Source organism: Glycine max, chromosome 18 (genome assembly GCF_000004515.6).
Source record: "Glycine max cultivar Williams 82 chromosome 18, Glycine_max_v4.0, whole genome shotgun sequence".
Lineage (NCBI taxonomy): Eukaryota > Viridiplantae > Streptophyta > Magnoliopsida > Fabales > Fabaceae > Glycine > Glycine max.
The window spans coordinates 50,914,105-50,974,278 of record NC_038254.2 but is presented as its reverse complement, the minus strand read 5'-3'; the positions used below and the strand labels follow the sequence as shown (position 1 = coordinate 50,974,278).

The 60,174-nt window shown below is 31.7% G+C and overlaps 6 protein-coding genes across 8 annotated transcripts; 1 reads left to right on the top strand and 5 right to left on the bottom strand.

Moving 5' to 3' along the window:
- The first annotated feature begins 391 nt into the window (after positions 1-391).
- LOC100775240 (ethanolamine-phosphate cytidylyltransferase) lies at positions 392-10,464 on the top strand. Its single transcript, XM_003552289.5, has 9 exons — positions 392-877; positions 1,459-1,694; positions 2,213-2,406; positions 5,038-5,109; positions 5,563-5,630; positions 7,008-7,128; positions 8,176-8,241; positions 8,360-8,482; positions 10,012-10,464. The coding sequence occupies exons 1-9, from the start codon at positions 567-569 to the stop codon at positions 10,081-10,083; spliced, it is 1,263 nt and encodes a 420-aa protein (XP_003552337.1). The 5' UTR covers positions 392-566; the 3' UTR covers positions 10,084-10,464.
- Positions 10,465-11,035: 571 nt separating this feature from the next.
- On the bottom strand, positions 11,036-15,251 carry LOC102662348 (probable serine/threonine-protein kinase PBL8). The gene is made up of 6 exons (XM_006602684.3): positions 14,921-15,251; positions 14,419-14,801; positions 14,041-14,176; positions 13,079-13,215; positions 12,849-12,972; positions 11,036-12,097 (listed from the first exon to the last, which is right to left on the bottom strand). The coding sequence occupies exons 1-6, from the start codon at positions 14,970-14,972 to the stop codon at positions 11,604-11,606; spliced, it is 1,326 nt and encodes a 441-aa protein (XP_006602747.1). The 5' UTR covers positions 14,973-15,251; the 3' UTR covers positions 11,036-11,603.
- Positions 15,252-19,693: 4,442 nt separating this feature from the next.
- CRK61 (cysteine-rich receptor-like protein kinase) lies at positions 19,694-23,826 on the bottom strand. The gene is made up of 7 exons (XM_006602682.4): positions 22,222-23,826; positions 21,452-21,586; positions 21,226-21,347; positions 20,939-21,149; positions 20,537-20,774; positions 20,294-20,447; positions 19,694-20,159 (listed from the first exon to the last, which is right to left on the bottom strand). Exons 1-7 carry the CDS (start codon positions 23,771-23,773, stop codon positions 19,824-19,826), a joined length of 2,748 nt encoding a protein of 915 aa, XP_006602745.1. The 5' UTR covers positions 23,774-23,826; the 3' UTR covers positions 19,694-19,823.
- An 11,062-nt stretch (positions 23,827-34,888) lies between these two features.
- On the bottom strand, positions 34,889-39,499 carry CRK60 (cysteine-rich receptor-like protein kinase). Its single transcript, XM_006602679.3, has 7 exons — positions 37,896-39,499; positions 36,929-37,060; positions 36,397-36,518; positions 36,115-36,325; positions 35,740-35,977; positions 35,499-35,655; positions 34,889-35,377 (listed from the first exon to the last, which is right to left on the bottom strand). Exons 1-7 carry the CDS (start codon positions 39,418-39,420, stop codon positions 35,051-35,053), a joined length of 2,712 nt encoding a protein of 903 aa, XP_006602742.1. The 5' UTR covers positions 39,421-39,499; the 3' UTR covers positions 34,889-35,050.
- A 1,101-nt stretch (positions 39,500-40,600) lies between these two features.
- Positions 40,601-47,080, bottom strand: CRK59 (cysteine-rich receptor-like protein kinase). Its single transcript, NM_001370612.1, has 7 exons — positions 45,422-47,080; positions 42,541-42,672; positions 42,013-42,134; positions 41,731-41,941; positions 41,356-41,593; positions 41,115-41,271; positions 40,601-40,993 (listed from the first exon to the last, which is right to left on the bottom strand). The coding sequence occupies exons 1-7, from the start codon at positions 46,950-46,952 to the stop codon at positions 40,667-40,669; spliced, it is 2,718 nt and encodes a 905-aa protein (NP_001357541.1). The 5' UTR covers positions 46,953-47,080; the 3' UTR covers positions 40,601-40,666.
- Positions 47,081-55,118: 8,038 nt separating this feature from the next.
- Positions 55,119-58,587, bottom strand: LOC102663528 (O-fucosyltransferase 28-like). Of its 3 annotated transcripts, XR_005889536.1 has the most exons (7): positions 58,251-58,587; positions 58,132-58,171; positions 57,462-57,523; positions 57,199-57,389; positions 56,932-57,087; positions 56,646-56,734; positions 56,375-56,563 (listed from the first exon to the last, which is right to left on the bottom strand). XR_005889536.1 is itself a non-coding variant. In XM_041011745.1 (4 exons), exons 1-4 carry the CDS (start codon positions 57,115-57,117, stop codon positions 56,266-56,268), a joined length of 474 nt encoding a protein of 157 aa, XP_040867679.1. In that variant the 5' UTR covers positions 57,118-57,138; the 3' UTR covers positions 55,119-56,265. The 3 variants fall into 3 exon arrangements, 1 of the variants encoding a protein (XP_040867679.1); XR_005889537.1 differs by having other exon boundaries at positions 56,376-56,563; positions 58,132-58,587; XM_041011745.1 differs by lacking the exons at positions 57,199-57,389; positions 57,462-57,523; positions 58,132-58,171; positions 58,251-58,587 and adding an exon at positions 55,119-56,331 and having other exon boundaries at positions 56,431-56,563; positions 56,932-57,138.
- Positions 58,588-60,174: the final 1,587 nt, after the last annotated feature.

Below are 60,174 nucleotides of genomic sequence, written 5' to 3'. Positions count from 1 at the left end.
TCGTAATTTTAATAAATAAAAACAAGGTTTAAGTATCTATTTAGTCCGTTTTTAAACTTATTCTTTTAGTTCTTGAAATTTAATAAGTAGATTTTGTAGTTTTTACCGTTAATTTTTTTTAATTCCGTTAATTAACGAATTTTAATGACAAAAGTCTTTTGAAAATTAGAATGTAAATGTCACATATTAGAAAATTTATTTATTCAGACTAATAAGAATAAATTTGAAAACTATTGGTGGGTTACTAAACCTAAAAAGAAACAGAAAAAAAACCATGGGCTGTGTGTGTGAGTGTGTCTGTCTCCAATGTTGTCGGTTCGGTTTCGTACAAATAACCCAAACCCGGGGGTTCGGGCCCATTTTTACGGGAATCTTACACTTAAAATTCTCGCACCTAGGCCGAATATTTTGCCTTTCGCACATTCTACAATTCGCTACGCATTTCATTCCATTCCATTCCATTTTGTGTGGGTGCTACGAATGAGGAAGGAGAAGAAGCGGTGCTAGAATAGATAGATACATAGATAGAGAAGAGACATCATCGAACATCTCGAAAGAGAGGGAAAATGGGTAGTTACGAGGCGTTGACGGAGAAGCCGGCGACGGCGACGAAGTGGGTGGTGACGTGCATGGTGGGAGGGGTGATCGTGGGGGTGTCACTGCTGGGTGCATACTCGAGCCAGCTCTGGAAGAGCCGAAGACGCAACAAGAAGCCCGTTCGCGTCTACATGGATGGCTGCTTCGACATGATGCATTATGGCCATTGCAATGCCCTTCGCCAAGCTCGTGCCCTCGGCGACCAGTTGATTGTTGGGGTTGTTAGTGATGCAGAGATCATTGCCAATAAGGGCCCCCCCGTTACCCCTCTTCACGAAAGGTTTCATCTTTGTGCTCATTTTTTGTAATTCGATTATTGGGGTGGTGGTGGTGCTTGTGATCTTGTAGTAGCAATTTTGAATTGTTTTGGATGCCCTTTTGTTTGTTTATTTAGTTTTTGAATCCGGGTTGTTTGAAGTTAGGAGTTTGCCTTAGAGGGTAAAGTAAGTGATCTTAGTGGTTGATGAAACAGTCAATGTCACGTCCACATGGACAACGAATTATAGATGTGTTAAAATCGAGGTTATAACAATTCAGAGATGTGTTACAATCAAAGTTTTAAATTGCGGCTGCAGTTTTGTCATGTTTTCCTTAAATTGCGGGAAGTTGCAGACAAATGCGGCCACAAACACTTAAATTAAAAAGCCTCAACTTTGCTGCCACGGCCATGGACCATTTTTTAAAACCTTGGTTAACATATTAACAGTTGATTTTCTTATTGACGCATGATATTACATACTTTACTCTTACCCCGCTTTAGAGGAGTTGAATCTTCAATTTTGATGTGATATTTAATTGTTTGTTTTGATGTGGGGGATTTGGTGTGCTGGTTTGGATTTTGAGATGATGTATGTGTGTTAGGTTGATAATGGTGAATGCGGTGAAGTGGGTGGATGAGGTTATTCCTGAAGCTCCCTATGCGATAACCGAGGAGTTCATGAAGAAGCTTTTTGATGAGTACAAGATAGATTACATTATTCACGGGGATGATCCTTGTGTTCTTCCGGATGGAACTGATGCTTATGCTCATGCTAAGAAGGCTGGTCGATATAAGCAGATAAAGCGTACTGAAGGGGTTTCCAGCACTGATATTGTTGGTTAGATTTATATTCTTGTGCTTGCTTTCTTTGGTTGTGTTGCAATTGGGCATGCTGTTTGACTCTAGTTCCTTTCTTCCTTCCATTTTGGTTATTTTTGTGGTGAAGCTTAATTTGGAATTTTGGTGAATGGGTGACTCTTTGTGATTTCAAATTGGTAATTTGTTTGGTTATGTAACAATTTTTCTTCCCATCAGTTGACTAAATTTTTTGAAAGACCTTTCAAACCTTACCCTTTCTTTAGACTACTCTCCTTATTCCTTATTGTTCTGTGGACTGTGGTTCTGTCCACCTAAGCTTGATGACTAACCTCTGGGCCATTCTCACTGAACTTGCAACAGTTCTTACTGATTGTTCCATTCTAGATGGCTCTTTGTGTGGTTTGTTTGATGTTTACTTTATGCAAGCATAGATTTGGACTGTAGCATGTCTTTATGTTTTCCCTTTGAGGTTATAGGGTTGCCCTCATAGTACTTATAAAATATGTAATTAATGTTATATAATCATTTTTTGCCCAGGTCGCATGCTTCTCTGTGTAAGAGAAAGGTCTATTACTGAAAAAAATCATAATCATTCTTCTTTACAAAGACAATTCAGCAATGGCCATAGTCCGAAGTTTGAAGCTGGTGCATCTGCTGCAACTGCAAGTGGAACTCGTATATCTCATTTTTTGCCTACATCTCGTAGAATTGTTCAGTTCTCAAATGGGAGGGTATGTTCATGTAAAATCTTCATTCTGATTTCTAACTGCTCATAAGCTTGTTATCAATTTCCTCACCCCCCTCTATTATTTTTGCATCCTTTAGTCTTTGTGATGCTTGAATCATGTATTTCACTTCACATCATGATGTTGGTCTATAGGAATGAGTCTTCGAGCATTTATCATTGACAAGTGCATTATTGTTTGCTTTGCTTATTTCCTTCTCAACTGGATCACTTTTAAGGATTTAATTTGGCGTGTGCATTAGACTTGTTTATACCTTATAGGGACTTGTGGTCTGGAAGAAGCCAATGATAGCTTTTTACTTGAAAATCAACTGACAGGGAAGCCTAGGCCCTAGGAATTATAAAAAAACTAAACCTTGTTGCTAAATGGATTTGGTGTTGTTCACTTCTCAATTTGTGGTTGTTTGGTGTATATGGTTGGAGAGAAATGCTCCAATTTCAATTAGTCAAGTGTTGCCTTTGGAGTTCATTTGGGATCAAGTCGATCACTTAGCTTCCTTGTGGTGTTCTGCTTTTTTTTTTTTGGTATGTGGGGGAGGTAGGGGGGTTGTCTTTGGTAGATCTTAAGAGAGATTGACATGCTATGTTACATGTATCAGGTTCTTAGTTTTTTTTTTCCATTTCTTTCTTGGTTTATATTTTGAGGATTTCTTCTCCACTTGTATTTATATCTCTTTAATAAGTTCTTTGTTTTTCCAAAGAAAAAAGCCCTTCAACCATGTAGGTAAGGCTGATTATTGGGAATTAAGTTTGTGGCAAATGATAATAGGCGTTAATTGGCTATTGTTAAAGGTTAGTAAAGTTTGTTTTGGAAAGATGACATAGAAGGGTCTACAGTGGGGGCAACTTGGTAGCCGGTAACATTGCTTTGGCATTCTCCTTTAGTTATCTATACTGTATGCCATCATGTTATGAAAAGTAAATTTGGGAAACAGCAGAATAGGTGACATACAATTACAAACCTAGTGACGTGGCAACATACTCCAGCCTCAAGAAATTCATTTCTGAGGTACATGTCTCGTTTACACTGCTGACTTCCGTTGAGCTAGGTTACCTAGGTAATGGCTCCCGAATCATATTTTAGGATGGCATTTAGATTATGTTTGGACTGATGGAAATGGATGGAATAGACTGGAATGGTGCTAGGTTCTATTGTTTGGATTGTTTGAAAATACCCCTTTTTCTTCCCCTGATTTGGGGGGAAAGCATGAGATGATACCAGCCCTTATCTTTTACATTCCATGATAAAAATATCCAAACAATAGAGTGGTAACTTAGTGTTGGTTTGGAATAGCTGAAAGTTAGAAGAAGGGAATGGAAAAAATTTATAAGTCATTCCCCTGTTTGGTTATTTAACAGGAAAGAAAGCAACTAATAAAAATGTCGTACTTTTTTTTCAATCTTCTCATTTTGGATGCAAAAGTAGTACAACTTGCTTTTTTGAGATGAAAGTACTAAACTACCCTTATTTCTATACATTTTTTTTTTTATCAGGGATAATTTTATACACACATTTTCCTTTCCTTCTACTTTCTATACAACCAAACAAGAGAAGATTTTTTCTTTCTTTCCTTTCATTTTCTCACTTGCCAAACAATCTAAAAATCATATCACTTTCTTTCCCAAACCAAACAAAGCCTTAATTCTTTTCCATTTCACTCCATTCCATTCCATTCTCCATTAGATATCCAAACATAGCCTTAGGTAGGGCACAACGAGGGGTGAAGATAGTCCTTGGACAAATGATGTAGCAAATCAGTCGCACATCATGGATGCAGCAAAGCACATAACATCCTGCTAGAGTTCAGTGGGTTTATAAAAATAAACAAAATGCACAACCCAAATTGATCAGCTATGCCATTCCTCTACCTAACATGAACCCTAATTACCTGAACTAACCCAGACTCCCTTTTTGTTAGATCCTGTCTGATTGTTCAGGTTCGTGGGTTCATCCAAACCCATGATCACCCATAGAAGTTGTTAAAATAACAACCTTCCTGAAAAGTCAAAAAGCAAAAAAGTGGATTGGTTTTTGAATCCTACACAAGTTACAACAAATAAGTCTTGCTTATTGTTGGAGATATGGGTGAACATTTTCAGTCCTTCCTATGAAAACTTGTGCTAATCATGTGAACATTTTCAGTAATCTGAGATTGATTAGCAATGGACCCAAAAGTTTGGAGAGTACATCAAATTAAATGCAAGCTAGTGATTTTCAAATTTTTTTGGAGTGTGATTATGTGAAGAGATTGAGAGACTATGTCAAGGAGATTGGGTTAGCTCTTTTGAGCTTGTTTTTGTTCTTTTTTCTTCATTTTGTTCAGTTTTCTATCTGATTTCCTCCCATGTGCTGAGAGATATAGCAGTAATCATAATAGCATATCTCTTTGTATAAGTTACTGATTTGGTCTCCTGAATATTTTAGGGCTGTGATTGAATCTTTATGGGTGGTTTATTTCTCCCTATTGCTTATAGAAATATATTTTTTATTTCTTGCTACTTAGAGATTGTGTAACATTTTTTTCCAAATAATTTTAAGTAGAGCCATGCTTTGTGTAGGGTATATGTAGTAATTTCTTCATGTCACTCGATAATTTACTCATGCTTTCTGTTCCAGGGTCCAGGACCTGATTCTCGCATTGTATATATAGATGGTGCTTTTGATCTCTTTCATGCTGGACATGTTGAGGTACAGTTTACATACCTTATTGCATAACTGTTGGTTTTGCTTGATCATTACTTAAAACAGCTTTTTATTCAAAAGCTCTCTCCGCTCAGTAACATCTTTTTGATTATAAGCTGTTTTTAATGCAAAGCAAGATACTCCAAACAAGCACCTAGTCTGTCAAAATGTCTTAGTCTCACAAAATTGAGTAGAGGGTAGTGAGAGAGAAACATAAGATAACTGATATCCCTTTTTTGGTGATGTTCTTATTCAATAATCTATTGCTATTTGCCTGTTATATCTGTCTATAGAAAATAAATCTTGGGTTATTAGATGGGGGCTATTTTGGGAGGGTGAGCCATGGTAAATTATACCTCTTGCAATAATTTTCTTCTATGCTGCTACTACCATTTAGATTGTTTAAATGGATGTGGCTGGATATTGTACCTTTTATTAACTGACCTTTATGTAATATAGATCTTGAGGCTTGCTAGGGATCTTGGAGATTTTCTTCTTGTTGGAATACACACTGATCAGACAGTCAGGTTGGCAACCTTTATATCTCTGCCTCCCCACTGTATTTACTTTTTAAATTTTGTTTTTGTACTTGTTATCAGTGTTCTCAATGGTGAATAGTGGCAACCCAAAACTCCATCATGGAATTAAGCTGGATGGCATTGTGGCAAGTGTCAGATGCATGCTGGCCATACTAAAAGATTATAACTTATACTTCAAGACAAATTACTAAAGTAACATAATTAAACTATTTTTTTAACATATCAAACTTATTACAAGTATTTGATCAACTTATTAAAAGTAGAACACATTCTCGAACTTAAATGCAATAAAAAGGTTAAAACAGAAAGGCCAATAGAAAACATAATATAAATGGAAGCATGAGCTATATAAGCAAGCTGGAAAAAAACCCTGGTCAAAGTAGCATTTCACACTTCCAGGGACTGGGTGATGAGGTTAATGGGTGGACAGGCAGGTTGCAGTTTTACTCATTGTGTTGCTATCCCACTATGATGCCATTGATGTGGGGTGTTAAGATGGGCCCTATTAATTAGGCCTTGTTAGTTCAGAGTAGGCCTTATAATCTGTTAGAATAGGTAGTTAGTTTGTCTGTTATAGATAGAGGCAGGAGATGATAGGGGGAAGCTAGCCGGTGAGAATTAGTTTTGGGTGGGAGAGACCAGGCTCTTGAATTCCTGGGAGTTCTTTTGGTCATTCTTGTAGATTTTGCTGCCCTTGCCCATTCTGCCATCATACTGGTACATATTGGCAATTGGGGATTTGGTTAGTAAAAATAATTTCATTCTAGTTTCTGTAAATTATAAAAGGGGGTGGGACAGTTACATTTGGGTTTATTCTTGGAAGTTGTTTGCACGATTTTATTGCAACTTTAAAAGCTTCTATTGTACTCTACTGGAAGTCTCAGGTAAAAAATTAGTGGTTGCTTTTGTCACCTTGTGTGTAGATGTAGTAGTTGCTTATTTTCAAGCTTGTTCAGAATTCTAGGGAGGTATAAAATTCTTAAGTAAAATGTTATGTTCTTGGCTTCTATATGATCATTTGGGCTATCGATTTTCTGAAATGGGTGTCTCTGAAATATGCCACAGGATTGTGAGCATTGTTTTATCTAAGAGATTTTTTGTATACTTCTATGTAACATCGTATTAAAGATTAATCTATCTTTCCTATTTATTTGTTGCATTTATATGGTGTATGGGTGAGGCTTCATAGTTATTGGGCTTGCATCATTGCCAAAAACTGTTTTACAGTAGTAGCAACTCTGTTGCCTCGATTGTAAGTTATAAATTTGAATTAATATAATTTGAACATCTAATATTGTTTGTGCTTATATTTCATACAGGGTGGTAATGTGTGGAAATTTTATACTGTGTTTTCTTTCTTTGTAGTGCAACTAGAGGATCGCATCGTCCTATCATGAATCTTCATGAAAGAAGTCTAAGTGTTTTAGCATGTCGCTATGTGGATGAGGTTATAATTGGTGCCCCATGGGAGATTTCCAAAGATATGGTTAGTCTCATTTTAGCTTATTTAGTTTTGGCTTAAATATGTTTTTGGTCCTGGTCCTTGAAATATGATCCTGTTTTGCTTTTGGTCCCTAAAATTTTTTGCTTGACTTTTGGTCCCTGAAATATTTTTTCTTGTTTTTCATCCATATAAATACATCTAATTTTTGTTTTGGTCCCTATAAACTAATGGCTTATTGTAACGGTGAGGATGAAAAACAGAAGAAAAAATGTTTAGGTACCAAAAGTTGGGCAAAAATTTTTTAGGGACCAAAAGTAAGATGACTATATTTTAGGGACCAAAAACATATTTATTCCTTTAATTTTTTATTAATTTTGTTTATGATGATTCTTTCCTTTCTATTTTTTTGTACATTCTTGTGCCATTAGTTTTATTATTTTGTTGTAATGCCGATACCAGTAATTAAAACAACTTTTATTCACCCTTATTTTAATTTTGAAATTCTAAACTTTCAAAGTACATGATAATTAGTACATGATGCCTCTACTTTGAATTGGTCTTGTATTAGGTAATTTTCATTGTATGATAAAAAGGGGGAACTTGAGCTTTTCCTGTACCTTAAAAGTTTATCCTTTTTTAAATAAATGGTGTCTTGTGCCCTTAAATTTGTTTATAGGATAAGTTTTTGCTTATAGCTTCTCTCTGGATTCTGCTCATGTCTGTTTCTGAAGAGTTGTGATGTTGAATACAGAGATAGGGCAGTGTTGGTGTACTAAAAATTTTTTTGGTTACCTTTTTGCATTTGTTTTGAATATACTGTCTAAGTTGATTGTGTTCATGGTATTCACAGATCTCTCATTTCTCTTTTCTCTTAAACAATTTTGTTTTCTATGAATTAGAACTTTTTTTAGTTATAAATGCAGCAACATAGCCAACCCCACTTAGTGGGATAAGGTTTAGTTGTTGCTGTTAGAAAGCAGTAAAAAAATTAGTGACAATTTCTTGGTTTAGTCGGAACATGTTTTGCTATTAATTAAGCACTTAGTCATGTATTGTTGTGACACTTGGTTTAAATTTATTTGAGTGCAGCTCACTACATTTAACATCTCATTAGTTGTTCATGGAACCATTGCAGAAAGTAATGATTTTCAGAAGGTAAATTGTCTACTTTTCTGCTACAGTGATGTATTTACAATTATTACTTTTTGTATAAGTTGCTTCCTCATCTCCAACTATCCTTCCTTATCAGTTATTGACCTTGGTTTTCATATAGGAAGAATGCAATCCATATGCTGTTCCTATTAGCATGGGCATCTTCAAAGTTTTAGAAAGTCCTTTAGATATAACTACTACTACAATAATTAGAAGGATTGTTTCAAATCATGAGGCATACCAGGTACTGCAGACCTTTGTCCAATTTTTTGTTTGGTTAGTAGTAACTGTTGGATTCTTTGGCCTATCATTTTTCAATTTGTAGTACTTGTTACTGTTAGAATGTTAGCATCTTTAGCATGTTTTTATCATGGTCTGTAGTTATACTATAAGTAAGTAATTAGTGTGTCTAGCCAAGACAAATTTTAACAGTAATGTCTAGTCGAATACACAAGGCATGTATTTTGGTACTTGAGGAGTTTGCTTCTTTTTTTGATAGCATGAGATTTGTTATCAAAATATGCTACCATCCTACTTTTTAAGGACCTGTCTTAATTATTAATTAGCATAGGGAGAATCAAGCAATAACATGGAGTTATTTATATTTTAAACAACAATATATTAATCACTATCGTAATTAGTCTTGTTAGCTAATGATTAACCATTTCATAACAAGACCAAACATGTGGTTGCTAGTGTATCCTTTTCATGAAGCTCACTTCTCCCTTTCATTAATCCTCTTGTTTTGATATTTGCTGTTTAGAAATATAAATGGTATTTTGCTCATTTTGGCTGTTGTGGACTGTTTGGTAATTTGGTTTAGTAGTTTAGAAACCTTTAAGACCTTCCTTGGCAAATGGCTTTGGCATTGAATGGTCTGTATTGATAAGTTCTAAATATGGTGGCAAAGGTGGGTGATCTACCCCCTTAAAGCAAAGTATTTTTGGCAGGGGTTTGGTTTGTACTTTATAATTGATATACCTATTTGAATCAATTCTATTTTGAGAGGTTAGGAGTGGATTGAATTTCTCACTCGTATTGACATCATGTTTGGTTTAAAGATTTTTGAGGTAACTGTAGCATTATAGAAGACGAGCAATATAAAGTTGTTGGAGCAAGTAATATACACATTGAAGTCTGGCAGTATGTTAGAAGGGAGTGAACTAAGGGTGGGTTTGTTTGTGGAAATGTTTTTTGATTTCAAAAAATATAAAATGATAGAAAACGTTACTGCAGGGTCTGTATGGTTTGAAAAAAGCATTTTTTGTTTTTTTGTACGAAGTATCTTGAATCCTTTAAAAAATGATATGGAGATTAGTGGAGATGTCATACATACGATGCCGAGTTACGTGAATGAATGACAGTTGTTGTGATGGCTCCAACTACCCATCAAAGTTGGAAATTCCCCAATAGGCGATAACTTTAAGAATATAGGGATGCTCTATGGTAGCAAATGATGAGCAAACAGAGCCATAGTGCAAAAGAGATGAGCATTTTAATGTGAATGAGTGGACAGGTGAAAATGTTATATGGTTGTACCTCAGCGCCATGTGCATGAAGAATTAAAAACTCTTAATCACAAGTCATACAGAGATTAGTTGAAATCATGATAGTCCTAGACCGCCTAATAATTTCTCAAAGATTAGAATAGACATGTGTGTAAAGGGAATTCGTGGTTTTTACTTTTCATCCCGCATATGTTGTGTATCAAGTTTGTTTCTTTGTTCTCATCTCTCATTTTCTTCTTTTTCACTTTGTTATTTTTGCACACAGAACCGAAATAAGAAGAAGGGTGAAAGTGAGAAAAGATACTACGAGGGCAAGAGTCATGTGTCTGAAGAATAATTCATGTCTGTCGTTTGGAGCACAGACATAGGAGGATACCAAGCTTTTTCTCTTTTTTGAGAAATGAGTTTTGGTTCAACTTGGTGCACAAAGTTGGATATTGTGTTCAGTGCGTCTACAGGTTATGATTTGTCAAACTTATTGAACCAACAACTTACCTACAGTTGATCACAAGTATGAAAGCGTTCCCCAAATAAATTCGTGATTAACTAAATTATCTGTTAAATGAGGTATACTTGAATAGACTCGCGAACCGAAATGTTCAACTTATGCTACCAGCCGAACACAACTCATTTTCTTCATTTTTTCTTTTCTTTTAAATGACCTATACTGTATTATTGCTGTGTGAGAAGTTGTTGAAGTATTATGTTGTCTGATTAAGTATTGATTTTTTTGTTTGATAAACTAGTGAAAATATATCCGTTAAATGACTATTGAATAGTTTTTAAATTTGAATTTCTATTGGTTACTAGCAATAAAGTTGTGCTATTTATGATTATCATGTTTTATGAGCATGGTTTTGAATTTCATAGTGATAACATTTGAGTTTATGTTGGACCTATAATAAATTGAACTTGATCGTTGAATTTTACCTGTAATTTCATATTCAAACCTACACGGTGATAACATTTGAGTATAAGTTAAATCTATAATTTCATATTTAATTATTTTTCCATATTTATTAATGTATATTTCAATCTATTTGATATAATAAATTTAGTTAAATATGAAAATATTCAATATACGATAATCGTTAGTGAGATATACTTAAGATATTCTTGCCACTAATGCAATTTGAATAAACCCTCATCTGGGAAAATCTCTAATAATCATACATGTATTTAAGTACCAATATTTAACGAAATCAATAAATGAAATATTTTGATTTAAAAAATGTACACTTTTTGAAAAGGAAAGCTACATAAATGAATTTTAACGTTTAAGGTGATGGTTAAAAAAGCTCACTCACTTCATTTATTATAGTATACACATGCTATCAACTACAAAAAGAGAGCATCTACCGAGACTTCAAACTAGGAAACTAACAAAAACCTTAAAAAGCTTGAAAATGACCCTCCATCTTTATTTCTTTAAAACACCAATAGGCCATTTCAAAAAGATACGAGCGTGCAGACAATCTAACCGGGTTTGACAGAGAAATGTTAACTAAGATTGTCTTATCTTACCCTCATTTTACCTAATAATCTCAAATAAAATACATCATTAGGTACTTGCGTGTTCGGGTCGTCTTACTCTTGCACTGCTGATGTTGTGAGGAGCCCGTTATATTAGTTCTGATGCCGCGATGATTACAAGTACACAGATTTTCACACACTAATTCCCACCCAGATGAACAGAAGACCAAAAATTGATACAAAAATGATCCACCGGGGCTTCTTGTCACCATATTATCATATCATGTACAAAGAAACAAATACAAGGATGCACCCACATTTTAACAACAAACACCATTTTCTTGAGATAAAGCACACCAGACATGGATTCATGGCATGCGATTATCATCTGACCCGTAATGTTGCTGGGCCACCTGGTGAGCAATTCGGGTTCGGAGACCGACAAGTAGCACCGGGACCAACGTTGTTTGAAAACTTGTGGCGCATCCGGTAGTCAGAGATTTTGTTCATAGCAAAAGGCCCAGCACTCCCACTATTTGATCCAGATAATGAGACTTCACCTGGACCAACACTTGAACTTTGCAAGGGCTCCAATGTCTCAACCACATCACTCATTAGTGGCCTTGCTTTGGGATTTTGACTCAAACAGTAATAAGCCAAGCTACATGCTTTTTGTGCTGCCCTCACTGAGTATTGATTCTCCAATCTAGGATCAATTATTTGAAGGAGCTTTCTCTTGTCATTGAGCTTCGGCCGTGCCCAATCTACCAAGCTCTGTTCCTTTCCAGGTCTGGTCTTGTCAACAGATTTCCTCCCCGTTAAAAGTTCCAAAAGAACAACGCCAAAGCTATAGACATCACTCCTAGCCGTCAGGTGGCCTGGCCATATTAACACATGCCAAGTTTAGTAGACACTTGCCAATACATTTTCAATGTAGAAGCATGCACCAGAGGGAATGCAAAACAAAGGCCATAACTAATATGTATTATATAACAAGCTCAATGTGCACATGCAAGCAAGAATAAACCAGTTAAGATTGTTAACTATGCAACATACAATCTAAAAATGCTAGTTTATTTAGAAAGATGCAGAAGGAAGGACATCTATAATAAGAAAATGATCTGAAAATTTGTTTGAGGAAATTCGGTAGTCATGTTAAAATTAAAACGACTGGAAGCAAATGGGATTGACCTGCAATGAGATAAAAACAACTTCTTGATACCAGAAAAGAAATCTTGCATATTAATCTTTGGTCTCTGTACCGTTACATAATATTGGAATTAACAGATAATTATTGAGATAGATTTTCACCATAACTCAATAATCATCTTTCTTGGTCTTTCCAACTAAAATTGAGGCGCAATGCCTGGTATATCCTCCTATTGGTGAAGCCAAGAAAGACATGCTATCTTGCAGACAAACTTACTGTGTAGAATACGATAACAAGGACAACATTGTACAGTGGAGTTATGACTGTTACCCCACCTTAATAGATCATCCTAGCTAACTCTCACATTACAGAACACGATGAGTACCATCAACTTTTATGGAAGTTCAAGCTTTCAAGCAATTTGTATTTTCCATTTCATTTCTTACAAATTGAGCATGTTTGAAAAACAAAGGTCATACCAGTCATTACATATTCAGGGGCAGCATAACCATATGTACCCATCACTCGGGTGGATACATGGGTTTCATCACCTTGTGGTCCTGCTTTAGCTAGTCCAAAATCAGAAAGTTTGGCTGTATAGTCCTATACAGTCATTTGGGAACACAGTGAAAAAAATAATTAGTAACTATTTTATAACAGCCACAAAATACAACACAGATTAATTAACTTCAAAATACCAGAAACTTACGGAGTCCAATAATATATTAGACGTTTTGAAGTCACGATAGATTACAGGCCTTTCAGCATTGTGGAGAAAGGCAAGTCCTTTGGCTGCTCCAAGAGCAATCATCATTCTTGTAGCCCATGATAAAGGGACAGTTGCCTCTGGAAGCATCAGGAAAAGTCATATCAACAAGTTGAAAAAACACCCCAAGAAAAAAAATCTTAGCTTCATAACTGTCAGCTTTGGCATTTATTTTTCACAACTAATACTGAACAAAAAATCAGAATTTATTGTTCAAGACGATTTGTCTTTTGTTATGAAGTAAGACAATAGTTTTTTTTTTTTTACCAAAAACCTGATAAAGTTAGAAAAGATACTTCATACTATTTCAAGTGTCAATAATGTTTAACCACATATTGAAAATATAAAACATTATCAAATTTAATGAAGCAGATCAGTAACCACATATTTCCAGATTCTAAATCAACACTGATCAAATACTGCATGTGTCAATTTATAGCACCAGAACAAGTGCAACCAACCAAACATCCACTTTCTTGGTAGAAATTCAACAGTAATCATCTCTACTCTAGAATAGGAAGAAATTAGGCCATTTTCAACAGTTAAATTTGAAACTTTAGAAGAATTGCCACACCAATCAATATATAACCAGAACAAGTGCAACCAAGCAAACATCCACTTTCTTGGTAGAAATTCAAATGCATTCAGAGAGTAATGCACTCACTCGGCGGCTTAGATTCTAACTTATGAAAGAAGTTTGATTCATTTTACTTTTTATTCTGTTTTCTTTAAAAGCAGTTGTTCAAAAGTTTATCCAAACAAAACCTAATTAGATTACTCAGAAGCCAAAACACCTAAGAGAACATCTCATCACTTAGATCCAAATCCATTCCATTCCTAAACAAAGCAAGAACAAAACCAACCGAAATTGAATTTTTGTTTAGAAAGGGCAAAACTCGCCGTACTTCGGAACAAGTGATTTTCCAAACTCCCTCGAAACATGAACTCATACACAAGCAGCCTGTGATCATCTTCGCAGCAGTACCCAATCAACTTCACCAGATTAGGATGCCTCAGCTGCCCTAGAAAATTCACCTCCGTCTGCACCACCAAAACACACAAAATTAAATAAACGTATGGTTTCAAATTACGCTCTGCAATTTCAACATTAAGGTATTTTGACACTCAACAATCACATCACGAAAGTAATTATGGCACATCAGTCACATTTTTCCACAATTGTCTGTAATGTAAAAGTTTTCTGACTCACCACAAGACCGCAATTTAAGAAAACAAATAAAATTTAAAAAAAAAAAGAAGGAAAAAATCACGCAAAAACGCACAAGCCACTCTCGATGTCCTTGTAAACCCTCTTTGTTTAACACTTTGACAGCGACAGGGAGCGATTTGAGTCCGACTCTGACGTTCTCATCAATGTAACCTTTGTAAACGGTGCCGAAGCCTCCCTCACCGAGGATATAGTCGCCGCGGAAGCTCTTCGTTATGGTCTCCAACTCGTAGAGCGTGAAGGCGATCACGTGCGTGTAGAGCAGCGTGTTGTTGCTATTGTTACCGTGCGGTGTGGAACAGGACTCGCTCAGATCCGAAGCGCACTCGCTCAGATTGTGCCTGTGACCGTGACCGTGACCGTGCTTCTTCTCGCTACCTGCATTCTGGCTCCTCGCACTCGCGCCCAACGACGTCGCATGGTGAAGCTGCTGAACAACTGAAGCAACCAAAAACACAAACAATGCGAGTGAGCAAGAACGAGTGCGCGAGTTAACACAGTGAAATTGAATTGATGAGAGTAATTAATTATGAAATTGAGAGGCCTAGATCTGAGACCTTGAGCGTTGGAAACCACAGCAGATTCCTCTCTGGTACCGCAATTGCCCATTCATTCAAGTGGTGGAGAGAGGAAACGACGTCGTCGGAGCAATTGTTGTTGCGGTGGCGGCGGTGGCGGTGGTGGTGGTGGTGATGGTGGTGATGGTGGTTGTGGGGTACTACTAGCAATTTTCTCCGAGGAGCAGATTTTCATGCTTCGCCTGGTTCTCCCCTCTTGTTCACTCCGTAAATTCTTTTGAGGTGACTCACTCGCTCTTTAATGGCATATATTTAATATTTTATTTCTTTTCTTGAGTTTGCTTTTCATGGCACTCGAGTATTTGCTTATCTATCACTTTACTTTTTTGAATATTTGTAATAAATACAAATATAGTATTTTTTTTTTTAAATTCTTTTATAGGGAGCGTCTTGCTTGATAAATACTAGTATCATTGTATTAATTCTTTAAATCTACAATTAATGTTTACGCTCCTGATATATTCATTTTTCTGTCTATGTATTAACTGGACAGCTATATACACACTCTTTTGCAGTACCTTCTTTTTTTTTTATTGGATAAAATTTTTGAGGCCTTTTAGTTATTTTTAATAAGTTTTAACTAATAATAGAAATATGTTTTAAAGATTATATTAACATTTTTTATTATTAATCTATGATTTATTTTTACTTACAAGTATAACTTATGAAAACACAATTATGCTCAAAACAAATAAGATTATTATTGAGTTATAAATTTTTCTTTCAAAATATTTAATATAATTATATAATTAGAACTCAATCTTAAAATCACTTATTTGTTTGAACAATTTCAGGTGAATTCATTCATTATTCATTAGTTGCATCGTTTACTCTCTATCACTTTACTTTTTATGTATAACAAAATATGTTTGTTTTATAGATTTAAAATTTGTTTTGGATATGAAAAACTAGTATTATCAACATTTTTTTATTTTTATTTTCATGACGAATGATATTCATATGAAAAATATCAGAATATCACATTTATAACTTTCAATTTTTATTTTATTTTTTAGTTTAAATATAATTTTTATTTCTTTATTTTTTCAAAATTCAAAATTTTGTTTTTCTATTTTAAAATAAAGACATTTAATTATTTAATTTTTAAATTTTGTAACTGTTCTCAAATTGATAATATTGACTATTAAGACATTAATATTGATTATGATATAAATTAATTAAATTATTTTATTTTATATCATTAAATTTGAGTTATCTTAAGTTAATTTCTTATTGATTTACATATTTTTTAAATCTGATAATATCTTAAGTTAATTATTTTATTTTATATCATTAAAATTATAGATTTTAAAAAATTGAAAGAATAAATATTTTTATTTTAAAATCAAAGACTAAAAATATAAAATTAAAAAAATATAATGACTAAATATTTCTATTATAAAATAAAATAAACAAAATTAAATATTTTTAAAAATAAGAGAACAAAATTACATTTAAGTCTATTTTATTCTAATTATTCTAAATTTTTAAGAATATTAATATCTAACCAAACATATATTCAAATTCAAGAATAATGTTTCTGGTTATAATATTCCTAAAAAAATTATTGTTGAAAAATTTAAAATATATCTTGAAACAAACATCACCATATATTTCATTTAGCTAATATCTTAATTTGACATTTCTAACAAGGAACGTATGAATTGATACAGAATTGCTTCTGGTTTTAAATTTAAATCCTGAATCTGTAATAACATTAAATACATAAAAAGAGGAGAGGTTTATCATTTATAATACCTCTCCACCACTAGATTATGAATGCTTTTTATGATGGATACCTGTTTGAAAAGAAAATAAATTCTTAAAAAGTAATATTATATTTAAATCTATAATTAATGTTTCTCTTATTATATCCATTGTTGTGTCTGTATTATTATTGATGAATGGTTTACTTAACAAAATAGAGAATCTCGTATTTATACTGAAACGAAATTAAACTAATTTAGAAGGTTTTCATATTAGCAATGTACCAAACTAAAGTACTAATAAATATAAATACAATTGACACAAAAAAAATAATAATAAATACAGGGTATTAATTTTAACTAAGTATTAATTTTAGTAGGTATCGTATTGCTTTCAAGTTAACCATTTTTAGTACAAGTCTTCGAAATATGGTGATTGTCTAAACTCACCTTTTAGATTATATCGACAGTAGTATTCACGAGTTAGATAAGTACCCTATATTTATTAGATCATTCAATTTATATTTAAAATTTTTTTATGAAAAATTTAAACATCTTTCTTAATCTCTGAAATTTAAGTAAATTTTATTTTTGGTTCTTTAAATTTAAAAGTGATTTTTTCTCATAATTTAGAAATAATTTTAATGTCTAATGTGTGATATTATATTCTAGTACTCCTCGATAAAAATTAAAAGTAGTCTATTTTTAAATTAGTAGAATAACATTTAAATTTGAAGGACAGAAAACAAATTTAGGGTAAAAAGTAACAAAAAGATATTTAAGCGATAGAAAATCATTAAAAAAATGAACTCTTTTCAACACATGCTGTTCCTCCTAAATTTAAAGCATGCTATGAATATAAAATAAAGTACCCTTTGCTACCGTCATGCGAAGACTGCTGCATACAGCGCAATGCAATACTAACATAATTCAACTTTCAACTTTCTAAAATAATTCAACTTTCAACTTTTTTGATACCCTTGGCCTATCAAAAAGGCATTATATTGTTTACTCATTGCACTTAACCTTTTTCTTTGTTATGAATATCGCTAAATATAATAAGTTCCAGCACATTACGGGGACATCACGTTAACAGGGTAGGTGATAAAATAAAAATGAAGGTGTACAGAAAGTTAAATCATACGGGGAAGGAACACATTGGAGGCACAATTCTTTTAAGGGAGGTAAGGTTAGTAAATCACATATCTTGCAAAGGTCAAGATCTACTCCTTTCAATCAAAACTTGATGTAATGCATATATAGTTAAAATATATAGAATATCTTTTTTTACGATATTAAGACATAATATATTTTATTTTCATTTTATCGGTGTTGGAATTTCTGTTTTACTGTATGATGTTATCCTTACTATATCCTATGATTATAAAAGTTTTATTAGTTGCTTTTACATTTTTATTATATTTATATGACTACTGTTAGTTTCACCTTTCAAAAAAAAAAAAAAGACTGCTATTTTTCAATAAAATAATGCAAGTTTTCAAGCTTTAGAAAATTGTACTTCAAAACTTAAAACTTAACTGTATATATATTTCTTTTTTGACATCATAGCTATTAACACCATAAATAATAAAAACACTTAATCAGTCTTCAATGGCTTGAGTCAAATTGGATAGAACCAATTTTTCCCTTTGGAAATCTCTCATTCATTCTTGCAGCAATTTGAGGTCACAGACTTGAAGGCTTCATCAATGTTTTAAAGGCGTGTGCCTCAAAAAGTTTTGTCCAATGGTGAAGACAAAATCTAGAGCTTGAAGATTGGATGACAAAGACCAGTTATTCCTCAGCTGGTTGTTTAATTCCAGGACATTAGATGTTACATCCCAACTACTAATACATTGAAAAAACTCTAAAGACCATTGTAAACTTTTAGCTTTAAATACAGTACAATATGAATGAATACCCTCCTTAAAGGCAAGTTTCAATGAACAAGAAAATGTGTCACACAAAAATGGAGGAATATCTCAGCAAAATGAAAATGTTGCTTATAATTTAAATATACCAGGAAGTCCCCTCTTAGTTCTTGACCTCACCACTTAAATTTTGACTAGCCTTGAAATTGAGTATAACCCTGTTATCTAGTTATATGAAAAAAAAAAAACCTATGTAAAATTGCATGCTACTCTGTTAACATGTGAGAACAAGTTGAAACAATTTAATTGTTTGATGGCTTGAGCGTTGGGCAAAGTTTGTAAATTTGATTCAAAGCAGTGACTTTAAGGAGAATAACCGTGGTTGATGACAAACAAAAAGAGTTCACAAGGTGGTCATTTCAAAGGTAGAAGAGGAAGGTCACAAGGCATGCCAATTTATCAAATGTGTAGAGGAATACGACACGTTTTCATTAATTGTTTGCATAATTTTGATAGGAATTGTAGTGGACCTGAAAAACATTTTAATCAAAATCCATTAGTGTTTTTGCCATTCTTGGTGTTATAAAGGATAGATCCTGGATTCCTGGTATATTGACAAGGATTTAGCCACCATGTGACAAATGGTGTGAACCAAATGCACGCTTACATAGATTTTTTTATTATTATTATTGTGTTAAAGGCTACATTTTTCTTCTTAGCGTTGCCATTATTTGGTAAAATTGTTGCTGAAACAAGGGTAACATCTCAAATAACCATTGTCGAAAGAAAAGACACCAATTTGTTTGCTTTAAACAACGATTTTACGCATTGTTAGCAAAAAGCCAAAAATGTTCACATACATGTGAGAGATCACGACAAGGACCTGGGCTTTGGCTTGAGGTAGCTGGTAAATTGGCCCAAGGCGAAGCCTTTTGAAGTGGCTCCAATAAAACAAGGAGAAAAACAACTATTTAATTTTGATGAAAAAGAAGCATGAAATAATATAGAAAGTTTTGCACTTTAAAATGTAAAGAACTTGGTAATAAAATAATGGCAACACAGGCCATAACCATCATGTTAAAGTTGTATGTTTTAGGTAGTAAGGCAGACGAAAAAAGGAATAAAGAATTTAAACGGTAAGCTACTAAGAAAACATGAAACGTGAAATTTGTGTGCAATGTACAAAATATTGAAAAATGAAATAAAACATACTTCATAGTTTGATCTCTACCAATAAAGGTGCCAAACGAAATTTCATTACAATTTAAAAACACTACTATATAAATGGAAAGAGAAATTAAATATCTACCGAGGATAGAAGTCACTTATAGTCATTTCATTGATTGATAATGGAGTGGAATTCTTGGCAGATTGACTGGAACTTGATTCATGTGTAACTATCTGTGGATTCATTTTACTATTCAAGATAAAGATTGCTGGTTCTAGTGGAGGTGGCAATTCAATTGAGTGATTGCTAAGATATGAAGCAATTGCCAACATTGAAGGTCTAGCATCCGGATTTTCTTGAACACATAATAAACCAATTTGAATGCACTTAATGACTTCAATTTTGGAATAATCTCCTCTCAATTTTGGGTCTAATATGTTCAGCGGTGTTTGGTCCGTCCATTGTCTCCAAACCTATATCAATTTGAAACTTAATCAAAACATTACACTTTCTTAATTTTTTGCACATAATAACAAAATAATTAATTTTTTTTTGTCATGAATAACAATAATAATAAAATATAATAAAGAATTTGCTAGATACTTACAAAACTTAGAAGACCATCAACAACACCATATGATTCATAAGAACCCACATTCTTTCTTCCGGTGATAATCTCCAAAATCATAACTCCAAAACTGTAAACATCTGATTTCTCAGAAAATTGTCCAAACATTGCATACTCTGGAGACATATACCCACTATAAAATTGAAATAAAAATAATTAAAAATAAGCTTAAATATACCATGTAAAGGATGGAAAAAATGGGAATGAATACTCAAAACTTACTATGTTCCAATAATTCTGTTTGTACTTCCTTCTTGTTGATCTATTTCAACAATTCTAGCAAGACCAAAATCGGAAATTTTTGGGTTCATATTTTCGTCTAATAATATATTACTAGGTTTAAGATCACGATGTATAACTTTAAGTCGAGAATATTCATGTAAATAAAGAATTCCTCGAGCAATTCCTCCTATAATTGTGTAACGCTCCGACCAATTGAATACCTTTTGCAATTGAGTACCTACATGAAAAGTTTAGCAAGTTAGAAAATTAAGGTATGCATATTTTGTAATCAATCACTTGATCTACTTTGAGATCTAATATGAATTAAACATCATAATTACAAAATGGATCATTGTTAAAGTTTAATAATCTAATTAGAGAGGTTAAAAGTACATATCTAACCAAATAAGAAGTAATCCAAACTCTTGTTTGACACGTATTCATATATAAGTATTTTTTCTTCTTCATCTAGACAAAATCCAATGAATTCCACGAGATTTCTATGTTGAAGCTTCGCTATTAATAAAACCTCATTTCTGAACTCTTGTGCACCTTGCCTAGAAGTTTTTGACAGTCTTTTTACCGCAATATGTCTTCCATCAGTAAGAATGCCCTATAAATATAAATAATTATTTAATTATGTGTAAAACAAGCTCAAATAAGAAATAAAATTGCCATATTTTTCCTACCTTGTAAACTTCACCAAATCCACCTTTGCCAATCTTATTCTCATCTGAAAAGTTGTTTGTTGCTGCTTTGATTATAACCAAATCAAATTGCAATGGCTCTACATTAGTACTTTCAGCTCCAACTAGACAAAAATGCTTCAATTGTTAAACTATATATGCAAATTTGTCAATGCTTACCAGTTAAGGAACTATGTATAAAAATTTCTTTTCTTACTCAAGCACTTACAATTTTCTTTGAGAATGGTCTTGTAATTCTTTGCTTTTGTACGTATGAAGTAGCATCCAAAAGAGAAGAGTATCACCGAAATGATAATGACGGGAACAACAATAGAGACAGTTGTTCGTGACGAACTTCTTATTTCTACGATAACAATAACAACAACAAAAAAATGTCATTGAAATAGGTAATGACGATCGAGTTGATAGCACAGAGTGAAATTAAAGTGGATCATTTCTAATACTAGTATTAGTTATGGACTCGTGGTAGTTCGTCTTGAATTCTTAGTTGCTTTTGGAGTAAAAAGAAAGTCATTAATTGGTCTTTAATATCACAATTATGATTTTAAACATCTTATTAGAGGGGTAGCTAGATATTAATGTCGCGTATAAAAAGTGGTACTTACATATGATATGTTAATAGAGTAACACTTCTGTTCTCCAAAATACATAAGAATGTCAGATTTTTTTTAAACTGAAGATAGAAAAAATAATAAATGTGATAAAAATAGAAAAGAGAAGAGAGATAGATAAAAAGTAAATAGAGTTTATGCATTCATCTGAATTTGAACCTTTGAATAAATATTGATATTTTAAATTAAATTTATACAAAAAAAATGAGCATCTATATTTAACAGTTGTGATCAGCCCAATGCCCTCCCCCCATTTTCGGAAACAAATATATAAGTACGTACATAATTGCATGAGAAATATTTTCCTGTTTTTTTATGATAAAAAAAATGAAAAACATGCATGATGCATGTAAAAATACGTTGATACCTGGACGTTGCGGGGTAGACGGCGGCGAAGGCGGCAGCGGCGACGGAGACAGCGATGGGGCCATCCAATGGTTCAAAAACTGAAACTGTTCAAACCTGAGAAAACAGCTAGGGTACAGAACTCTTCCACCAACGCTCCCCAAACGACGCCAAGGAATCGCCGATACCACATCACTTAAGCACACTTCACAATCGTCGCTGGAAAGATCTCGCGTGCACTGAGCCACAATATAAAGCGTTTGGATCTGGTTCAACGCCACCGTCGCATTCCGGTACCTGGAACCACTACCTCCTGTTTGGCTCTCCATCCAAGCCAACTTATTCGAAACCGTAGAAGTAAACGAGTTTTCATCATCCCGCTCGTCATGGTTCGTCACGTTCAACTTCTGAAACCTCGGATTCCTCTCCACTACGGAGAAAAAATCCCGATCCGAAAACCGAACCAAACAGTACTCGAACCAAATCACACCCTCGTTGGCAAAACGACACTCCGAGACCACCCTCTCCGACGCGTTTCGCACGCATTCTCCACAAACGGCACGGTTATCCACGTCACCGCGACACATGAACAAGCCATACAGATTCCCAACTTGCATTTGAAATTCAGCGCCGTCGGTGGCATTAGAAATCAAGTAAGAAAAAAGAGTCGTGAGGTTTGTGTATGGTTTGAATGAAACGTCATCGTTTTGAAGAATGGCAAGGTTTGAGGAACAGTTATGGGAAATGTATCCAGAATATTTTGGATCTGAAAGTGGATATTCATATCTGGTTTCGGGAACGAGTCCACCTAATCCGTTAGAATCTAAGCTATTTTTGGTTTCTTGATAGAAAGGGTATAGTTCAAACCTAACGTTGCAGCTAGGGTACAAAACTCTTCCTCCTTGTTTCTCCTCGTATAACAACAGAAGCGTGGTTGTTGCGTTGGCGAGACAGGTGGCGCAATCTTGACGCGAGAGGTCCATGGTGCACTGCGCCACACAGTAGAGCGTCTGAATGTCCGACACGTTCGCGTGTCTGGCGGCGTAGTAGTTACTGCCCCATGTCATGGGATTTGTTGCTGCGTGTATGGTTTGGTTCATGGTGTCGGATAAGAGGCTCGTGAAGATGGTTTCGTTGCTGGAGATGTTGGCTTTGTTGAATTCGCGTACGCTGGGTTCGGTGGTGAGGGTGGAGAAGAACGAGGCGTTGGAGTAGCGAACCATGCACTCGTCGTAGTAGGTTACGGCTTGTTTGGAGACGGAGCATTGTGGGTACGAGGATAGTTTGTTGGTCGCGTTTTGGACGCATTGTTGGCAGAGTATGTGGGACACGTCGCCTCTGCACATGAATAGGCCGAAGACTGTGTTTTGGATTGTGTCGTTGTAGAATCTGTTGAAAATGGCGTTTGAAACCAAGGAAGACAAGAGGGTCTTGAGGTTTGCTTGGTAAGTGGTGTTGGTGGTGGTGTCTTGGCAAAATGGGTACATGATGATGGGAGAGACTTGTGCTTTGGTGGTTGTGAAATTGAAGAAGATGTAGAGGAAGAGAAGATTGAAGGAATTAGAAGAAGCCATGGTCGTGTTAATGAGTTTGTGCCTGTGATAATTTGTTGAGTTGAAGGAACTTTAATTAGATGCATTCTGGTTAGTGACATGTTTGTTTGGCATGGCTGATATAGGTGGAAGCAATTAAGTGAATGAGCTAGAATTCTGGTCGTTTTCATTATCTGATCAAAGATTAATTGCGTCAATGTAAGTCACTGTCTCACACTTAGGAGTGTTCTATTTTAATGGATGAGTTATTCTAGTTTGATAAATTGTGCACCGATTACGTTATGATGATAAAATAGCAGTTATTAATTTCTCCTCTTGGTTTTACAGTATGCTTTTCTCCTTTTCACATCACGAAAAGTATTGATTTAAGCTTAAAATATATATATACGTGAGTCTCATTAATATAGAAAATCCCGATTGAGTCTTCCTAGCTAATACAAGATGGTAACTTGTTAAAAAAGAAAACACATTGTTTCCATTAAAAAAGTTGTAAGAAGATCAAAATAAATTCTCTCCTGCCACTTCCTCTAGCTATATAAGGGGGGGAAAACCAAACAAAGGGAATGATAGATTAAATGAAGGCCGATGATGAACAAATAAAAATGAGAGAGGTAGAGAGATTGGAGAAAAGCTGAAGAAGATTGATCAAGTCCTTGGAAAGATTCTTTGTTACAGTGTCTTCATTTTTAATTTTTTATAATTATTTTATATTTAATTATAACTTATTTCCAATCAAAATAATTATAAGTTAAATATTCATTTAGTCCTATGTAGTATTCATTAAAAAAAACGTAAATGTTAATTTCTATATTCATCTTTTTGTTTAGTATCGATTTTAATATTGTCAGATCTTTGTTAAGGATTTAAGATGTGTGACTAACACATGCAATAACGTGACTAAAATTAAAGTTAATTAAATTCATTATTTGGTCCCTATGATGTGGATAAGTTATAATATAATTTGGGACTATCATGTGAGCAATGGTCCCGACCAAAAAAAGTATGAAACCTGGACTAGTATTTGTAAGTTAGTGGATAACTCACTAACAACGGGTATGAGGTTAACGTCACATTATTGTTTGTGGAATCATTTGAAATTTAAAATCTACGTTCTTAATAAATTTAGCAAATTATTATTAAAAAACAATTTCAGCAAATGAGATTACATAATCGTAAACAATCCATGAAAATAAAAATCTTATAGAATCAATTTAACCACATATTGTGCAAGCTAGATTATGCAAATTGTAAACGATCAATTTACAAAAATATAACCATGCCACCACCTCTAGCACAACATCGCCACCTCCACACGAAGGCTCTGTGGCGTGCCTGCAACACTGCCACCTCCAATCCGTGGTTTGGCTGCTGCGAGCCATTACCACCTGTGTCACGCTCGTCAGCAACAACATCCTATGGTTACGAGATTTCTTCTTGGTGGCAACTAGGAAGAATTAAGAATCATGAAAATTTGATAGAATAGAGCAAGGGAGATTTTTTTGGAAAGAACGGATTAAAATGATTAGAATTTGAAACAAGATTTGAGTTTTTTTATGGTGGTAAATTTTAAATTTTAAAATTCTGGGTTGATTAAACTGATGTCAAATTTTAAAACCCTCATGATCACTAATGTAATTTTAAAATTTAGTGTCTACTATTATATTTTAATTATATAATTTTGATTTATCCCTTAACTTTGACATATAAAACTAAATGAAAATGTTGACATGGATGTGCAGTACAATGTCATATTAGCATTTTCGTTAAATAACAATAGCAACACAATTAATAATGGTTGTTGTGTATGAGACCAATGGTTGGTGTGCATTGCCTATATGTTCCTTGTCCCCGCAGAACATGGTGATGATCTCCATGGCGAGTGTCACAATCCAAGGATTCCACTCTTTGTGGTATGACTGTGCATATGGTTTAAGGTTTAAGAAAAGAATGTGCATGCTACGAAGGCACTTAGGGATGTCAACTATGATGACGCTTTGTGTGATCAAGCACTCTTTATATTGATTTTTTTTAAGTGATTAATAAAAATGCATCTTCTTTTGCTTATATGATTGATTCCTATGATATGTGGGACATGCTTGATTAGAACATACAAATTCTACTTATGTTTTTAAATTACAACGACTAGGCTTAATCAACATGCATGATAATCAAACTAAAAAAATGTGATCTATTCATTGAATCAAAATTAACTAAAATTCATTGTCCTTCTATTCAATGTGAAACTGAATTGCTTAACATAATTCATTTTTTGATCTTGTTAATTTAAATCAGACTATGTCTAGAGGATGTAAAAGTTATTTTGTAAGTTTTATAGATGACTTCTCTCAATATACTAGAGTTTATTTGATTAGACAAAAAGATGAAATGTTTAACATGTTTTTATCTTTAAAACTAAAGTTGAAAATCAACTAAATAGAAGAAAAAAATAAGATTCGATAGGGATGGTGAATACACTTTGTTTCATGAATTTTGTGTAAAGGAATGTATAATTCATGAGGTAATCCCACCATATTTAGCTAAGTCAAACGAAGTAGCTGAGAGGAAAAATGAAACCCTTAAGGAGATGATGAATGCTTTACTTATAAATTCCTTAACACCTAATAACCTTTGGGGAGAAACCCTTTTAACAACTTGTTTTTTACAAAATAGGATCCCACATAAGAAAACAAGAAAGACACCTTATGAGTTTAAGGGAAATAGAACCTAAGACTTCTTATTGCATGTTTCTTGGTTATGTAGAACATAATATTGCCTATAGGTTTCTTGTCCTCAAGAGTAATGTGCTTGATTGCAATACTATCATAGAAATTAAGAACATTGATTTCTTTGAATACATATTCCCTTAAAAATCAAGTGCTAGTTCTAGTACCAATACTAGTCTTGAGCAACCTATTGAAACCTATAGTGAACCTATGTGTAAGGGCTTGAGAAGAAGTAAAAGACAAAGGATAGAGAAATCTTTTGGAGATGATTTTTATACATATCTTGTTGAGGATGACCCTTTGAGTTTTTCTAAAGTGTTAGTTCTTTATATGCAAACCTTTGGAAACAAGCCATTAAGATTGAAATTGATTCTATCAAGAAGAACAACACATGGACTTAGTAGATTTACATAAAGGAGCAAAGCCAATTGGATGCAAATGGATCTTTAAGAGGAAGTATAACCCTGATGGATGAATAGACAATTGTAAGGCTAGATTGGTCGCTAAAGGGTTTCTAAAAAACCAGACATATAATACTTTGATACCTTTGTGCATGTTACTAGGATTTCCTTTATTTGAGTTTTGATTGCTTTAGCTGCCATCCATAAGTTAGTGACTCATCAAATGGATGTGAAGATAGCTTCCCCTGATGGTGATTTAGAGGAAGAGATATATATGACTCAACCTTAAGGGTGTGAGGTTCCTAGTCAAGAAAACAAAGAGTGCAAACTTTTAAAATCCCTATATGGTTTAAAATAGGCAGCAAAACAATGACATGACAAGTTTAATGAGTCTTTACTTGGTGATAGTTTTTCCTCTAATGATGTTGATAGATGTGTGTACACAAAATTTGTGAATGGTGATTGTGTCATTATATGTTTATGTGTGGATGGCATGCTTATCTTTGGTACATGCATTGATATAGTTTTAAGAACTAAATCATTCTTGGTATCTAAATTTGATGATATGAAAGATATAGGTGAAGCAAGTTATAAAAAAGTATTTAATGCAATTGTGTGTTTATACCATGCATGAATGTTCTTATTTATAATGAATAATCAATACAATATATGGAAACATAAGAAAGACTATCAATGAAAATAATCCCTAATTATTTATTGAGATAATTCCCTAATTATAATGATCAAATTATATATTTAACACTCCCTTCAAGCTAGAGCATATATATCACATGAACCAAGTTTGTTACAGATGTTTCCAATACAAGAGCTCTTGAGAGATTTAGTAAGCATGTTTGCAAGTTGGTTGTTGGAGTTGACAAAGTCAGTGATAATTTTGCCTGAGAAAACCTTTTTTCTCACAAAGTAACAATCAATCTCTATATGTTTAGTCCACTCATGGAAGATCAGATTTGATTCGATAAGAAGAGCATCTTGATTGTCATATCAGTTTAGTATCCCAAGTGTCTTTAAATTTTAGTTGTTGGAGAAGTTGCCTAAGTCATGTAATCTCACTTGCGACGACTGACATAGCATGATACTTAGCTTCAACTAACTATTTTGTGCTTCTTGCTTCTCCAAGAAATCAAGTTCCCTCCAATGAGAATACAATACCCAAAAGTAGACCTCTTATTTGATGGTGATATTGCCTTTATCTCCATATATTAATATGCAGCTTGGTGCATCCTTGAGGTATTAAAGACCATGTATCACAACATTCCAATGACTATCACATGGTTTCTTTATGAATAGGCTAACCACACTAATCGCAAATGTGATGTATGGTCTAGTGACAGTGAGCTAAGTAAGTCTGCCTATTAGACAACGATATCTTCTGGGGTCTTTCAATGACTCCCCCTGACCTGGAAGAAGCTTCATATTAGGATCCATGGAAGTGTCGCTCAGGCGACAATCAAGCATACCAGTCCCGGTAAAAATGTCTAAAGCATACTTCTACTAGAAAATGACAATGTCAAATGAGGATTGAGCAACTTTAATGTCAAAGAAGTACCTGAGTGAACCTAAGTCCTTAATCTGAAATTGACTATGAAGGTGAGACTTAAGATGGAGGATCCCCTTAGAGTCATCGCCATCATTTTATTGTTATTTATTGCTTTTAATTGATGATAATTTGAATATAATTAAATATGCCTAGGTTTGGTTTTGTTATCAAAATAAAATAAATATTTTTAAAAAAGTTAAACTTTCTACATCTGCTATCAAAAACCCAATGTAGAAAGTATCTTTCCATGATAGTTTTCCTTAAAATCATTTTTGAAAATGCATGTTCAAAGAAGGTTTTGGAAAAAATCATCTTTGAAAGTCGATTTTCCATGATGATTTTTCCCAAAATCGTTTATGAAAACGCACTCCAAAGACTTTTTTGATACATTTTTTAAGATGGTTTCACAATGGTTTGAAATCGTCATTAAAAGCATTCCACTTTTAACGACAATCGTTTCAACGACAGTTAAAAACCATTATTGAAACACTTTTAGAACCATTATTAAAAGACTTTCTTGTAATAGTGAGAGCACATATAAATATCCGACACACATATGACAACAACAAAAAATTATGGGGGTGTACTATGATTGGTAAACCATTAGTACACGCCAAGTGTTTTAGGTTCAATAACTTGTTACACCTATTACATTGTGTGTCATGTCTTATCAGTTTAGGCCTGATTCAATAGCTTGTTACACCAAGTTCGGTGCATTATATCCCATGTGAACCCAGGAACTTAAAATGTTTTAAAAAAATGTTTTATTTATCCTTTTGTAATATGTGGGGGGTTGTTGTAGTTTTGAGTATTACAAAAGGCAAAGTCCCGCATTGCCTAGGATAGTCTTGGCTCACTTGTTCATATATCAACTTGTAATATGAGCTTTCAAAGTGACTAGCAAGAGATGAAAGTGTTGTGTGCATGAGCTTGGGCCATGTGGGCTGGTTGTAGTATGTATCCATTAATTTTCCCTCTTGTGCGTGTGATAATGGGTCGTGCAAAGTTTTACATTTTTAATTAATTAAATTATTTTTTAGAATTATTTGAATTTCAAAAGCTTGTCTAGAAAATCTTGTTTTAAATGAGCCATATTTTTATTTAGTTTAATTAGTATAATCATGGGCTTTCCAGTCCAATCATTTATTTAGTTTCCTGTTTTGTTTTAAACGTTTTTTTATTACTATATCAATTACCTTAATCACAGTTTGATTACCATTTAATTTCAAGCAATCATATGGTCTCTTTCAGACCTATAGATACTAGTCTCTTGATCGAGTTTTTCACACACCAACATTTCCTCTCCTCTTTTACTTTCGTTCTCTCTTCTCTGTTCTTGGGTTTGAATTTTTGTCATTACCAATTTTGTAGCCACAACACATCAGGGAAGTTCCTGTTGTATACCGAGGGACTTGCATGGATACTACAAATAAGTCCTTTAGGGAAATGCTCATATATGCCTCAGGAAGACACTGTTTGTGACCTTCAGCACCATTTCCAACAACGAATGGGTTATCAGAGATTACAAAGGATATTTTCAAGGAGCATTTGCGTGCAAATTGAAGACCTGATTTGTTATTCAATCTGAATTATAGGTCATCCTTCATATGGTATCAATATGGCTCGGGAATGTGGGTGTGTATGTCTTTGAAGATCTACTCAGATGCTGAGTATGTTATTCAAATGTTAAAAGATTTCAAGGATTTGTAGGCTCAAGACAAAGATTATTGTGGATGCGATCAAGGCAAGTGTGGTGTCTCAAATGAGAGTTCAATTTATTCATGTTTATAGAGAATGCAATAAGGTTCCAGACATATTTGCAAAGTACAATCTCTCCTTAGAGGAGGGATTTAGTTTAGGTTTTAGGCTTGGTGTAACTTTTTCTGTGTTTTTGTTTTCAGGCTTTTGCCCCTTGAATGAAACAAAAAAAAGCATGACAATTAATTTTGTTGGTATAAAAAATTAACATATATGTCGCATACTATAAATATAATGTAGCATTTATTCTAAAATTTTAAAAGTCATGTAGCTTAAGTGTTAAGTGATGATATTAACATATGCATAAGAATTAAAGTGAAAATAAATAATTATGTTTAGGGGCTTATTTGATAACTTCTTATATATTTAGATAGAGACCAAAATAATATTTTACTATTTGAAACTTTCTTATTTTCAAGGACTAATTTGATAATGCTACACATTTTTAAGAATCAAAATGGTGATTTATTCTTATTTGTTACATTTTTTAAGTGGCCTTGATTGATCGTGACAGATGTCACATAAAATAATTGTTTTAAAACAAAAATGATTTTATATCTTTTTGGCTCCTTAACGATGTGAGATTTTTTTTATTGACAATTGGGAATAATATAATATTTTCTCCATTAATTATAAGATTTTATTTTTGACTTTTGACAATCATTTGTTGTATTTTCTAATTTCTCATAATCATTCTCAAGAAACAAAAGTCATTCATAAAAAGTTATATTTGGCAGAGTTAGTTGTGCCTTACTTGGTTCACTATCCCCACATGCGATAGCTTACACAAACTTGGTTGAGTTTTTATTATGCCAACATTATCATTTAGCGAAATGGGACTAACAAAAGGTAGTAAGTTCAAACATTAAAATTTTTCAGGTAGTTATTCGATAAAAATTAATTTTTAGGTAATAATCTAAAAATGACTTATTTTTTAGGTATGAAAAACTTATTTAAATCATATAATTGGTGTTTTGCGGTCTATGATCAATGTATACATGCAACATGTTATATGTCTTTCCTTACTCTTCCTTCACTATTCTCTAAACCCAAAATATAGATCCTACCATTTGATCTTGGGAGGTTCTCTTTGAACTTTGTCCAAATATTACATACATGTGTCTTACCTTTTTAATTTCACTTTTAATATTATCTTATTAATCTAATTTAATTGGTTAAACATGATAAATTGATAAGTGAACAATTGTAAATTTTAAATAGTATTTTTTTATTCCTACCAATAAAAAATATCTTATTAAATTAATATATTTCTTATTTTAAATGAGAGATTATCTTAAAAAAATAAACAGATAAATTTTTGAAGTCTATATAAAAGTAAATTACATATATGTTCATCAATTTATTTTAATTAATTTTTAGTTTTTTGACAAGTTTACAAATATTTGATCAAATAAAAGTGTTTAAGAAATATTTTTTTCTTATTAACTTATAAGATTTGCTTTTAAACATAACTTAAATTTATGATTACCATTTTTATTTTTATTTTTAATAAAATAATAAATTTATCATTTTATCTAAAATTAAATTATTTATTTTGGTAAAACTCCTCCTTATCATTTGTTAACTAAAAAATTATTTTTTAGATTGGCTTAGATAAGTTTTTCATACCTAACTTAAATTTACAATTGCACATCATTGAGCTATGATAAGTTTTTCATACCTACAAAAATTATTAAACATAACTTAAATTTACAATTACACATCATTGAAGGCTTTGATAAATTTTTCAGATTATTACCTAAAAATTAATTTTTTTGTCAAATAACTACTAAAAAAATTGTTATATTTCAACTTACTACTTATCATTAGTCTCCTTCCGTTAAGTGATGATGTGACAAATAAAATATCATATCATCATGTTTTATTATTGAGACCTTATTGACACGTCACCACCTTTAATTATGTGTCAATGATTAGGCGTGATGACATAACATTTTGTTTGTCATACCATCACTTAATAAAAGAGGACTAACAATAGGTAGTAATTAAATTGAAACAAATTTTTTTTCGATACTTAATTAAAAAAAATAATGTTAGATAGTAATATAAAAATGACATATTTTTAAGATATGAAAAACTTAATTAATCCTAAAATATTATTTGACAAATTGTGTCATAGGGGACAAATGGACAAATTATGTAGTATATGTTTTGTGTTTTCTTAGATTATATAGGGCTTTTGATTTTAGTTTAGGCAGTTTTAACTTGGTGTGTCTTTACTAGTTATAGCTTTGTATAGTAGACCATTTAATGTTGACCTATGACATGCCTTATGCTAATGTTTTCTCTTTTTTAAGTAATAAAATTCAGTTAGCTTATCACAGAAGAAAGTACAAATATAAAATACCTAAAAAATTGAAGTTTGATTTGTTTCAGTTTTCAAATATAAAATATCTTTTTATATTAGAAATTTGTTAATGACTCTTAGATCGTTTAACAAGGCAAAGAAAATTGGACTACAAAATACGTATACAATATTGTGATTCTCACGAAGTATTTAGTAATGAATATATTGAAGGGTTAATTGCATTTGGTTCCTTTACTATTTATTGAATGTGAAGTCCTTTCATTTTTCCCCCCAGCAAATTTGGTCCCCGTTAGTTCATTACTATATTTTAATTATGTAATTTAGGTTCATTTGCTAACTAATTGACACATAATATTAAATAAAATGTTGACGTGGAATATCATGATTTTTTTAAAGAAACATATAACATCATGATAGAGCTGAGAAAGATATCATGATATTTATTTAAAATTATTTAGAAAAATAAAATAATTTGTAAAATTAATTAGGAAAATGATAGGACTGCATGCCCGTAACAATTTGTTCTCACTATCCCCAAGCCGTTCTATTTTCCATTAGTGATTCCTCTAGCTATTTGGAAAAACCAAGCTCCAACCTCAGGGCTGCAGGCTGCTACTTTTACCTCACCGCCAGAAATTGCTTCCCTAGTGTAAGAAGAAAATTCTTCATTTCCTAAACTCGATAAATAAATAAAATCACAGCAACAGATTATTCAAATCAAACAAACATACTTCAATGCCAGATTAGTTCAAAATCAAACCCAACGCCAAACACAAACAAACCCATCGATTGACCTCTCTCTATCGTCTTCCCCCTTCCCCTTTCCGTTGTCGAGCGCCAAGTACAATCGAGATCTCGTCGGCAAAGTAAAACGTCGGAGTGGTGAGTCTGCGAATGTCTGTCTAAGTCATGTAACACCTTGACGAATCCTTAGCATTTTATTTGATAAGCATGAAAAGTAACGTGTGGAAAATAAACTAGTTTAAAAACTACTTAATTTTTTATTATTTTTAATTTTATCTTTATAATTTTATTTAAAATTTTATTTTACCCTTTTATTTAATTTATTAAAAATCCTCTTAGGTTTGGAAAACTTCTCTTTCTAGTTTATTATTCTTACATGTATACATAGTCAACTCGCCAATTATCATGATCGCATTAAAGTTAAAAATTACTTGAATCATATCAATTTTACAATTATTTGCTCAATTATTTTTTTAATTATATAACATAATCTAAATGAAATTTTAAATATATATGATTAGTTCAAAATAAAAGATCCGATTTGTATCATGATGCAAGTGAGAGATGTATACATCTAAGTTATTCTTGTATAAATAAAAAAAATAAATGTTTAAGAAAATTCTAAAAATATTTTTTAATTTTTTTGTTTTAAAATAATTTTATTAAAGTATTTAAATGTAAGAAAATGATTTTAAACAATAAAAGTTATTCAATGCTACAAATAATGATTTTAAAATTGTTACATTAATATCAATTTTTTGATAAATCCAATATTAAATAAAATGCGATGACATATTCATAAATAACAAGTTTATTAACATCAATTTTTTTTCAGAAAATCGATATTAACATAAGTTTATTAATATCGATTTTTTCAAAAACCAATGTTAACAAGGGTGATTTCATTTCATTTTCTATTTTTTAGTAGTGATTTCATTTCATTTTAGTTTTTTTGAAAAAAATAAAAAATTTGAGTTTAAACAACGTGAGCAAAATCACTGCATCTTTATCATTTTCTTATAATACAAAATTTAAAAATCATTATCCTACTTTTTAAGAATATAAGCTATTAGAAATAAAATTAAATGTAAAAAATATTAAATATATTTTGTTACATCATTCAATATTTATCCATTAGTCTTATCAAACACTTTAGATTAAATCAGTTAGTTTATAAGCTTTTAGGTTTCAATTAACTTCTAATTTTTCAATTCTTAACTTATAAATTATAAGTTTTACCTAACTTATCAACTAGTTTTATCAAATAAAATCACAACTTATAAAAAATAAAATACCAAAATAAACATGCATACCAAACAAATTTATTTTGACCAAAATAACTTCTAAGATAGTTGAAGGAGCTTATAAGCTCCTTATGTTTAGCCGAAAGTTGATAGGTATTTTTTAAAGTCTTATTAAGAATTCTAATGTAAAAGTTATTGAAAATTGAAACAAAATGCATACATTATTTCTTTACAGGTATTTTATATTTGTACTTTCTTTTTTTATCAGCAAAATAAATTTTATTTATTACTTAAATAAGAAAACTTAAGCTAAGCGCATAAGACATGTCATAGGTCAACATAAAAACGTCTTAATACATAAGGTACAACCAACCAGTAGTAAAGACTAGAGTTTAAGTCCAAAAGCTTTACACATTTTGAGAAAACCAACATCATAAAACATACTTCATATTTTGACCTCTATGACATAATTAAGTCCCATATAAGGTTTTATAATAAATTAAAACATGCATGACAGATAATGATATACAAAAATGAATTATCTAGGGTAGAATGTACTTATAGACATTTCATTGATAGAGGATGATATGAAACTGTTGGAAGATTGCCCTGAATTTGATTCATAGGCAATTGGATCCATTCTATTGTATAAGAAAAAGGTTGGTTCATGTGGAGTTGGCAACTCAATCGAGTGATTGTTGAGATATGAGACAATTGACATCATTGTTGGTCTAGCATTTGGATCTTCTTGAACACATAATAAACCAATTTGAATGCATTTGATGACTTCAATTTCAGAATAACTTTCCTTTAATTTTGCATCTAATGTGTTGAATGGTGTTTCATCCCTCCAATGTCTCCAGAACTGTAACAATATGTAAGTTAGGCAAATCATTAATTACACTTTCCTACTCTTAGATTGACTTAATTGTACACTAAGCATGGGTAAAAATAAAGGGGAAATATTGTAAGATTATTGCACTCACAAATTTTAAAAGGCCATCATCAACAACACGACGTGGTTCATATGAACTTATATTCTTTTTCCCACTAATAATCTCGAGAACCATAACTCCAAAACTGTATACATCCGATTTCTCAGAAAATTGTCCAAACATAGCATACTCTGGAGCCATAAAGCCGCTGCAAAATTAAGGGAAAATTAAAAAAAAAATCTTAAAAATATCATGCAAAGGACAGTAAGGAATGAGAGTATTCAAAACTTACTATGTTCCAATAATTCTATTTGTACTTCCTTCTTGTTGATCTAGTTCAACAATTTTAGCTAGTCCAAAATCTGAAATCTTTGGATTCATATTTTTGTCTAATAGTACATTACTAGGTTTAAGATCACGATGTATAATTTTAAGTCGAGAATATTCGTGTAAATATAGAATTCCTCGAGCAATTCCTTCTATGATTTTGTAACGCTCAGACCAAGTCAAAACCTTTTCTAGTTTAGTATCTACACAAGAAATATTCATTATGTGAGTAAATTCAGTGATATTCATATGTTTAAGATATAATATAGTTAATATCTTAAATACATAATGTATGAATGTTAAGCTTTAAAAAACTAAAGAGAGGTCTAAAGGATCAAACCAAATAAAAAGTAGTCGAGACTCTTGTTTGGCACGTATTCATATATAAGTATTTTCTCTTGCTCTTCAAGACAAAATCCAATAAATGTCACTAAATTTCTGTGTTGAAGTTTGGCTATCAACAAAACCTCATTTTTAAACTCCTCTACACCTTGCTTTGAAGTTCTTGAGAGCCTCTTTACTGCTATTGGTCTTCCATCACTAAGAATGCCCTAAAAATGTAGATATTTATAAGTTAAAAATAGGAACATATAAGAAATAAATTTAACACATTTTCTTCTACCTTATAAACTTCCCCAAATCCTCCTTTGCCAATCTTGTTCTCATATGAAAAGTTGTTTGTAGCTGCTACAATTGTTGGCAAATTGAATTGCAATGACTCTATGGAGGAACTTTCATGTCCAACTATATAAATGAAAATACTTGAATCATTAAGCTAAATTTGTAAGGTGGCGCTTGATTTGAATATTTTTTCTGTTTTCATTTATAAAGAAAATATAAATAATAGTGAAAATACATGTACTAAAAATTTAGAAAATATTTTCTCTAGAATTATTTTAAAATAGACCAAAAAATAAAAATAACAAATCAATATTTTTAGCTTTTTCTGAATAAGTGAAAACGTAATAACACCTTAAAGAACTTTTTTCTTAATACATATTTTATAAATCTTAAAATTTTGAAAATAAAAATGATTTGCAAAAATAAAAAATAAAACAGAAGATAAACACTCAAACTCCAAAAGCCACCTAAACTTCTTTAAGTTTTCTAATTGAAAAGTTAGTATTAAAATTTCATTTTTTTACTATACTTACAGTTTTCTCTGAGAATAGTTTTATTATTCCTTGCTTTTCTTCTAATCGAATAGTAGCAAAAGGTGAAAAGTACCCCCAAAACAATGATGGCGGAGGTAAGGATCAAGATAATAGTTCGTGATCGACCTTTTCCTACATTAAAAAAAAGTCACATGGTGAATTGATAGCAAGAAAAGAAGTGCTTTATTATTATTGGTAGTATAAATCTAAATTTTATATTCATAATTTAATGTTTGTTAAATAAAGATTATATCAACAAAGATAAGTGCAACATTAGACCTTTTAGATATGATTCTTTTACGATGAATATTATCTCTTTCAAAATTACAAATCTTAATTCAAATATTACTATACACTAATAAAAGATAAACTATTTCATCAAAATCATAAAATTTCTAGAGTACACTCTTTGTACATTTTTTTTAATCTTAATTCATTAAGTAATTGAGTCTTATTTAAGTAATTGAGTCTTATAAATAAGAATATAGGTAATATATATTTTATTATTTAGATATGTTACTTTCATTTTTATTGTTTTAATTTTTTTTGTCCAATAAAAGACTCATAGCATAGTGACTCTTCTAAAAAAAAAAATAGAGAGAAAGGCAAATTACTTTTTTTTTCAATAAGAATATCACCTGTGAAAGACTAATTTCATTTTGTGGAATTATATTTTTCTCAACAAATTCTTTTTAACAAAATCTTTTTCATACATACCACTAAAAGTCAAACTCTCCATCACATGCATACTTACATGGAAAACAAATTACTTTACCAGAGATCTAAAGTATACACTAACATTATAACCTAGAATAAATTAGTGAAGCTTACTTCGTAAAAAACATAATGCTCGTCCCTAAATACAAAATATTATTGTTTAGAAATCACCTTATTCTTTTCTACTCCCTTTTCTTTAGAGATTTCTTTGTATTATAAAAGTCTTTTTTAAAAAGAAAATTGTAATAACCTGATGCTGGTGCTAGTAGAAGTGGATGAGTAATTGCTGTGGTGGGAATCAGATCGTAAAACTGGAACAGTTCAAAGCGGAGAATACAGGTAGGATACAGAACTCTGCCACCTAGGCTTCCCAAACGAGTCCATGGAATTGCTGATCCAATCATATCACTTAGGCAGGCACCGCAATCATCACTAGTTAGATCCAATGCACACTGAGCAAGAATATAAACCCTTTGTTTATTATTCAATATCAATGTTCCATTTTGATATTTGTCAAGAATTTGGCCCGTGCCATCCGCCATTGCAGCTAATTTATTGGATATCAATGTCAAAGCATGAGAGGAATATTGCACCCGATTATCGGTGTCGGTGACATTCAGATCCACATAGCTGGGACTTGTTTCCATGGCAAAGGATCGATTTGAATAGCGAAGCCAGCAGTGATTGTACCAAATCACACCCTCCGCAGCCAAACCACACGTGGAGAATATTTTCTCCGTTGCGTTTTGGACGCATTCTCCACAAAGGGTACGAGAAAGGTCGACACGACACGTGAAGAAGCCTTGCAGTGTTCCCGCTTTTTTTCTGTTTCTGTTGCCACTGGTGGCGTTGGAAGTCAAGTCAGAGAAGAGGGTCTTGAGGTTTGATTCGAAAGCAGTATCGTTAATGATTTGGTCGGTTGAGCAGTTGTGAGAAATATAGCCAGGATCTTCTGAATATTCTGAATCCGTGTGTGAATATTTTGTCTCAGGAACAATTCCTTCTGGTAGTGCCTCATCCGTGACATTGCGGAAGAAAGGGTACAATTCAAACCTAATGTTACAACTGGGAAACACAACTCTACCTCCTTGCTTTCCTTCACAGCAGTCTGGGAGGTACTCTATTGCTTGAGTAAGACAGGCTGTGCAGTTTTGGGGTGAGAGGTCTTGTGTGCACTGAGCCAGACAGTATAGGGTCTCAGAATTAGAATAGTTTGCTTGCTTTGTGGAGTACATGTTACCAGAAATGGCTGCTTCATGTGCAGTTTGGTTCATGGTGTTGTACAACAAACTCATGAAACTTGCTGGGTTGGAGGAGATATTGGCCAAGCTCGACTCGTAACCGAAGGGATGTGTGGCCACTTTGGAGAAGAAAGAGACGTTGGAATACCGAACCATGCACTCCTCGTACCAAATTACATCCCATATGGACCTGGAACAATCTGGCTCTGAATATTTGATGTGGGTTGCATTTTCCACACACTGCCCACAGAGTTGAGAGGGTACATCACCCCTGCACATGAACATACCATACACCGTGTCAAAGGAGTTTCTGCCCACCACTGTGTCGTAGAAGAATGTTTTGGCGGTTGCCTTCGAAGATAAGGAAGATAAGAGAGTCCTCAGGTTCTTTTCATAGGTGCTGTTGGCAGGGGTTTGGCTGTCAGTGCACAGTTGGTTAAGATAATCGTGGGACTCCTGTGCTTTAGTAGTTGGGAAATTGAACAAAATAATAAGGGTAAAAAGGAAGATGAGCTTGAAGGAATTCGAATGCATGATTATTTTAATGTTTCACAACACTACGATATTATGGTGGAGGATTGATCGATGGATTTTTGCTGTTCATAGTTTGTCCAGGTTTCCTTGATGAGTATTTGTTCCAAGATATATAGTTATGAGGAAACTGCAATGTAATTTCGTGCCTGTTTTTGTCAAACTAGTTTTCTTTCTTCATTTTTTTTCTTTCCTTCAATCAGCAAGACAGCAACGGATTCAATTTTTTAATTTAACACGGCACTGACTGAAGACTAGTTACAAACAAGTCAATGAACCCTTAACCACGTGATTCACTCTCATTATTTTCCCAGAGGTTGTTCACATTCCTTTGGGTCCTGTAATATGGGTTGAATGGGCTCATGAAGATGAAATTTCTATATATTTTTCCATAAGATTCATTGGACGTATAATTTGGCATGACAATCAAGGACTGGTGGTGAAAGCAAGTCAACGAAGTCAACAGCCCACGTTTTTTTTCATATGAGACAGTATTTTCTCCGGAAATTTTTTATAATTTCCAAGGATGCATGACTTTTCTTTAGTTAAAATGATTCCACAAGAATTAAATTAAAGAATGCAAAAGCGAGACTGTGAATGCGAACGATCGGGGAAAGTCTGTAAATAGCAACTGCAGAAAACTACAAAAGAGAAAATAATTAACATTGCTATTGAAGAAAGAAATATCTTCCTCATTGATAATGAAAGGGTAGGAGATAGAGAAATGATAGAGTCACATACATACTCTTTCAAATATATTGATCGGTAAAAATTTATTAAAAATCATAAAATTCAATTGATTTCATATTTTATTTAATGAGTTTGTATTATGCTTTTCTAATTTTTTATATATTTTAACCAATAAAAATATGTATGAAAAGTGTGTACCAGCTTCCAATGCTTAAGCTGGTACAAATTAATGCAACTGACAAGTCTTTCTTGACGCGAGTGATGATTAAGCTCCCTAGGGTTTCAAACGCCCGCAATATCGTTCCAATTAATGCTTGAATCTTAGACACAAGCTGGTATAACAAAAACGAGTTCATCATTCCTGATAACCAGATACTCCAAAGAGTGGTTACTAAGAGCACTCCATCCACCTTTGTTTTCTGCTATAGCCAATCTGCCCAAACAAGATTGGAACGACTAGGGAACAGAAGTTTATCATCCAAAATTTTGCCAATAACTTGAATCCAGAGTTTATAATAAATTAAAACATGCATGACAGATAATGATATACAAAAATGAATTATCTAGGGTAGAATGTACTTATAGACATTTCATTGATAGAGGATGATATGAAACTGTTGGAAGATTGCCCTGAATTTGATTCATAGGCAATTGGATCCATTCTATTGTATAAGAAAAAGGTTGGTTCATGTGGAGTTGGCAACTCAATCGAGTGATTATTGAGATATGAGACAATTGACATCATTGTTGGTCTAGCATTTGGATCTTCTTGAACACATAATAAACCAATTTGAATGCATTTGATGACTTCAATTTCAGAATAACTTTCCTTTAATTTTTCGTCTAATGTGTTGAATGGTGTTTCATCCCTCCAATGTCTCCAGAACTGTAACAATATGTAAGTTAGGCAAATCATTAATTACACTTTCCTACTCTTAGATTGACTTAATTGTACACTAAGCATGGGTAAAAATAAAGGGGAAATATTGTAAGATTATTGCACTCACAAATTTTAAAAGGCCATCATCAACAACACGACGTGGTTCATATGAACTTATATTCTTTTTCCCACTAATAATCTCGAGAACCATAACTCCAAAACTGTATACATCCGATTTCTCAGAAAATTGTCCAAACATAGCATACTCTGGAGCCATAAAGCCGCTGCAAAATTATGGGAAAATTAAAAAAAAAATCTTAAAAATATCATGCAAAGGACAGTAAGGAATGAGAGTATTCAAAACTTACTATGTTCCAATAATTCTATTTGTACTTCCTTCTTGTTGATCTAGTTCAACAATTTTAGCAAGTCCAAAATCTGAAATCTTTGGATTCATATTTTTGTCTAATAGTACATTACTAGGTTTAAGATCACGATGTATAATTTTAAGTCGAGAATATTCGTGTAAATATAAAATTCCTCGAGCAATTCCTTCTATGATTTTGTGACGCTCAGACCAAGTCAAAATCTTTTCTAATTTAGTATCTACACAAGAAATATTCATTATATGAGTAAATTCAGTGATATTCATAGGTTTAAGATATAATATAGTTAATATCTTAAATACATAATGTATGAATGTTAAGCTTTAAAAAACTAAAGAGAGGTCTAAAGGATCAAACCAAATAAGAAGTAGTCGAGACTCTTGTTTGGCACGTATTCATATATAAGTATTTTCTCTTGCTCTTCAAGACAAAATCCAATAAATGTCACTAAATTTCTATGTTGAAGTTTGGCTATCAACAAAACCTCATTTTTAAACTCCTCTACACCTTGCTTTGAAGTTCTTGAGAGCCTCTTTACTGCTATTGGTCTTTCATCGCTAAGAATGCCCTAAAAATGTAGATATTTATAAGTTAAAAGTAGGAACATATAAGAAATAAATTTAACACATTTTCTTCTACCTTATAAACTTCCCCAAATCCTCCTTTGCCAATCTTGTTCTCATATGAAAAGTTGTTTGTAGCTGCTACAATTGTTGGCAAATTGAATTGCAATGACTCTATGGTGGAACTTTCATGTCCAACTATATAAATGAAAATACTTCAATCATTAAGCTAAATTTATAAGGTGGCGCTTGATTTGAATATTTTTTTCTGTTTTCATTTATAAAGAAAATATAAAATAAGTGAAAATACGTTTACTTAAAATTTAGAAAATATTTTCTCTAGAATTATTTTAAAATAGACCAAAAAATAAAAATAACAAATCAATACTTTTAGCTTTTTCGGAATAAGTGAAAACCTAATGAAGAACTTTTTTTCTTAATACATATTTTATAAATCTTAAAATTTTGAAAATAAAAATTATTTGCAAAAAATAAAAAATAAAACAGAAAATAAACACTCAAACTCCAAAAAGCCACCTAAACTTCTTTAAGTTTTCTAATTGAAAAGTTAGTATTAAAATTTCATTTTTTTTACTATACTTACAGTTTTCTCTGAGAATAGTTTTATTATTCCTTGCTTTTCTTCGAATCAAATAGTAGCAAAAGGTGAAAAGTACCCCCAAAACAATGATGGCGGAGGTAAGGATCAAGATAATAGTTCGTGATCGACCTTTTCCTACATTAAAAAAAAGGCACATGGTGAATTGATAGCAAGAAAAGAAGTGCTTTATTATTATTAGTAGTATAAATCTAAATTTTATATTCATAATTTAATGTTTGTTAAATAAATATTATATCAACAAAGATAAGTACAACATTAAACCTTTTAGATATGATTCTTTTACGATGACTATTATCTCTTTTAACATTACAAATCTTATAATTCAAATATTACTATACAATAATAAAAGACAAACTATTTCATCAAAATCATAAAATTTCTAGAGTACACTCTTTGTACTCTTACTAATGTTATTTCTTTTGCTTAAAAAAATTTACCACTTTTTTATTTTTAATTTTAATAAATTAAATAATTGAGTCTTATAAATAATAACTTAAGTAATATATGTTTTATTATTTAGATATGTTACTTTTATTTTTATTATTTTAATTTTTTTCTAATAAAAAACTCATAGCATAGTGACTCATATAAAAAAATAAATAGAGAGAAAGGAAAATTACTTTTTTTTTTTCAATAAGAATATCACCTGTGAAAGACTAATTTCATTTTGTGGAATTATATTTTTCTCAACAAATTCTTTTTAACAAAATCTTTTTCATACATACCACTAAAAGTCAAACTCTCCACCACATACTTACAGGAAAACAAATTACTTTACCAGAGATCTAAAGTATACACTAACATTATAACCTAGAATAAATTAGTGAAGCTTACTTCGTAAAACATAATACTCGTCCCTAAATATAAAATATTATTATTTAGAAATTACCTTATTCTTTTGTACTCCCTTTTCTTTAGAGATTCCTTTGTATTATAAAAGTCTTTTTTAAATGTTCCTAGTATTAACTTTTATTTTTAATCAAAATACTCTTAATTATTTCAATCCATAACTAATAAATGTTATTAACTGTTTGTCTTATTTTCATCTCTTATGAGGATTGGATAATTGAAGAGTTTAATTTTAAAATAGAATCTGTACCATTATATATTATTCTTTTTCATACATTAATTATTTAAGGATTGCTTTGAAAAGAAATTACAATTACAAACGTAATGTTAATAACTAAAGTAATCAATTTTTTTAATAATTATGAATTAGTTATAAATGTCTTATATTTAATATCATATAGACTTTTTTTTGGGTACAATGGATAGGATAGACTATAGAGTAACATGCATCTTCAATTTAGATATATTTATTATAAGTTTCTCATATATTAAATGTATTTTTAAATTTAAGTAAAGTTTATAAATAAATACACAATAAAAAATAGATGTTTTTGTTATTGAATTTTAACATCTTATTTTATTATGTTGAAATAAAAAATTAAAATAATGTAAAAATAAATTAAAAAATTAAGACTTTTAGAAAGGATTTTGCTTAATTTACTACTGCATGTACAAGGAAAAATAAAATTAAACAACCATTACTTCATCATTCCTAATTGGTTCAATTAATACTTGCAACCATCTAAAAGTAGTTTGCACCAATTAGGTATGATGAAGGTTGTTAAGTTCATTTTAGCTTGGGACAAACTAGCCAACTCCATAAGAATAAAAAAGTTATGAAAATAAACTTTTTGAATTGACACAGGTTATCTTTATTGATACGACGTACGAGACAAATATTGAATTTTAAATTTTAATTTAAATTAAAATTGACTAAGTATATTCTATTTAAAAACTATCTTTAGTTTGATGCAGTTTATCAAATTTTAAATTTTAAATCAAATTAACACTAATTTAAAATTAATTAAAAAGTTAAATGATAAAATTAATAAAAAAATATATAAATAAAAAGTAGATATATTGAAATAAAATCACGTAATTTAACAAGGAAAATAATTTCGTCGAAACACTCTCAAAAAAAATTCAAATTTTTGTACAGGAATAAATAGTACTTATTATAAGATCTATGAACCATGGAGAGATTTGATGAAAATTAGCATTAGTTTTACTCTGTGTATTGTAATTAAAATTATATATATAACTAAAAATTATAATAAATAATATTTTGAATATATAAATTATATTTTATATTTATGATATTTATTTATTATTAATAAAGAAAATTACGTATTTTATATTTTATTATTATTTAATAATCTTTGCCATGTTTATGTTTAATAATAATAATAAGAACAATAAATATCTCATTTAATTTTATTTCGAATTTTAGACTTTACTCAATCTTAATTTTGCTAGTTGTGTAAAAAACTAATGCACTTTATTTTAATTAATGATCGTTGTGAAGTTTTTGAAATTTTTTAAATGCACGTATACGTGAAGTATAAAAGCTGCCTTGTAAAAAGTAAAAACTGTACTGATTTTATTATAAAAAAACATGTACCGATTAAAAAAGTATAAAACCGTAATCATAAAAAAATGTTACATGAACACATATGCTATTTCATATTTAGAGTGAAGAAAAAGAAAGAAAAATGAAGGAAAGATAGAGTTTCCATGAATGGTTCTACGGACACTTATTATATTAGTAAGTATTATATAGTTTATGATGATTTAGAGAAAGAAAAGAATATAAATATTATAAAATTTATGATGTGAGAGTAAGAGAAAAATAAAAAGAAATGAAAAATATTTGTGAAATTTATAAAATAAATGGATATTTATCTTTTATTTTATTTTAGAATTCATGATGTAATAAGAAAAATAAATAATATTAGAATGATACTTAAATGACGAAATATTTGAGTATGATTATTGAAAAGAAAATTATAAAAACCTGATGCTGGTGCTAGTAGAAGTGGATGAGTGATTGCTGTGGTGGGAATCAGATCGTAAAACTGGAACAGTTCAAAGCGGAGAATACAGGTAGGATACAGAACTCTGCCACCTAGGCTTCCCAAACGAGTCCATGGAATTGCTGATCCAATCATATCACTTAGGCAGGCACCGCAATCTTCACTAGATAGATCCAATGCACACTGAGCAAGAATATACACCCTTTGTTTATTATTCAATATCAATGTTCCACTTTGATATTTGTCAAGAGTTTGGCCCGTGCCATCCGCCATTGCAGCTAATTTATTGGATATCAATGTCAAAGCATGAGAGGAATATTGCACCCGATTATCGGTGTCGGTGACATTCAGATCCACATAGCTGGGACTTGTTTCCATGGCAAATGATCGATTTGAATAGCGAAGCCAGCAGTGATTGTACCAAATCACACCCTCCGCAGCCAAACCACACGCGGAGAATATTTTCTCCGTTGCGTTTTGGACGCATTCTCCACAAAGGGTACGAGAAAGGTCGACACGACACGTGAAGAAGCCTTGCAGTGTTCCCGCTCCCGCTCTTTTGCTGTTTCTGTTGCCACTGGTGGCGTTGGAAGTCAAATCAGAGAAGAGGGTCTTGAGGTTTGATTCGAAAGCAGTATCGTTAATGATTTGGTCGGTTGAGCAGTTGTGAGAAATATAGCCAGGATCTTCTGAATATTCTGAATCCGTGTGTGAATATTTTGTCTCAGGAACAATTCCTTCTGGTAGTGCCTCATCCGTGACATTGCGGAAGAAAGGGTACAATTCATACCTAATGTTACAACTGGGAAACAAAACTCTACCTCCTTGCTTTCCTTCACAGCAGTTTGGGAGGTACTCTATTGCTTGAGTAAGACAGGCTGTGCAGTTTTGGGGTGAGAGGTCTTGTGTGCACTGAGCCAGACAGTATAGGGTCTCAGAATTAGAATAGTTTGCTTGCTTTGTGGAGTACATGTTACCAGAAATGGCTGCTTCATGTGCAGTTTGGTTCATGGTGTTGTACAACAAACTCATGAAACTTGCTGGGTTGGAGGAGATATTGGCCAAGCTCCACTTGTAACAGAAGGGATGTGTGGCCACTTTGGAGTAGAAAGGGACGTTGGAATACCGAACCATGCACTCCTCGTACCAAATCACATCCCATATGGACCTGGAACAACCTGGCTCTGAATCTCGGGTGTGGGTTGCATTTACCACACACTGCCCACAGAGTTGAGAGGGTACATCACCCCTGCACATGAACATACCATACACCGTGTCAAAGGAGTTTCTGCCCACCACTGTGTCGTAGAAGAATGTTTTGGCGGTTGCCTTCGAAGATAAGGAAGAGAAGAGAGTCCTCAGGTTCTTTTCATAGGTGCTGTTGGCAGGGATTTCGCTTTCACTGCACATTTGGTTAAGATAATCGTGGGACTCCTGTGCTTTAGTAGTTGGGAAATTGAACAAAATAACAAGGGTACAAAGGAAGATGAGCTTGAAGGAATTCGAATGCATGATTATTTTAATGTTTCACAACGCTACGATATTATGGTGGAGGATCGATCGATGGATTTTTGCTGTTCATAGTTTGTCCAGGTTTCCTTGATGAGTATTTGTTCCAAGATATATAGTTATGAGGAAACTGCATTGTAATTTCGTGCCTGTTTTTGTCAAACTAGTTTTCTTTCTTCATTTTTTTTCTTTCCTTCAATCAGCAAGACAGCAACGCATTTAAGTTGAACACAGAATGACTGAAGACTAGATACAAACAAGTCAATGAACCCTTAACCACGTGAGTCACTCTCATTATTTTCCCACATTCCTTTGGGTCCTGTAATATGGGTTGAATGGGCTCATGAAGATGAAATTTCTATATATTTTTCTAAGATTCATTGGACGTATAATTTGGCATGACAATCAAGGACTGGTGATGCAAGCAAGTCAATGAAGTCAACCGCCCACATACATCTTTTTCATTTTCATTCCAGACAGTATTTTCTCCGGAAATTTTTATAATTTCCAAGGATGCATGGCTTTTGTTTAGTTAAAATGATGACTACATATTTGCATAATATATATATATATATATATATATATATATATATATATATATATATATATATATATATATATATATAAAACATGGAACTGTCTTGTAAACTCTAGCTTGGTCTGCGCCATTTTTACTTTTTATAATTTCAATAAATTTTGTATCATTTTTTTAATTAATTGTTGTTGATTTTTTTTTCTCACCATGGTATTTGGACCACAGTGTCAATGTTAAAAGCAATGATAATCTTTATCGAAGTAAATGCATATTGAATATGTTTTTTTCTAATATTCTTAAATCAATTAAAATTTAAATTTTGAATGACTTAATAAACACACGTCATTATTTATGTATATAATTGATGTTTATAATATATATTATAATAATAATATCAAAATTTTAAGACTTGGACTGATCCTCCTGTCGGTCTGATCGGTTGAATCGCGGCCTAGAGGCTAGAGTGGGTTAGGTCTTTCATTCGATTAGGTGTGCTTGCAACCAGAAGTGATCCACATGAGTTTGTGATTAAATAGGTGACCCATCAAGCTGGATGGAGTCACTTGTTTTTTTTTTTTTTTCGTTATAGTCATTTTTTTTAACTTGTGTTTTTTATATTTTGTTTGTATTTTTTAAGATTTGTGAATTTCAATGTGTCACTAGAAAGATTTTTGGAACATAAGTGGTTATTTTTGTGATAGTTGTAGGACTTCATAAAAGGAGAAAGTTATTGGGTTGTGCTTTTGTCAGTTTTTATTATTGTGAACTTGTTGAGTATTATTTTTGCTTAGTGGAGGCACTTTTGCTTGTAATTATAAGTTGAATTTCTTTTTATATCAGGGGTTTGTTGATGTTTTGTTTGTTTAATTTGTTGTGAGTAGGATAATTATCATTGTCGAAGGGGAAAAATATAAGCAGATTGAAGAACTTGTCCCAGCACCAAGATATTGGGTAATAATGAATATAATTAGATATTATTTACATATTGGGCATTATTAATATATGTTGAAATTGAACTTATTTAGTTATTTATGTTTGTGATGTTTGTTACTTGTTTGTTTCAACTTGGATAATTTTTTTTAAAATTTGGGTATCTAATTTATCTATGTTATGAAATTATATTAATTTGTGATTTTAAAATATTTTAAGACATGTATAAAAATTTTATATTTTTTTTAATTATATATCAGATCATGTGGGTTAACCAATGACTCATCGGTTCGATTAGTGACCTATTGTCATGATCGGGTCAATCACCAAGCCGATTTTAAAAATTATGAATAATATATTCAGAACATGAAAATATATAGGATAAATAATCAATTTCATTCCTAAATGTGTAGAGCGCGGACAAATTCGTCCCTAAAAGATAAAAAAAATCAAATTTTAGTCTCCAAAAGTAAAAAATATGCAACAAATCTATTTGTCCGTTAACTTTGGTCTATTACCGTTAATGAAAGATCCTATGTGACACATTCAAGAACAAATTTATCAGCACTCTACAAATTGAGGGACGAAAATGACTATTTATCCAAAATATGATTTAATCTTCATATCTCCCATTTTTAATCATTGCAAGCATAATATTATAATAAATACTTACAAAAATAGAAAAAAAAAACATAAGTTAAAACAAAAATATTGATTAATAAATATAATTTGTGTTTATTACTTTGAAATGTCTAACTTGATCGTACCTTATCCAAAATATGAAACTCAAACAAAAATGTACTGTCATTAAGTCAATCTTTACAAAAAAAATATGAGAATCAACTTGATTTTCTAACTACCTAATATTGTCACAATGGAAATTTTAAAACAAGAAACAAATTATGCTCATCAACCAATATTATTTTTATTATTATGTTTGTTGTAACTTATGTTTGTTTTTCTATTTTTTTCTAAGTATTTATTGTAATGTTATGTTTGTTCCAATTAAAAAATGGAGGAAGACGAAGATTAAATATATTTTAGGTAAATAATTATTTTTATCTCTGAACGTACAACGCTGATAAATTCATTCTTAAATTTTTCATGTAAATTCTTTCGTTAATGATAATAGATGAATGAATTTATCACATTTTTACACTTTCATATATTAAAATTTAAATATTTATTTTTTGAGGATAAATTTATCAATATTTTATATATTTATAAATAAAAATGATTATTTATCTAAATAGAGTCCTATGTAGACTACGAGAGCACGCTCTTGAGCACCAGATCAACAATCATCACTAGGTAGATCCAATGCACACTGAGCAAGAATATACACCCATTGTTTATTATTCAATATCAATGTTCCATTTTGATATGTGGCTTTCACTGCACAGTTGGCCAAGACAATCGCGGGACTCCTGTGCTTTAGTAGTTGGGAAATTGAACAAAGTAACAAGGGTAAAAAGGAAGATGAGCTTGAAGGAATTCGAATGCATGATTTTTTTAATGTTTCACAACACCACGATATTATCCTTGATGAGTATTTACTTCAAGATATATAAGTTATGACGAAACTGCCTTGTAATTTCTCGTGCCTGTTTTCGTCAAACTAGTTTTCTTTCTTCATTTTTTTTTCTTTCCTTCAATCAGCAAGACAGCAACGTACGCATTTAAGTTTAACACGGAATGACTGAAGACTAGATACAAACAAGTCTAATGAACCCTTAACCACGAGTCACTCTTCAGATTGTCCACATTCCTTTGGGTCCTGTAATATGGGTTGAATGGGCTCATGAAGATGAAATTTCTATATATTATTTTTCCATAAGATTCAATGGACGTATAATTTAACATGGCGGACTGTTGGTACAAGCAAGTCAACGAAGTCAACCGCCCACATTTTTTTCATTTCATTTTCATATGAGACAGTATTTTCTCCGGAAATTTTTTATAATTTCTAAGGATGCATGACTTTTCTTTAGTTAAAATTGTTGAAAAATACCAAAGTCTCACATCAGCTGCCTCGTTCCTTGGAGGGCGGCTTATATACTTAATTAGACAACTTCACTTAATGTCAATTGATTTTAAGATGAAATCTAATATAGTATCAGAATCAGATTTTATTCCTGGGACCTCGCATTCCAAAGAGTGGTTACTAAGAACACTCCATTTGTTTTCTGCTATCATCCAAAATTTTGCCAATAACTTGAATCCAGAGTTTATCTTGATTATTGACTAGGTCCCATATAAGCTTCCCCATTTTGGTGTTTGATTCTTTTCTTGATAACCATTATTGTCTTTAAAATATTTTTTTATTTTTAAAATCTCAAATTAATTAATATTCAATTTCATTTCATGTTGAGATAGATATAGATCAATTTGTTAAGTTATTTTATTTTTTGGCACCCTCACCGCTACAAAACTTAGCAATATTTCTTTCACTAAATGATGACTACATATTTGCATTGATTGTTTTCAAATTTCTAATGGAACATGGAATTGTCTAGTAAACTCTAGCTTGTTCTGAGCCATTTTTACTTTTTATAATTTTAATAAAAAAAATTATCATTTTTAATTAATTGTTGTTAGTTATTTTTTTTCTCATACCAGGGTATTTATACAAAAATGTCCCTATTGAAAGTAATAATAAATCTTTATGGAAGATTATGAGTGCATATAAGATGTATATTCTTTTTTCAACATAATTTATTTCATACTCATGAATCAATTAAAATTTAAATTTCGAATTACTTAATTAAGAAATACAAGTCGTTATTATTTATGTAAACCATTAATGTTTATAATACATATTCTAATAATAATATCAAAGTTTTAAAACTTGGACCAACCCGGCTGATCCGACCGGTTGAACCGTGACCCTATGGCTGGACTGGATTGGGTCTTACATTTGATCAGGTGTGCTTTCAACCCGAAGTGACCCAGACGGGTTTGCAGTTAAATCGGTGACCTGTCAAGCCGGACCGAGTCACTTATCTTTTTTTTTTCCTGGTTATAGTCATTTTTTAACTTGTGTTTTTATATTTTGTTTGTGTTTTTAAGACTTGTGAATTTCAATGCATCACGAGAAAGATTTTTGGAACATGGGTGGCTATTTTTGTGATAGTTGTAGGGCTTCATAAAAGGAGAAAGTTATTCGGTTGTGCTTTTGTCGATTTTTATTATTGTGAACTAGTTGAGTGTTATTTTTGCTTCGTGGGAGGCAGTTTTACTTATGATTATAAGTTAAATTTCTTTTCAAATCAAGGATTAGTTGATGTTTTGGTTTGTCTAATTTGTTATGAGCAACTAGATGTTGTACTGGAAAAAAAATGTGAGCTGATTGGAGAACCTGTCCCAACACCAAAGTATTGGATAGTAATGAAAACAATTAGATATTATTTGGATATTGGACAGGTAGAAACATATGTTGAACTTTAACTTGTTTAACTATTTATTTATGTTTGTTACTTGTTTGTTTCAACTTGGACAATGATGTTCTTTTTAACATTTTGGTATCTAATTATATGTTATGAAATTATATTAATTTGTGATATTATTTTAAAATATTTTAAGACAAATATAAAATTTTTATATTTTTTATTATAGATCGGGTCATGTGGGTCAATGCAACTAGTAACTCATCAGTTCGATCACTAACCCAGTGATCCAGTGCAATGATTGGGTCAATCACCAGATCGATTTTTAAAACTATGAATAATATATTCACAACATGAAAATATATAGGATAAATAATCATTTTCATCTATGAATGTGTAGAGCGCTGACAAATTTGTCTTTGAAAGATAAAAATTTAAATTTTAGTTTCTGAAAGTAAAAAAAGGAGGATAAATATATTCATCTGTTAACTTTCTTCCGTCGGTGTTAATGAAAGATCCTACATGGCACACTCAAGGACGAATATATCAGCATTCTACACATTCAGGGATGAAAGTAACTATTTAACCAAAATATAATTTAATCTTCACCGATCTCCCGCTTTTAATCGTTGCAAGCATAATATTATAATAAACACTTAAAAAAATAGGAAAGCAAACATAAGTTAGTATAAACATACTAATAAGCATAATATTGATTAATATAAGCATAATCTGTTTATTATTCTAAAATGTCTAATTTGACAATACTTTATCCAAAATATGAGACTCAAACAAAAAATGCACAGTCGTTAAGTTAATTGTTAAAAAAAAGAATCAACTTGATTTTGTAATTACCTAATGTTGTTATAATAGAAATTAAAGCAACAAATAAATTATGTTTATCAATCAATATTATATTTATTATTATGTTTGTTGTACCTAATGTTTATTTTCCTATTTTTTAAGTGTTTATTGTAATGTTATGTTTGTCACAATTAAAAAAAATGAAAAAAATATGAAGATTAAATATATTTTTGGTAAATAATCATTTTTATCCCTAAATGTGTAGAACGCTGACAAATTCATCTCTGAATATTCTATGTAAGTAATTTCGTTAACGGATGAATGAATTAATCATACTTTTTCACTTTTAGAAACTAAAATTTAAATTTTTATCTTTTAAAGATAAATCTATCAACACTCTATATATTTATGACAAAAAATAATTATTTACGTATATATACATATAGAAGTATAGAGAGTCCCAACGTAGACTGCGAGAGCACCCTCTTGAGCACCAGGTCAACATCGCAAAACGTGTCCAACACAAGCCATATCTTCACTTATTAAAACACACGCGGCCCTCCATATATTATATTAATATGATTACACCGTCATTTGCCATTTAATATAGAATTAAATATCATAGTTTGAATCCAATTTTCATATAATATTATACTCTGATTAAATAATTCATTTAACCAGTAAAATATTTGTTTCAATACTTTTTTTTAGAAATATTTCTAAGAGAAAAATAAAAAAGTTTTTACATAAGTTAAAATGAATTTTTTTATTAATAAATTAATAGTTAATTGGTAGATGTTCTATCATATTTTAGAAAAGTCATACCAGAAAGCTTCCACAAATTAATTAATGATTAATTAATAAAAAAATTATTTTAGCTTTTTATGAAAAAAAATTCTTTTATTTTTTTTCTTATTTTCTTTTTTCAGAAATTTTTCAAAAAAAACATACCCAAAATGAAAGAAAAGCTGAATCAACTTATTAGGTTATTTTATTTATTGCACCATCACCAGTACAACAGTAGACCTGGCCAAGCGGGTCTCATTTTTTTGAGCCCATTTAAAAAGCAGACTTTTTAGCCCGTCCTGCATAATTAATGCGTTAAAGAAGTTTTATCCGTGGGTCCCACGGGTTTTTAATATCTATGAAAAAATAAAATAGGGTGTGTGATTTAACAAAAATGGGGGTGTTTTAGCAAAACTAAAACCCCTAACCTAACCTAAGGCCTAGCTCTAATTCATGGACACTAAACTAAACCTAAATCACTTCCTCGCGGGTTTGCGAGATGGGCTTCACGGGTAATGGTTTTAGAAGGTGCGGGTTTACCTGCATGCCCACCTCTACTCACCTGTCACCACTATAAAGCTGTTCCATTTATTTCTTTCACTAAATGATGACAATATAATTGACTGGTCTCCAATGTTCCAACAAAATGTTGAATGGTCTATTAAAATTATTGGAGTTTAAATTGTGTAATTCAACGTAAATGATTTGAACTAGGATCCAAAATGTGTCACTGTTTCATTGAATTGCAAAATCTGAAGAAGAAATGGTTAGGTTCACAGTTTTAGTTTTAGTTGTTATATTTGGAAAGTTCAATATACATTAAATCTCTATAATTTTCAAACTAAAAATTGATTCTTAATGTAGAGATCAAGACTAAAATTATACATATTTTACATATGTAGCTATATGTATGATTCTTTTTGTTACCGCATGCATCCTCTCTCTCTATATATGACAATTACACAAATCCTAACATAAGCATTTTGAATGAGTGCTACCAATGAATCTGAATATCCTTGAGAATGTGAAAAGAACATAATTCTTGAGAGATACAACGATTTAACATCGCCATGCAAAGAAAATACAATATGTATGATATACAAGACATAAATCAAAATGAAATTAAGAGCCATTGATGATATGGAAATTGAATATATATATATATATATATATATATATATATATATATATATATATATATATATATATCTTAAGAGTATTGGTTAAAGAATTAGAAATATTTTTATTGGAAAACAAAAATTATGTTATTTATAATTTTTTTATGTTCTCCTTTAATTAAATAATAAATATTTTTTTTACTCCTCAACTAATACTATAAGAACACTAATTATCAAGATCACATAGATATGCTAAGAATGCAAAGAACAATAACTCAAAAAATTTGTTCTCCCATCAAAACTTTGGCACATAAGCAAACAATCTGTAGCAACATCAATGACTGATTTAATTCACGAAGATTTCTGATAAAACATATTCAGCTACTATGCTAAAGTTCTATTTGGGCATGAAAAAGAAAACTCACACTTATATACACAGGACTGCTCCTGACATTTTATAGGCCCAGTCCAAAATAATAAATAAAAAACCCCTTATATATAACTATTTTAAAACAAATATTTATTCTAAAAATATAGATACGGAATCTCATTAAAAATTGTATTATTATTGAATAACATAGATCTAATAAATATTACATTTTTACTTTAATCAACTCTTGTGCTATTTTTTTATCATCGGCAAAATATTTTCTCTACTTGTAGGATTGTTACTTGACTTATCACCGATAAAACACATACATTATCATAAAAAATGATTTTTATGAGCATTTTGTGATACAAAATCATTAATAATAACATTAACATCAATGTTTTCCACTACAAGGAAAATGACTTTTATCTACAGTTTTTTGTGTCAACTTTGAGGGGGGTATACAGTGACAACTAATAGTCTGTCACTATAGACTTTATCTATGGATATATTTTTACCTATAGTCAAATTTAACTATCACTATAGATAACACCTACTATTTCAAATGTGTAGGTAGAAGATATTAATTTATACCTATAATCTCTAACTGTAGGTAAAAGTCAATTTACTTGTACCTACGGTCTTCTGTAGGTAAATGTCATGTAATAATAATAAAACTAGTTCCTAATTACACTCTATGGTCTCTTTGTTGTTTATTTTATTCATATCCCAATGAACAACAACAATCTTAACGCAAATCAACCTACTTCTGTAAAATCTCTAATTTCCTCTGCCGAATTTTCTAAAAATATCCATACCTCGAAGAAGCCCCTGAGACTCCACTTGAAGCTGTTTCAAAGGTTTGGTAGAGACAAAAAGATATCTTTTTAAATTTATAACTTTTATAAAGGTAATAGATCTCAAACTAATTAATATTAGCTAGAGTTCCATCTTAGCAACACTTGATGACCTTTAAAATGCAAATTAAATTGCTTACGAAGGCAAACTCCAATATCAATTAAAATAAAAAGATCACAAGCATATAAATATAATTATATAAGATATTACACCTAAATCTGATATTTCTAATGATTTTAAAAGCTTAAAACTAACAACCACTCCCAACAAATCTTAAACTTGCAAAACTATAAGAATTAAAATTCATTTTTTTTCAAATATAAAAACCAAATTCAGAATTGAAATAAATTATAAACACAAAAATGTATTTAAATCCTTTAAATTTCACATCACAACAAAAAAATTAATAAAAGACCAGAACCTTAATTTGAGAATCCTGTGTGCTCCCTACATAATTGCTATTGGCATTAGGTTACGTACACGCCACATGGCATTGTTGGATATTCATTGTTGACTATCCACAAAATATTCAGATAAATTTGATCACTTTGTGTTTCTTCAATAATTGCAGCACCTCCCCTGCGTAATAACCTGCCTACATGATTCAAAACAGTCACATAATTTAGATTAAAAACCGAAGTAGATACATTGTGAATGTGCTAGAAGTTTCTATGTAGATAATGTGTGGTATTGCCTTAGACCAAGAAACCGGAGCCTTCAAAACTGGCTTAATTGTTGCAAATTCTGGTGGTAGAGATTCCAGTATTTGAACATCATCTTTTAAAACTTCAATGAAGTTCTTCCAGTCAAAAATTTGCTTAAAATCACTGAGACAATAAAATTAGAACAATAGGAAATCAGAGATGCGCATATTTTTGATACAAAACTCAAGTAGATGAGATTCCATACCTAGAATCTGTCCAAAAGGAATCATGATCCAATGTAGGCAAAACCAAAGTGGCTTTCATAATTTTTGCAATAGCAACCATGTCACTTATCTGCAATTGGATGGAAAATATACTAATATATATGTCATAGGATCAAAGTAAACAAGAAATTTGAAAATAATAACCCTAAATAAGGTAACCATTGGCATGGCTCTAAAAGCAATTTAATAGCGTACTCCAGATTTCATTTGAATGCCGGCAATCACTTGTAATACAAAAAAGTATGAATGAAAGCATAAATTGCGCACCTTCTTTTTGAGAGCACGAATTCTTTTATCAATATCTTGAGCTTGGGGCGAATCTTGCAAAGCGAGCCGATTTACCTGCGAGGTCAATGCCTCCAGAGATTCCTGCTTTCCACTATCTTCAACTTCACTCACATTCTTTTCCTTTTCAAGCGCAGCCTGCAATATCATAACACATATAATTCGCATTAATCAAGATTTACGAATTAAACTAAGTAGAGCATTAATTTGATATGTAAAGAAAATATCCATAAAATATAAGCAGCCTACCACTCTTCAGAATCAATGTTCCACTGACAAAGGCCAACGACAGATGCAGATAGGATGGTTTTAACACCAGAAGACAAACTTGAAGTTTGTGCAAGAGCATGTACAGTATGCACAGGGTTGCTAGTCAAACCAACTAGAGATTTCATGGGTCCTGCAGTTTGGCGCATATCAAACACTAAGACAGAACCATTCTGCAGGGAAGTTATATGAAGATTAGCATTTGAAGTTCTCACATCAAATAAATACAAAACCAAAGTGCTGACCTGTAGTCCAGCATATATGTAATGTGAATTGTTGAGACCCATGAACAAGACCATGCAGGAACCTGGAATACAATTCTAGTAAAGGTGAAACCCCCCAAAGAGGGACTAGTAAACTCAGCTTGCGACAGATCACAATCTTTGAGCAATAAATTAGTAGAACAAAGGGAAAGGGGGCATGAAAAAAAACTATTTTAAGAATTTATTTCTAATTTTCTACATGTAGTTTGGAGGATTTTCTCTTATGTCATTTGAGGTTTCGGAATCAGGGGAACTAATGGCGATTGATGGCCTTGCCCTCCTGCCGTATGCTATTTGTAGTTAGTTCATGCCTAAGGTTGGAGAAAAAAGCTAGACTTTCTGGATATCTACTTACAACAGTGCATCCTTTATGGAAATCAGTGATTTTTTCATCTTCTTCATGGTGTTTAGTTAATGGTTACTTTAAAAGGCCGTCTTTGGAAAAACATGCAAAGAGACTGAAAAGCTTTACAGACTTGCTGTCTTCTTGGCTGGTCCTTATGAATTTATATTACTCAACTCAAGGAGGATAAAAAGTTAAATATACAAGCAATACCAGTCTTAAAAACCACAAAACATAGCAATTACAAACTATTTCCAACAGCTTTATTACTACTAAATTACCAAATCAAAATATTGAATCAAACTTCACCTGTAGGTCATAATTGACAACAAGGTTGCCGCTGTCCAAGCTGTAACAAAAGGAAATACATCAATGACCAAATTTTTACTACGTCAGACAAGATGAATTAGTACTTAATGCAACCATACCTGAGCACTGATAATTTCTTTCCTAGAGAAGCAAAGAGAGCCAGGGTACTACTATGAGAAGCAGAAATGTGTAGGTCTTTAACACCATTTGTGCCGGAAGGCAGTAAGATGTCTTGCATCTCAAATGGAAACATCAAGCTCATCTACAAAGCCGAGTTCCCATAAAGGTTAAATTGAAATCCTTCATTGTATAAGAGTTAAGATATACTAAAGCCACATACATATACACATAAATACTTCAAATTGAAGAATCTTACTTTAGTTAACAAGTGCATTCCACCTATTGCCTTTCGCTTTTGTGCAATTAATAAAATTTGATTTGAAATGTCCATATCAAAAACACAAGCACCATCCAGATCAAACGTTTTCTAAAACAGGTAAACAACTAATTAAATAAAATACAAGACAAATACCTGATAGATTTACTAACCTGGTTTCGATAAACAAGGTAAGCAATGAAAAAGTAGATCATATCACGTGTTGAGATTTTGTAATGGTAATATCTGATTCTTAATTAACTTGTTTTCCATGCTTTTGTTTTGGTGCCAAAATGTCTGTACATATTGTCCTGTATAATAGTTATATGGAGACACTCAATTTATGATTTTTTTAAGAGAGGTACAATCTATTCATAAACCTAGAAGTACTAATGGATCAATATTATATATATACGATATAGTATAGTTTTAATTTATTTTGAAAAATTGGATTCAACTTAATTAGATTTTTTATTATTAATTATATTACAATCTAAACTAGTTTAGTTAATTCTTAATTTAATTATAATAATTATACTAATGAACTCTTCGATCAATTATATGGTTAAACAAAAATAAATAAATTCTGGATGGGGTATCAGCTGAACGTCTAGCATTATCATTTCTCAATTAGTTTACAAGACATGTGTTTTTATCTTCCCTTATAATGTGGAATAGATTTTCTATATACATTTACAATTACCTATCAGTCTTAAACTAAACCAAGTGTAACAATTATAAAAGTAATTATAAAAATAACTACAATGGTCTTAATCATTTATAAACAATATTTGTGTTGGAAAATACTAAATGATAAAAAAGAGTATGATTATATCATTAAGAAATTATCTATCTTGTCCTACAGTATCATAAATCATAATGGTATTGGAAATTGGACATTAATCATTTTCATGAAATCAAAAAGGATTTCTAATCCCCCCTCCCCCCTAACACCTTTCAAGCCAAGACATTGTGTGTCTAATGAAGTTGGTGAGAACTAGCATTAGATTAAAAACTTAATCTTGAGTGAAGCTATTGAAAAGCATTGTTATAATTATGGGTATTATTAGATGTATCTTTAGAGTAGATTTTCTTATTTTATCTTGTTGTAGAAGACAACAGTGTGTACTATCTTGTCAAAGCTTGTCAAGCTGTCTCTCTCCTGTTTGTATATATATATATATATATGTTATTTGAATGAAATAAAACCAAGCAAGTGAGTGAAAAGTTTCCTTCCTCACATATTCAAAGCTTCAAGTTGGTACCAGAGCGGGTCGTATCCGCCGCCGTCCGCCGTTGTCTGCGCCGCCGTCCGCCGCCAGCCGTCTTCACTCCGGCCACCATTTCGGTCGGAAATTACAGGGTTTGGTGCGCCTCGAAGAGCACAACCTAACCCAACTGGTCGCTTGACCGGAAACTTCTCCACGCGCCGTTCACGTTCATGCCAAACACCGACGCGTGACCACCACGCGCCGCCTTCCCGTGGCAGGAATCACGCGCGTCCTGTGCCGGCCGGTTCGTCGGACTCTCCTGAGTCCATATCAGTCATCAGATTTCAGTTTCAGCACCTCGTTGGTTGATCTTGTGTCTTCCTCTTCTCTTCTTTAGTGTTTCTTTGATCCGTGAAGCGAAAATGACCTCGTCTGGCTCAGTGCTTTCTTTTTCTG

What these genes read in the sequence shown, in the direction of transcription:
- LOC100775240 (XM_003552289.5), top strand. Translation starts at nt 567, where the DNA reads ATGGGTAGTTACGAGGCGTTGACGGAGAAGCCGGCGACGGCGACGAAG. An exon ending in GTTACCCCTCTTCACGAAAG is followed by an intron (nt 878 to 1,458) that starts GTTTCATCTTTG and finishes TATGTGTGTTAG; the next exon opens with GTTGATAATGGTGAATGCGG. An exon ending in TTCCAGCACTGATATTGTTG is followed by an intron (nt 1,695 to 2,212) that starts GTTAGATTTATA and finishes TTTTTTGCCCAG; the next exon opens with GTCGCATGCTTCTCTGTGTA.
- LOC102662348 (XM_006602684.3), bottom strand. Translation starts at nt 14,972, where the DNA reads ATGGGCAATTGCGGTACCAGAGAGGAATCTGCTGTGGTTTCCAACGCT. An exon ending in GGAAAATCACTTGTTCCGAA is followed by an intron (nt 13,216 to 14,040) that starts GTACGGCGAGTT and finishes TGATGCTTCCAG; the next exon opens with AGGCAACTGTCCCTTTATCA. An exon ending in CTAATATATTATTGGACTCC is followed by an intron (nt 12,973 to 13,078) that starts GTAAGTTTCTGG and finishes ATGACTGTATAG; the next exon opens with GACTATACAGCCAAACTTTC.
- CRK61 (XM_006602682.4), bottom strand. Translation starts at nt 23,773, where the DNA reads ATGGCTTCTTCTAATTCCTTCAATCTTCTCTTCCTCTACATCTTCTTC. An exon ending in GACCATTCTCAAAGAAAATT is followed by an intron (nt 21,348 to 21,451) that starts GTAAGTGCTTGA and finishes ATTTTTGTCTAG; the next exon opens with TTGGAGCTGAAAGTACTAAT. An exon ending in GATTTGGTGAAGTTTACAAG is followed by an intron (nt 21,150 to 21,225) that starts GTAGGAAAAATA and finishes TTATATTTATAG; the next exon opens with GGCATTCTTACTGATGGAAG.
- CRK60 (XM_006602679.3), bottom strand. Translation starts at nt 39,420, where the DNA reads ATGCATTCGAATTCCTTCAAGCTCATCTTCCTTTTTACCCTTATTATT. An exon ending in GATTTGGGGAAGTTTATAAG is followed by an intron (nt 36,326 to 36,396) that starts GTAGAAGAAAAT and finishes CTACATTTTTAG; the next exon opens with GGCATTCTTAGTGATGGAAG. An exon ending in ATGATGGCCTTTTAAAATTT is followed by an intron (nt 35,378 to 35,498) that starts GTGAGTGCAATA and finishes ATATTGTTACAG; the next exon opens with TTCTGGAGACATTGGAGGGA.
- CRK59 (NM_001370612.1), bottom strand. Translation starts at nt 46,952, where the DNA reads ATGCATTCGAATTCCTTCAAGCTCATCTTCCTTTGTACCCTTGTTATT. An exon ending in TCTACTAGCACCAGCATCAG is followed by an intron (nt 42,673 to 45,421) that starts GTTTTTATAATT and finishes TTTTTAATGTAG; the next exon opens with GAAAAGGTCGATCACGAACT. An exon ending in GATTTGGGGAAGTTTATAAG is followed by an intron (nt 41,942 to 42,012) that starts GTAGAAGAAAAT and finishes CTACATTTTTAG; the next exon opens with GGCATTCTTAGCGATGAAAG.
- LOC102663528 (XM_041011745.1), bottom strand. Translation starts at nt 57,117, where the DNA reads ATGCGAATTATATGTGTTATGATATTGCAGGCTGCGCTTGAAAAGGAA. An exon ending in TTCGTGCTCTCAAAAAGAAG is followed by an intron (nt 56,735 to 56,931) that starts GTGCGCAATTTA and finishes ATCCAATTGCAG; the next exon opens with ATAAGTGACATGGTTGCTAT. An exon ending in TCCTTTTGGACAGATTCTAG is followed by an intron (nt 56,564 to 56,645) that starts GTATGGAATCTC and finishes TTATTGTCTCAG; the next exon opens with TGATTTTAAGCAAATTTTTG.